At 47.4% G+C, this 70,457-nt stretch overlaps 3 protein-coding genes across 4 annotated transcripts in view; all 3 read right to left on the bottom strand.

Annotated features, from left to right (window-relative positions):
• VSIG10L (V-set and immunoglobulin domain containing 10 like) overlaps nt 1–22,865 on the bottom strand; it is a 24,689-nt gene extending 1,824 nt beyond the window's left edge. Inside the window, exons 1-9 of the mRNA XM_063140074.1 lie at nt 22,662–22,865; nt 12,622–12,951; nt 9,566–9,829; nt 8,254–8,541; nt 7,173–7,430; nt 5,825–6,100; nt 3,423–3,710; nt 1,648–1,758; nt 1,145–1,197 (exon numbers count right to left, since the gene is read on the bottom strand). Coding sequence (XP_062996144.1) covers nt 1,145–1,197; nt 1,648–1,758; nt 3,423–3,710; nt 5,825–6,100; nt 7,173–7,430; nt 8,254–8,541; nt 9,566–9,829; nt 12,622–12,951; nt 22,662–22,728 — 1,935 coding nt within the window. The 5' untranslated portion in view covers nt 22,729–22,865. The remainder of the gene's footprint in view (nt 1–1,144; nt 1,198–1,647; nt 1,759–3,422; nt 3,711–5,824; nt 6,101–7,172; nt 7,431–8,253; nt 8,542–9,565; nt 9,830–12,621; nt 12,952–22,661) is intronic.
• An 8,307-nt stretch (nt 22,866–31,172) lies between these two features.
• Nucleotides 31,173–43,947, bottom strand: ETFB (electron transfer flavoprotein subunit beta). Of its 2 annotated transcripts, none has more exons than XM_063139923.1 (7): nt 43,842–43,947; nt 40,947–41,105; nt 37,766–37,924; nt 36,476–36,538; nt 35,813–35,971; nt 35,243–35,430; nt 31,173–31,397 (listed from the first exon to the last, which is right to left on the bottom strand). In XM_063139923.1, the coding sequence occupies exons 1-6, from the start codon at nt 43,902–43,904 to the stop codon at nt 35,260–35,262; spliced, it is 774 nt and encodes a 257-aa protein (XP_062995993.1). In that variant the 5' UTR covers nt 43,905–43,947; the 3' UTR covers nt 31,173–31,397; nt 35,243–35,259. The 2 variants fall into 2 exon arrangements, with proteins under 2 accessions (XP_062995993.1, XP_062995995.1); XM_063139925.1 differs by lacking the exon at nt 31,173–31,397 and adding an exon at nt 33,156–33,276.
• An 11,274-nt stretch (nt 43,948–55,221) lies between these two features.
• Nucleotides 55,222–58,401, bottom strand: LOC134408167 (protein NKG7-like). The gene is made up of 4 exons (XM_063140315.1): nt 58,198–58,401; nt 57,700–57,846; nt 56,244–56,378; nt 55,222–55,360 (listed from the first exon to the last, which is right to left on the bottom strand). The coding sequence occupies exons 1-4, from the start codon at nt 58,370–58,372 to the stop codon at nt 55,302–55,304; spliced, it is 516 nt and encodes a 171-aa protein (XP_062996385.1). The 5' UTR covers nt 58,373–58,401; the 3' UTR covers nt 55,222–55,301.
• Nucleotides 58,402–70,457: the final 12,056 nt, after the last annotated feature.

Below are 70,457 nucleotides of genomic sequence, written 5' to 3'. Positions count from 1 at the left end.
TTGCCACTTACATCTCACAGATGTAAAGGGGCCATAGTTCAGTGGCAGGAGAACACTCTTTGCATGCAGAAGGATTGTGCCTTTGAATGCTCCATTCTGCATGTAGAAAACTAGCATGTCAGGAAGAAAGGTAGGTTAAATGCTCCTTTGATTTTAATTTTCTATGTGCAGGGTGTTCCCACCCCCACCTGCAAACTAAGTCAGTACAGTCTTGGGAGAGGTATACCACTTGATCCTGCTTATGATATCACATCTTCTCTTGCCTTTAAAACACCCAATGCACATTAATGGCATGTTCTACCCAAGGCCAGTTTCACAAGCAGTCCACACTGCACAATGGCCTTCTGTCTTATTTATTTATTTGTTTGTTTGTTTGTTTGTTTATTTATTTATTACATTTCTATACCGCCCAATAGCCGGAGCTCTCTGGGCAGTTCACAAAAATTAAAAACATTCAAAGTATAAAACAACAGTATAAAACTATAATGTAAAATACAATATAAAAGCTCAACCAGATAAAAACAGCAGCAATGCAAAATTACAAATTTAAAACACCAAGTCAAAATTTATTTATAGACTGTTAAAATGCTGGGAGAATAAAAAGGTCTTCACCTGGCGTCTAAAAGCATATAATGTAGGTGCCAAGCGAACCTCCTTAGGGAGTTCATTCCACAGCCGGGGTGCCACACCAGAGAAGGCCTTTTCCTGGTAGCCACCTACCTCACTTCCTTTGGCAGGGGCTCACGGAGAGCTATGGTCCGGGCAGGTACATACGGGAGGAGGTGTTCCTTCAAATAGCCTGGCCCCAAGCCAGGAATCAACTCAGAATCAACTCCTGCCAACCCCTGCCTCCCATGTCAAGTTAAAGGAAGCCAGATTCCAGCTGGACATCAGGAAAAACTTCCTGACTGTTAGAGCAGTGCGACAGTGGAATCAGTTACCTAGGGAGGTTGTGGGCTCTCCCACACTAGAGGCCTTCAAGAGGCAGCTGGACAAGCATCTTTCGGGGATGCTTTAGGGTGGATTCCTGCATGGAGCAGGGGGTTGGACTCGATGGCCTTGTAGGCCCCTTCCAACTCTGCTATTCTATGATTCTATGATTCTATGATCCACACAAATGTACCTGCATCTCATTTGATCTCACCTGGCGTGAAAGGTAGTGTTGTCGGGGTACTGGGGGAACATTCTTCTTATTTGCTGCAAGGGATGAAACCAACATCATTATGGCTTCGCAATGAGAGACTGACCGTCTCTGATTATCCAGAGGCATACCCCACGGAAAATGAACCACTTTCGCACAAAGTCATATCAGGCCAACACATTTGCACAACTGCTCAAGTGTGCATAAGCAGACATGTGAATTAGTGCAAACAGGACAAAATTCTTCTACGAAAATCCAATTGCGACAATAGGCAGGCGATGGAACGAAAGACGCCTGACAATCCACAGAGCGAAGATGAAGCAAAAGCTCTACTCTAGGCCCAAATTGTAATGTCATGCCTTGACGCTGCTTGGCTGAAAGGAGGCCAAGTGATTACACACATCTCTGGTTTTATGCGTTTAATTCCCCCACACCCCTAATTGGTTGACATGAGATTATCAACCCATTCAACTCTTTGTGTTCGACCAGCTCACTGTACGGCCCACCTTTCCGGTGGCAGATCAGCCAGATCAGGAAGATCAGGAGTGCGATTAGAAGCATCCCAAAGATGGAGCCAATCACAATCCCAGCAATGGCACCAGCACTCAGACTTCGCTCTGCAAGGCAAAGAAAGAAGGAAAACAGCAGGAGGAGAATGAGAGGAGCCCTAACTTTTGTTCTGCTTTAACCCAAACAGGGGCACTCCTGAAGTTCACCTCCTCCTCCCAAGACACCAAGAAATGTCTTCCCCTCCACTGATTTTAGACCATACCTGGTGCCCTCCAGATCTGTTGGACTACAACTCCCATAATTCCCAGCCATTTGGAAGGCATCAGGTTGGGAACCCTGCTCTACACTATCAAGGAATCTAGAGCTAGGCTTTTTTCTTTTTCCGGAAGATCAGGGGTAGGCAAACTGGTGCCCTCCAGATGATTTTGGACTACAACTCTCATAGTCTCTCCAATTTATCCTCACAACAACAACCCTGTGAGGTAGGTTGGGCTGAGAGTCTGTGACTGGCCCAAAGTCACCCAGTGGTTTTCCATGGCTGAGTGGGGACTAGAACCCAGATCTCCTGACTCCTGATCCAACACTTTAGCCACTACACTACACTGGCTCTCATCACATAGTCAAATCAATCATGTTCACTATAGGACCCCCCAATTGGCTGTGATCACCCATGTGACTATTCCAAGGAAGACGACCAAGTATTACAGAGGGGGAAATAGTAAAAGCAAATTTTACTGTTTGAACAGGACTGTGAATGGGACTGCATAGTCACATAATTTAGGGTCTGTGGGGGAAAATATTTCAGACCCTCTGAAAGCAATACTTTTGACCTCCAGATTAGAACATGAGCACATTTGGTGAAGCTTTATTTTACATTAAAGACCCTCATTTTTAACAACCCCGGCAAAGCATTTTAAATGGCTGTGAAGTGCTTTTTCAAAAGCACTAGCTGTGAATGCTTAGTGCTGGTGTTAAACTATTTTAAGCCAGTTAAAGCACTTTCACTGTCTTTGTGTCAATTCAATACCATAAAAGCCGGCTCATCTGCTTTTCTTCCAAAGCCAAGCTTGTACCAGGCATTCACCTGGTTGCTTGTGCTCAGTAACCATCACCTTTGGGTGACCAAACAGGGAAGCTTTTGCAAACTGAAAGGAAGTTTTTCTCCTTTGCAGCAATTTAAACCCCCAAAACAAAATCCTTTGGTTTAAGTGAAGAGTTAAGGCTCATACAAACCCACCATACATCAATAAGCACGGATATTGCAAGTTACGTCTCTTGCCTTAACTTCAGTATTATGTGAGCAGTATTAATGCTGCACAGTCTGCTCTCATACAACTTTGGATCTATGCCGCTACGCTTCACCTTGCTCTTTTAGCTGCCATGAAATGTCCATCGGAAGGAATGGGGGTAACACAAATTTGCAAATAAATCTCTTCCTATTGTGAAAGAATGCAATAGCGTTGTATGCAAACATTAGCAGCTTTAGAAGTTTAACTGAAGTTAGTTTCATGCAAGTTCTTTTACTTAAACATGAGCAACGTGTGTGTGGGCTAGCAAGTTTTGTTGCAAGGTGGTAACTTTTCGAAGGGCGCAATCCTATGCATATTTACACAGAAAGACGTCCCACAATCCCCAGCATTCCCCAGACATATAGGACTTTTCTCTATCTAAACTTGCACAGGATTGCACCTTAAAGCTAGTTGCAAGATGCTCCTTCCCAAACCCAAACCATTACGGCCCACGTGTCTCCTAAAGTCAGGAATACACACACCTGGCTGGAGGATTTGAACAGAAGAGGCATTCCCAGCTTGGGATCCCAAATGAGGCACAACTTGGAAGGAATACGGAGTTTGGGGTTGCAGTCCCGTAATAGTGGTGGATCGGTTGGTAGCCCCCAGGACTTCCACTGTCTTCCATTCCTCAGCAGAACGGTACTGCTTAGGGCCCTGCATCTGGATCCAGAAGCTGGTCACCACAGATCCATTTGGAATCATCCAGGACAGGTAGGCAGAACCAGGATGGGGCCCAGAAGACAGAGTCCAGTTGGTGATGGAAGGGCCTGCCAAGAGAGGGAAAATCCAGAGTGGATATAGTTCTACACAGAACCTCTGTTCTGCACCGAAATGGAATGTGATGCAGGAGATCAATAATCAAAACTCCTAAACTCCACACACACACCCTTTAACTTTAAAGCTGTCGGAGGGATATTTGTACGACTGCAACTGGAAAAGCTATGGTGTGTGTGTGTGTGTGTGTGTGTGCCATTTCTTGATCTAAATCACTTCCCCCACCATCACATCACAGAGAGAGAGAGAGAGAGAGAGAGCTGCTATTAGATCGGCCAGATGAAATATATGTAGAATCATAGAATAGCAGAGTTGGAAGGGGCCTACAAGGCCATCGAGGCCAACCCCCTGCTCAATGCAGGAATCCACCCTAAAGCATCCCTGACAGGTGGTTGTCCAGCTGCCTCTTGAAGGCCTCTAGTGTGGGAGAGCCCACCACCTCCCTAGGTAACTGATTTCATTGTCGTACTGCTCTAACAGTCAGGAAGTTTTTCCTGATGTCCAGCTGGAATCTGACTTCCTTTAACTTGAGCCCGTTATCTGTATCTGTATTGTAGCCTGCATTGTTTTCCTCCAGCAGGACTAATAGTAACTTCTGTTGGGGGTGATTTAGATATGGAAAATAATTTGGGGCTGGGGGTTCCCCACCCATGACATACCCTTTAACTGGGACACTGCCATGCTGCAAAGCAAAGTGCTACCCTCCGGCGCTATTTTCATTTGGGTTCAAAACTGTGGTTACGTGTTTTGGAGCTCAGAGCCCACTCTGCCTTGCATTTAGGTTCTCAGGAAAGTTACTTTCCTTTTAGGCCTAATCTACACCAAGCAGGATATAGCACTATGAACGCAGTATGAAAACAGTATATAAAAGGCAGGAGCCACACTACTGCTTTATAGCAGTATTGAAGTGCACTGACAACTGTTGGGGCCCATTGACACATACCATATACCGCTTTCATACTGCTATATCCTGCCTTTTATATACTACTTTCATATCCTGCTTGGTGTAGATTAGGGAAATGATTTTTTGGAGACCACCCATGCCCACCATGGCTGTGATTTTATGAATGGGGATCCCCCATGGTAGCCATTTTGTGAGAGCGCTCACGATGGTCTCTCAAAATTCAAAATGTGCCCACCATTCCAAAGGGGAAAAAAAAAGGTTTGGAACCCTGCTCTGGGATATTATGGGAAATAAATTAAGGTAAGACCAGGACCCAGCCAGACTGGACCCACCAAAGAGTACATTGCTAAAAGCCCCTTCGGTCCTGGATCCATCCCTGTCACTCAACACCTCCAGCTCCCTTGGGCAGGAAATGGGTGATATAAAAAGGCTTGCTGGGTGAGTCTCCCCCCTCTCGTATCTAGAAAATTAGCATCCATGCTGCTAATTCAAGTTTGTTGCGTTTTGTAGTTTCTGGCGCATCGTTGCCAGAATTCAAAATGGCAGCTACACACTAGAGGTGGGTGAGAAGTTCATTTCAGTTTGTTTTTGATACGGATTTACTAACATTTGCAAATGTATTCATACGAGAAAAGATGTTAGATTTTTAAAAACTGAATGTGGGAAAAGCGAAGCTGGCTGATTCATCCATCCAAGCCTGGGGCTATGAGTGTTTAGTTCTTAACACCTGGGTTTGACTCCCTCTGTATCCAGCTATGTTGGTGGTGCTGAATTAGGATTATCACGTCACGTCACGTCACGTCCGTCCCTCCCCCCGGACAGGCTCTTCATCTTTAACAGCTATATGGCAGGTAGCTCCAACGTGGTCCTCTCCATGTTGGGAATAGCATTGAATCTAGCCAGTGTAGATGTCTGAGAATTTGTTTCAGTTCAGTTTTGATAAGTATTGACTAAAATCCAGACATTTCTTCCTATTGGAGATGGAAAGAACTAGAGATTTGGAAAATCTCGATGTAAGAAAAAGCAAAGCTGGCAGATTTATCTGTCTCTACAGCACACTCTTTTTTCAAGTCCTCTCCCCTGGTTCCTGCTTGCAGACAGTATCAATCAAGGTGTTGGGAGCCCATTAAAACCAACAGAGGGATTTTAAGGACACAGAGAGGACCTGAATATCTATGTTACTCGCTGGTGCACAGATCTCACCGAGGATGGTGAGGTTGGAGTGCTGGGATCCCAGTGGATTGGAGCAGATGGCACTGTAATCTCCCAGGTCCTTCGGAGCAGTGAAGTTCCAGATGGTGAGTTGTGTTCTATCGGGGCTCAGGTGATAATGACCTCCGGAGGGAATCGGCAAACGATGGTCCCGAAACCAGTCAATCTCCACGGGGTTGAAGGTACCCCGGCAATGCAACTGCACAGAAACTGGCCCTTCCATGTCGCCGGATGTCTGGAACGAGAGTGAGACCCCCGAGGGGGCTTCTGTGGAGGGAGAACAAGTTTTCTCGGTGAGCAGAAATAGTCACAAAATCTGAATGGTGACAAATTTAAGCCCAAATGTCAACATGGCTGCTGTAGCTCAGTGGTAGAGCAGCTGCTTTGCATACAGAGGGTCCCAGGTTCAATCCCCACCAGGTAGGGTTGGGGAAAAACCCCAGCCTGAAATCCTGGAGAGCTGGCTGCCAGTCAGTGTTGACAATACTGAACTAGATGGACCAATGGTCTGACTCAGTAAGGCAGCTTCCTATGTTCTCATCTTTTTGTACATAATATGTCAACATGGGTGATCTTTCTTTTAATGTCCATATTGCCTTGGTATGGGGAATAATATTTGTTTCAGTGAGTCTTTTTATTATCCATCCCAATTTGTAACTTCTCCCTCGAGCGAATTCAAGGCAACGATCAAGGGCAGAGGATTGAATTTCGTTCCGCCTGGAGGCCAAATTCCATTTCAGAGGACCTTTTCGGAGGCTGCATCCCATTGGTTGGTCAGGCCAAAGACAGAAGGGGTGCGGCTAGAGTATCCCCCAATTCCAGCATTTTTTTTTCACTTAAAGCTCTTATTGCCAGTAACTAAGAATTAAGAGAGGTGTTTTAGCTTTTTAGAAGGAGGGAGAAATGCTCAAAAACTCCAGGAAACCACCAACCAATTGGTGGACAAGAGAAAGGGCATGGGACCAGGGAAATGGTGTGTGGCCATCTGGGGAACCCCGGAGGGCCAGGTTGGGGGCATAGGAGAGTCAGGTTTGAATCCTAAGCCTGACGTTCTGCACCCATGATCAAGGGAACCATCCCATTTTTAATACTCACAGCAACCCTGTGAGGTTGGTTAGGATGACTGGACAGAGATCCCCCCCACTGAGCTTCATCACTGTCTGGTGATTTGAACCTACCTCTCTCTGGTCCAACTCCAATGCTATACCCACTACACCACATTGTCTGTAACTAACGAAGCACCCTTCCAACGGGGGCCTTCCCCCACCAAGCACTCATTCACTTCCTGGTCTTAGATCATTCTGGCCCTATCACCAAGTTTAGTCATTTCTCATCTTACCTGGAATCATGCTGCAGTTGGCCTGCCCAGCCAAGTGGCGTCCCAGGCAGGTGACCTTGTTGCCACTGAGCCCAGTTGGAAGGGGAAAGACCAGCAGCTGCTGCAAACTGGAGGCATTGGCTTCTTTCGTGTGTCCTGGGAGCCCTCGGTAGCTTAGCTGGGGCGCAGGTGATCCTCCAGGCCAGGAACAGGTGAAAAGCAAAGCGGTTCCATTTTCTGCTGAAGTCATGGAACAGTGGGGAGACCCAGAGGGCCTTTCTAAGGGAAGAGGAAGGAAGGGGTGAGCGAAGTATTCACACACCTCCGAAAGCTTGGATTCAGAGAGTTGGGGCTTCCTCATTGGCTTATTTGTTTCAGAACAGCAAGCAAGCTGAATGCAAAGGAAGTATCGGTAGCAGCCATCTCTAATCTGCCAGCCCTCAAGATAGTTTGGACTACAACTCCCATCAGCCCCCAGCCAGCATGATTGGTGATTATGGGAGTTGTAGTCCAAAACATCTGGAGGGTGACAGATTGGGGAATGCTGTTAGATAGGGTTCAGGAGGCATCAACTGAACCACTGCAATCTACAGATGTACCCCAGGCTTCCTCAAACTGGTACCCTCCAGTTGTTCTGCACTTCAGTTCCGAACAGCCCCACTTGGCATAACCAATGGTCAGGAATGCTGGGAGTTGTAGTCCACAACATCAGGAGGACACCAGGATGGGGAACGCAAACGTAAAGGCTAGCAAGAGATCCAAATTTGAGGGAGGCGCTTTTGGTGTAAAAAGTCCTGGTGGGGGTTGAAAAGCAGACGGGGGCAGGAGGAGATTTTTGCAGAAGCTGGGGAGGATTTGGAATATTTAAACATCCTTTACGGTAAGCCCCTGCCCCAGCTTTCACCCACCCTCCTCTTCCCCAAGAAATCTAATGCCCGTACCAAATGACAGAAACCAGGATTCTTTAGGGAAGAATCCCTGAGAGTGGAACTGCGTGCTTTAAGCCTTCCTAGTAGATCTGCTCAAGGCTGCTCTATGGCTGGCACCCTTCAGATCAGCGCCCCCTAGAAGGGAAGGAGGACCCAGGTCAAATGCAACTAACGGGCAACGTTGAGACGGCGAGTGTTTCGAACACGCTGTTGGGTGTGTTGGTTGATGGCCAGGCAGGAATACGGCCCGGCCTGATTCAGTTGCACTCTAGGGAGCTGTAGAATGGGAAAGGAGGGCACGAAGAGGTCCTCAGCATCTGCCACATTCCAGTAGATCTTTGCTGGAGGCTCCGATGGTGCCAGACACGTTAAGTTCACAGTACTGTTCACTAGGACAAAACTGCCGGCATCGGAGTCCCGGTCTGATGACGAGATGGTGATTGTTGGGGTCTCTGGCCCATCTGGGAGGAATTGAAACAGCACAGCCATGTCATACCATACCGATGTAATGTCTGTTTTGTAGATCAAAGACGTAACCGCCAATCCATCTGTCAGGCCTGCCTCCTGCAGGGGGCCTGCCTCCTCCTCCTGACTTTGGTTATGCGGGTTGTGACCTCCTGACGAATGGGGCAATTCAAATTGATGGAGTGGCCATTTAGCAGCAGAAAGGCGGCCTTATGGTCTGTCTTCTTTGCCCAGCCATCTGAGAATGCAAAGAGCTTCTCGCTGGGCTGGTTTGCCTGGCTGCTTCCGTTTGCGGCCGGGCTATTTCCCCACACACGCTCCTTCCTCCCGAAAAAAGGTGGAGAAACCGCCGGCCACAACCAACACACACCACAGTTTTGCACGGTGCTGTTGCAAGTTTGATGTTGGTGTGTGAAATCATCATTGTGTGTGGTCTGGCAAACAAATTGGGCTACCTGATTTTCATCAACAACCTGTACAGGAGGAGGAGGAAGAAAAAAAAGAAGGCACCTGCCTGTGAACAGGAGGGAGGGATGAATTCCCTTGACGTTTCATTGCCCGTGGAAATTAGGAAGGTCTACAGTTTTCAGACGCATTAGCAGTATTGGGCCAAACTATGTTACTGCCTCTTTAAAGCTGGGGTGTTAAAGCTCTTTCAGCCAGAGGGCCAAATTCAGTTCCACGGAAGCACTTGGGAGCCACATTCCAGTGGTGGGTGGAGCCAAAGGGGGAAAGGGGTGGGGCCAACAATACCATCACAGTTTAGCTGTTGGTGCTGAAAACTGTGGGTTCAAAGGATCTTTTGAATCTGCCTTGTACTCAGCCTTTTTGACATGTGACTTGTCCATTGCCACGCCTCCCGTGGCAGCCATTTTATGGTGGTGCCCAGGACAGTTTCTCAAATTGCCAAATGTGTCAATGGCCCCAAAAGGTTGCCTACCCCATTCTAACCCCAGAGCACACTGTATTAGTGCATAAAACAAACTACAATAAGAACAGTTATCTCTAGTGTCAACTCACAGTAGACCGTAAGGTTAGCTGTGCCGGTCCCATTCCCAAAAGGGTTGGAAACGGTACAACGGTAGACACCAGCATCTGTACGTCGTGGGTCTTTGATTTCCAAGTAGCCAGCCGAGCGCAGGTATCGGTGATCTTCAACCAGACTCTGCCCATTCTTGGTCCAGGAGACAGAGCCTCGGACTGGACTGCAATTCAGGGCCACTGAGATGCCTCCTTCCATCACTTCCGCAGATGGTGGGGACACAGAGACTTTGCCCACATCCTCTGTGAAAACACATAAGAATGGGTCCTAGTAGTTGTCCCCACACTATTGCCCTAGTCCAGGGGTGCAGAACCTCAGACCTGGGAGCCAGATTCAGCCCTCCAGGGAAGCCGACCCTTGGGGTCTTTCTGGAGAACCAGATCCCAGGGATGTGGAGGCCTCAAGATTTCTTTCCACAGTCAGGTCCTCTCCCTGGGCCATTAACTCTGGAGCCATTAACTTTTGAGGACAAGAGGTCAGCATACTCTAAGGATGAGGATCTAGGGTCCTGGTCCTTCACACCCAGGGATCGTCCATCCCATCTGGGGAGACATTTTGTGGGGAACATCCAAGGCTGGGCTGGTTTGGTAGCTGGCAGTCTCATGCACTGACAAAGCTATCTGCAGGGCATGACTTTCCCCTCCGCAAAATTTTACAACTCCAGCCTATTGTAAACCTATTTGTGAACCGCCCAGAGAGCTTCGGCTATCGGTTATTTAAAATGTAATAAATAAATAAATAAATTTAATAATATTGCTTTCCCGCTATACAATGTCGTGGACTGAAGCCACTCCACTTAGGGACATCAGAGAAACCTGCAACGGAATCAAATCAGTTTGGATTTCTAGGAATATGACCCACAGATTCTGAAGTGGGCCGGCTTTTCCAGAACCGCACAGATTTCACAAACTCCTGGGAATTTTTTTAAAAAAGCTTTCCTGAATTTGATGCAAATTGAAAATGTACATTTCCCTGCGAGCTAAAGCATGAAAATGCACATTTTGGGAGGATTTGTGCATTTGGGGGCAGGGGGGTGGATTTGTGCATTTTCACAAATTCAGGAAATTGGGGGGGGGGAACCTGATTCCATCAATAAGCGGACAACAGAACAAAAAATAACATATATTACAAAGTCCATACAACCCTAGCTCCATGGCACGGAATAGAGGGAATTAAGGAGCTATTTTTTATTTATTTATTTAAGCATTTTTATGCCGCCATTCAGCCAAAATAGGTTCTCATGGCGGCTTACAAAAGTATTTTTTGACAGTCCCTGCCTACAGGTTTACAATCTAAAAAAGTGACACAAAAGGAAAGGGGATTGGGGGGAAAGGAAAGCAAATTCAGGCGCTACAATCTTAGTTGCAAAGTTCAGCAGTGACAGTTGGTAGGAGGAGGGAGGGGGCTCTCAGCTGGAGCTGGACCCAGGCACGATGGAGAGGTGTCTGGCTGCTGCTTCCTCCCTCACTGGTGGCCTCTGCAGAGACAGTTGGTAGCAGGAGGGAGGGGGGCTCTCAGCTGGAGCTGGACCCAGGCATGATGGAGAGGTGCCTGGCTGCTGCTTCCTCCCTCACTGGTGGCCTCTGCAGAGACAGTTGGTAGCAGGAGGGAGGGGGGCTCTCAGCTGGAGCTGGACCCAGGGAATAGAGGCAATAACTGAAGGGGAGGGAGCTCTTCTACGGGTGAAGCCCTGTGCTGGGGTGAGGGGGGCTGCAGCCCAGGGCGGGTACTGGATGCTTTAGATGTTTTCTCCATTCCAACCAGCCTTTTATGTATTTGAATAATAATAATAATAATAATAATAATAATAATAATAATTTATTTCTTACCCACCTCTCCGATTGGATCGAGGCTGGGAACAAGCATAAAATACAAGTTAAAAACATAGTATACACTGTTAAAAACATCCTAAAAGCATCCTAAAATTCTACTGGATAGGCCTGCCGGAAGAGATCAGTCTTTATAGCTTTCTTGCATGCTAGTAGACTGTTAAGTTGACGAGTCTCCTCCGGCAGGCCATTCCACAGTCTGGGAGCAGCAGAAGAGAAGGTCCTCTGGGTAACGGTTGTCAGCCTGGTCTTTGCTGACTGAAGTAGATTCTTCCCAGAGGTCCTGAGTGTGCGGGGCGGATTATAGATGTTTAAACCACCTTTCAGCATAGATTATCCTCCCCAGTTGGTTTAGAATAGTCAGTAAAAACGTCATAGGTTCATACAAAAATGGCCTTACAATGATAAAACACTGTATGATCACACAGAAACTCACCATCATCCTCACCACCACCACCACAACGTCACATCAATAAAACAGATAAAACAATCACATGAAAATAACAACAGCAAATTAAAACAATAATAGCTGGACAAGCATCTGTCGGGGATGCTTTAAGGCGGATTCCTGCATTGAGCAGGGGGTTGGACTCGATGGCCTTATAGGACCCTTCCAACTCTACTATTCTATGATTCTAGGGCCATGGCTAGCCCTACCAGGTCTAGCGTGATGGAGGAGGGAGGATCTCACAATATGGTTATCGCAAGACCTCCCCCTCTGTCTACACGCAGCGCACAACATCCTAGGAGGAAGAGGACATTGCGCCCGCCACCTTTTTTTTTTTAAAAGGAGATGGAACGCTCATGCGCAAAACGTGAGTGGTTTTTTTTAAAAAAAAAAATTCCCCACTCTCCCCACCCTACCCTTGAGGAGCTCTGTGCCCTGTGCCCAGCTCCTGGTTACTCATGAGGAGCCGGGACAACCCGCAACGCCTGGTCACACATTCCGTGATTTTGGGATCATCCCGAGACCACGGAAAAAAATGTGACTAAAGGGTAGGGTGATATCCCAGGCCAAGGGAGGGATCATCCCTCCATGCTCCTGGGATGCCCTGTGCATCATGTGGATGCACAGGGATGATCCTGGGGTTATTACCCTGTCTAGCTATGCCCTAGGTTGGCTGAGAAGTTGGAAGTGCCAAAAGAGAGGAAAGATGCTTAAGTCAATGGGTCGCACATCAATGGGGCCCGAACTCAGTACTCACCATACACTCTAATAGTGATGTTCTCCTTTTGTACGGAACTGCCCAGCGGGAAGACCTCCACTGTGTAGATGCCAGAATCGGAGGTTGTCACTTCAGTGATGTTGAGGTTCCCACGCACGGGGTCCACGCTGAACCGAGGATGGAAACGGGGGGCTACCACGACGGTGAAATTGGGACGCAAGGATCCCATTGCCAGGATGGTCACATCCTTCCTCCAGATAATAGTGGTTTGAATCTGTACAGAGGGTAAGGAGAACGGCACAGGGAGAGAAAGAGGATCCCCCACATGTACAGCCAGGGGAGGTGAAGGAAGAGCAGGAAGGAGCGGGGCTGAAAAAGGGGGGAAAAGAGAGAGAGGGTGAAGTGGCCAGTGTGGCAGACAACATTAAAGGGTACCAAATCCATGCTTGAATTATGAGAGGAAGCCTGGGGAGGGCTGAACCGTAATAAAATTCACAGGTCCCAATGCCTGGCCCAGACTGTGGTTTTAGCCAAAGTGTAGCCTCCCTATAACTTCCTTAGAACTGAAATTAAGGGGGGCATCACAAAAGGGAAAGAGCCCCAAATCCTGAAGATGCACTGCCTGCCTGAGTAGACAATATTGAACTAGATGGGGCCAGTTGTCTGTCTCACTCACAGACTGCTTCTTAAGGCACACTGTGCAGTGACAGCATTAAAACATACACACACATGAACATTAGGACTACGCTGAAATGAGCAAATTTGAAAACGAGCAGTATTTCCGAATTTGAATTCTAAAAATAATAACCTGATGTTACTTTTAAAGCACCTCCTCTCAATTTGTCAAAGTAAACTTTTCCTCTCCCCTTGTTTAATAGCCAAATTTTTCATCATTTGGAAAGTTGGTAATAATAATAATAATAATAATAATAATAATAATAATAATGTAGGTTATAAGTATATTTCGGGAACCAAATGGTGGGGGTGGAAGGTCTAATTCTCCCCTCCTGGTGTGTTACTGTCCCAATCTGAATCAGGGCCATGCTTGTTTAAACTAGAGTACAGAAAACACAAACCCTCTGCTACATATTATGTGATGAGCGTAATGTGTAGTTCGCAGGTTTTGTAGGTGACCTGGCTCAAAAACCTGCCAGACCTGTTTGTCCAGAGAAGAGACGGCAGGACCAAAGAAAGGAATGTGTATGCCACAGGGAACAATGCCTCTTTCACACCACCTTCAACTCGCTCACACACACACACACACACCCTCCATTTTTCTATCTGCAGCCTTCATTTCTAATTAGCTCTAATTAATGTTATATAGCCATGAACAATAATACTAAAACTCAATCCGAAAGTTTGCCAACAGCTGTTTTAAATTTGCATTCATTTAAATACATTAACACTCCGTTAAATAATTTACTTTTCTAGGGAAGGCCCATCATGCTGGGTCCCTGCCTAGAAAAGGAAAGACCCATGGGACGTCTGTATCCAGGCCGGCACCTAGTATACAAGGTTAATTTGTGTAGTAATAATGGCCCATTGCTGATGGGAGAGCAGTGTGAATTTGACAGTCACACACGAGCTGCAGACTCAGCCTCCATCTTTCCACACAGCTGCCTTGACAGGCACTTATCTGCATCCAGACAAAAAAGGAAAAAAGCCTCCGCCTGACGTATTTAGCCTATAAAGCGTGACCTGCATGACTGTGTCATTGCTGTACTTTCACCAACCTGCGCTCACCGCAGCTATCAGAGACCACACAGAGTGAAGAATCTGGAGCAGGTTGTCTTGCTGAGAGCAATTGGCAAGTCTTGCAAACAGCTCAGAAGAGACCTACGTCAACGGCAGCCTTCTTGTGGGCTCCTTGACCACCCCCTCCAGCCCCCAAATTTAGAGTTACCAGGCTTACAAACACGGGCACACATACACTTTTCTATAATCGAGAAGCAACTGGAAGGAGAGTTTCTTGGATTTGCAGGGCAATTCACTAAAGATGTACTAAAATATTCATAGAGGCAGCAGGGAACGTGCACATGTGGTTTAATGTTCAGAATCCAAAATACGCCTGCACAGGATGCACAATGCCACGAAATCCAGGCAATGCGGGTCTCCGGTCCTTCCTCATGGCTGTCAGCAATGATCACAGGATCAGGGCAGCTAACTGTCCCCGTGACCACCTACATCGATTTATTCCTCTTGACCTCCCTTATCTTCGATCCTTCAATTTCTCCGTCCCTTTTCCCCACCTCCTCGCCCAACGAGAGTCACAATTTCGCCAAACGCTTTCCAGCCGTGCAGGCAAACCATTAACGGCATGTACACAAATCGAAACAAGTGGCACGATTTTGTCAGTGATTATTATTATTATTATTATTTATTATTATTATTTATTTATATAGCACCATCAATGTACATGGTGCTGTACAGAGTAAAACAGTAAATAGCAAGACCCTGCCGCATAGGCTTACATTCTAATAAAATCATAATGAAACAATAAGGAGGGGAAGAGAATGCAAACAGGCACAGGGTAGGGTAAGCAGGCACAGGGTAGGGTAAAACTAACAGTATAAAGTCCGCACAACATCAAGTTTTAAAAGCTTTAGGAAAAAGAAAAGTTTTTAGTTGAGCTTTAAAAGCTGCGATTGAACTTGTAGTTCTCAAATGTTCTGGAAGAGCGTTCCAGGCGTAAGGGGCAGCAGAAGAAAATGGACGGAGCCGAGCAAGGGAAGTAGAGACCCTTGGGCAGGCGAGAAACATGGCATCAGAGGAGCGAAGAGCACGAGCGGGGCAATAGTGTGAGATGAGAGAGGAGAGATAGGAAGGAGCTAGACCATGAAAAGCTTTGAAGGTTAACAGGAGAAGTTTATATTGGATTCTGAAGTGAATTGGAAGCCAATGAAGAGATTTCAGAAGCGGAGTAACATGGTCAGAGCGATTGAGTTTGGATTTGTTATTATCATTTGATTTTATTAGCGCGGCTTGCACATGGATGGCCTCGTGGCCGAGGCAATCCCAGGGAGGGCTTTGCCCTTTCTGACACCGAGATGGAAAGGTGTTTGCCTCTGCCTCCAGTTGGACTTGGCTTCCCCTCTGCCCACTTGATTGCAGGGTAGGCACCAGGGTAGGCATCTTTGGACCACTGCTGAGGGTCCACATCGCAGCAAGGGCCCATTGGGAAGAGACCCCTGGACCTTCACCTCCTCTTCACCCTTGCAAGCTGCTTGATCACCTGCCTCTTGGTCTTTCCCAGAAAATGGTGGCAGTGACAAGGAGGAGAAGCAGTTGCCATGACTATTCCCTACTGGCTCTATGCCCGTCAAGCAAGCCATAGCAATGATGAGAAAGCCGAGGAGCACCAATAGCTGCTGGTGACAACGGTGTGAGGAAGGTAGACTCACTGGCCTGGTTCAGACAACACGCTAAACCATGCTGCTTAGCCACAAAATGGTTAATGGAGTGCATTCCGTTAAACGTTTTGTGGTTAAGCAACACGGTTTAGTGTGTTGTCTGAACCAGGCCAGTGAGGGCAGGAGCCTATTGAGGGCATCTTGTCCAAGGACCATCAAAAACCTGGAAGGGCCACTTCTCAGTTGGTCTCCTCATCGTCTAACAACAGCGGGGAAACTCCAAAATGGCGCCAAGAATGTGTGTCACATGCTGGCTTTCATTGCTTACAGCCCGGCCGAGAACACAAAACCCACAAACTCAGAACCGGCCTTCGTGTGTGTGTGTGAAGCACACCACACAACCCATCTGGATAGTCTAGCATCCCCTTAGCTCAGGGAGTCTCAAGGTGGCAGTTTAACTTCCCCGCCATCCGTCTGGCTGATGATATGGGATACGAAGCCGCAAACAACCACACATCTCAATATTGGAGTCCTTCCCCCTTCCATTTCCTTCCGCAAGGCCCTTTATCGTCTGTCAACACCACTGAGGAGAGGCAACAGCGCTCGGGATTTATTTGCCCAGCCTAATCCTGGCCCTTCCTTTCCATCTCCGGCTCTTTGAAACCATCCATATAACAAAAACCCCAGCCGGCGGGGCCTGCAGGTCTGAGCCCTTGTAAATTAAAAAGCTGAACAACAGCGTCGGCCACACGCCAGGGGCTGCATTAGCGGGAGCTGAGTGAGGAGAGCCGGGAGGCAGCGGGGGGGACGACAAGGGAAGATGGATGAAAATTGGCTCAGTGGGAGCCCGGCAGCCACCACAGGCTGTAATGGATGGGCCGGCTCCCTGCGGGGAAAGAGAGTGGGGCATGGATGGGAGATAGCCATAAATCTAACAGGAGGGGGTGGGGTGGCCACCGAGGTGCCTGCGTGCAAGGCCTGGGCTCTACTTTTAAGACGGCAACAGGGCGCTAATAGAAAGGCGGCCATCTTCCTTTTGCCTTTGAGCTTAACTAATGGAGGCCCTGAGTCTGTCACAGTTTGCAGGCCAGGCAGAAATCAACAGGGGAAGCTTGGTGTGGAAGGAAGTGATGTAGCGATGGGATTTTTGCCTGTCAGGTAGCTGTCAAGAAACCAGTTCTCTGATTTATGTTGCTGACGTGGCAGCGGGTATAGGACGGGAATTTAAGGTGGGAAAGAGCGGAGGGCTGGACAGGAGGAATATTTTTCCCAAAACACACATAAACACGCTGCTGTTCACAGTGTATTTGACCCTCTGCTTGTATTTCACAACCATTTTAAAAAGAGTGTTTGTTGCTCTATTTTCAAAGGGCAGTGCAGTAGTTTTAGTAGTAATACTAATAATACAATACTAATAACACTAATACTAATACCCTGTTTCCCCGAAAATAAGACAGTGTCTTATATTAATTTTTGCTCCCAAAGATGCGCTAGGTCTTATTTTCAGGGGATGTTTTATTTTTCCATGAAGAAGAATACGGTACACATTTACTGTTGAACAAAAAAAAAAGTCTTATTTTCGGGTGATGTCTTACTTTCGGGGAAACAGGGTACTAATAATTAGGGATGTGCTCCGCTCCGATTAGGAGCGTAGAAGCAGTAGCGGATTGGCCTGCTCCGCCTTACCCAGAGGCGGAGTAGGAGCGGACCGCGGACCCCCTAGAAGCAAGGCGAAGAGAAGCGCCCATTTTTCGGAGCTCCGAGTTCACGCGGAGCGCTCCGGTCGCCATCTTGAAAACATTTCGCCATAGGATTGCATTGCGGCAAATAATCGCGCATAACTACGTTGTTTTTGAAGCTATCGTTCTGGAAATTCTTGTGCACAGAGAGTCGTGGATGGGGGTCATTTTGAGACCACTCTCACCTCTCTGCGTTGTCTGGGTCGCGGGCTATATTTTTTTGAAAATCGGGTCAACCGCGCGGCTCAAACTGCGTTTTCGGCTTTTTGCCCATAGGATTGCATTGAGGGAAAGAATCGGGGATAACTGGGGGGGGGGGTTAAGCTATCGTTCTGAAAATTCTTGTGCACAGAGAGTCGTGGATGGGGGTCATTTTGAGACCACTCTCAACTTTCTGCATCGTACGGGTTGCGGGCTAGACGTTTTTAAAAAATCGGCGGGAAAAATACCTTTTTCAAAGGGCTGAGGGGCAGAGTCAGCTCCCGGTCATGATGATCCCAAAGTTGGAGGAGGGCATAGGCAAAACAGGTAACTTGGGATTCTAGGAAACTTCTCTTTCTTCATCTGAACGGGCTTTTCCCCGTGTTTTTTAACACAGTAGCCCCACCAAATGCACAAACACAACCTGAAATCATATACTAAGCCAAGAATAAGAGATAGAAACACAGCACTGCTCCCCACCCTAACCTTGGGGAACAACTGAATCGATGTGGTGCAAGGGGATGAGCTCCCCTAGGGCATCTCATCGTGGACGTGCCCCCACTCTCTCCTGCACTGGAAGGCCATTAGAGCCTTCCAAAGAGAGTAAAACGGTGGAGCAATGCCTATCATGAGTTGAAGTGAATGGTCACTTTTCAGTGGTGGAGCAATGCCTGTTCTGAGTCGAAGTGAGCGTTTTACTTCTTCTCAGAGCTGTGGCTGTCAGTGTCTTGAACTGGCAGCTACTTCCCCCTCCCCCGGGCACGTCCCCCTATTGCTGGTAAAAGACAGATATAGCCTTTTAAAAAAAGTTCTTCTTGTTGTTTATTGAGCAACACTGCTGCTTTTAATTCCACCCCTCCTTTGTTTATTGATTGATTTATTCCATTTTATATGCATTACTGGCTTATCCTTGGCTCACTTCCTTATGCCCCCAGAAATGCCAGCTGCATGCCTGCCTGCCTTCCCTCCCTCCTCCCCTGCCCACCTCGCAGGGATGGTGTGTGTGGGGTGCCCGATTTTCAAAAATTCGCCAAAAATCAGGGGATGATGGGATTGCTTTGAAACTTGGCATGCGTGTGTATATCCCCATGAGGTGTCATGGTGCCAAACATGAGGTTTCTAACTTGAACAGAAAAAAAGTTGTATAATTTTTTAGCTTTCAATGCAAGCCTATGGGGGGGGGGAAACGGAGCTCCGGATCCGGATCCGGAGCTCCGGGCGGAGCGGAGCGGAAGTGGGCGGAGCGGGGGCGGGGCGGAGCGGCCCGATCCGGAAAATGGCGGATCTGCAAGTGAAGCGGAGCGGGGGGTCTGTGCACACCCCTACTAATAATGGAATTTATATAGACCTTTCGAAGTACTTCATTTACATTCAGTCAATAGTCCCCGAAATGGCACTGCAAGGTAGACCAGCATATTTATGGCCTATTTTACCATTGTTGATGGGGAGACTGAGGCTGAGAGAGTAGCAAATTGCTCAAGGCAACTTCATGGCTGAGGTAGATTCAGAACCTGTCTTGATATTTTCCCACTCACATTCTTGCAGCTTGATATTACATGTTCTTACTCAGAGGTAAATATCACAGAGCCCGGTGTGGCTTACTCCCAAACAAGTGTGAATGGGATTGCAGCCTGACGGTGCAACCCTATGCATGTCTATCGGAAGTAAGTCCCATTGAGTTCAATCAAACTCATTCCCAGGTAAGGATGCACAGTAGGAGTAAGGAAACCTGGTGTGCTCCAGATATTTTGGACTAAAGCTCCCAGAATCCATGATAACTGTCTAGCCTGCCCTGGGGCTTATGGGTTTTCTAGTCCAACATATTTAGAGGACACCAGGTTACCAGCCCATGGTGTTTAGGATTGCGGACTTAGCCACGTTATTGCTGGCGTCTCAAAAAATAAAATAAAATAGCTTTGTGGTGTTAGCTGAAAGATAACAAAGGAGGAAAGCAAATATATATTTGGTTGCATCTATATGAGCTAAGAAATCTGATGTCAAATACTCCTGCAAACATCCTGAAGAAGGTGACGGTCACAGCCTAGACCTCCAGGGCAACCTGTGCCTAAGGTGCTCTGCAGAGGCCACCAGTGAGGGAGGAAGCAGCAGCCAGGCACCTCTCCACCGTGCCTGGGTCCAGCTCCAGCTAAGAGCCCCCTCTCTCCTGCTACCAACTGTCTCTGCAGAGGCCACCAGTGAGGGAGGAAGCAGCAGCCAGGCACCTCTCCACGGTGCCTGGGTCCAGCTCCAGCTGAGAGTCCCCTCCCTCCTGCTGTCAACTGTAACTGCTGAACTTTCCAACTAAGATTGTAGTGCCTGAATTTGCTTTCCTTTTCCCCTTTCTCCTCCTCCCTCCCAATCCCCTTTCCTTTTGTGTCATGTCTTTTAGATTGTAAGCCTGTGGGCAGGGACTGTCAAGAAATACTTTTGTAAGCCGCCGTGAGAGCCTTTTGGCTGAATGGCGGCATAAAAATCCTTAAATAAATAAATAAATAAGGTGGTCACTTCTGCATCACCAGAAACAAGACAAACATTTGCTAATGTATATGTTTATACTCAAATATAGAAATTACTATAATGTAAATAGAAATATAATACATCTTATCACAGTAAGGAAAACTGTGCCCAGGTGACCTGGGTACCTCGTACTCTGCTTTCCAGGTGCTAATTGTTGATGGCCAATGTCAAGGTCCCCTGCAGTCCCACCTTAAAGTTCTTTATCTTTATACTGGACCTGGACTTGACAACCTTTCAAATAAAAAATGCTTTCAAATAGAGGCCTGCCTTCAGATAGTAGGGCTGTATGGATTTTGCTAAATCCATGCCATCTATGTTTCACGGATTGTCAGGCATCTATTGTTGCATTGTCTGCATATTGAAAGCATTGGATTTCATGTACAAGAATTTCATTTGTTCACAAATGCACACATGCGTTGACGTGCCCTGCGCTAGTGTGCAATGGCGCCAACGCGCATTCGCAAATTAACAAAATTCTGCTACGGAATCCGCAGGTTGGATTCATGGAAAACTGAACTCAGTTGAATCTGTGGTGGATTTTTCCGACATGCCCTATCTGATAGCCATCCAAATAGAGGACTATCCTCTGTAAATTAGGGCAGATGGCTACCTGACCTGCGCTCTTCCTTGCACAAATTCGAAGCATCCCATCATGCTATGGGAATAGGCTGGGGTTGGGATAAGTTTCAACATGGGAAAGTCATTTCAAACATAGCTGCATTTTTACTCCATGCCTGACGTGGCTCCCTGAACCCAAATGTTCCAAATACAGCTCAGTCATCCAAGTCCTGCCACCGACTTCAATGCTTACTTTCTTCAAAAGCCATTCTAGTTGTGGACTAGAGGAAGCGGCAAAATGCAGAATCGCAAAAGGCCCTCACAAGGTGTAGAAAATCAATTTCCAGGCTCCAATCAAGCAGAATGGCAGAGATTACCACACTACGTGGTGACAGCCACCAATTTGGATGGCTTTAAAAGGGGGGTTGGATAAATTCCTGGAGGAGAAGGCTATCAATGGCTACTAGCCCTGATGGTGAGGTGCTACCTCCAGTATGAGAGGCAGAATGCCTGTATACACCAGTTATTGGGGAACATGGGTGGGAGGGTGCTGTTGCATCATGTCCTGCTTTGTTGGTCCCTGGTCAACAGCTGGTTGGCCACTGTGTGAACAGAATGCTGGACTAGATGGACCCTTGGTCTGATCCAGCAGGGCCCCTCTTATGTTCTTACGATTCCACCATCCACCCCCTGTACCACTACATTTAGCTAGTTAGAGACAGTGTGGCATAGTGGATAGAACATTGGAACTCGACCAGAGACCTGGATTGAAATGTCTGTCCTTCAACAGTGAAGTTCACTAGATGACCATGAGGCAAGTCAGTCTTTGTCTCTCTCTCCCCCACGACACCACACCACACCCTGGCACGCTCTTTCACTTGATAAAATGGAGGTGAACTAATGCACATTGACACAAACTTATGGAAGGAAAGGAGGCAAACATGAGATATAAATCCTCCCTGCTCAGTTCAGAAATTGATCAAACTGGGAAGGAACATAGAACTTGAGGCTGCAACTAAGTCGTTAGAAACATCACTGCAAACCATTACAACCAGAATGCTTTTAAGGCAGCCAGCACTTCTTAATTAGGAAAAACATTAGAGGTAGAATTTTGATGAACCTGAAGAAGTCTGCAAGGTTTTCATTTCCCCCCAAACTCAGTTTCTTCCTCAAGGCAGGCTATTATTAGGTTCAAGGCTGCTAGCACAGCGCTTCCGGGCAACCGTCTCCCTTTCTGATTGCAATTGTTTATACAGACACAGAAGCAGCCCCATAATGGGAGGTGCTTAAATGCCACTAAGAATTGTGTGTGTGTGTGTGTGCTATGCCACCAAAGCAGTTCTGCACAACCCATCATGTTCGAAGTAAACCTACCATGACATGATGAGCCTCCTTCCTGGTTTTGCGGTCTACTGGGGACTGCAAACATGGTTTGGAGGCCCTGGCGGGAGTTGACTGTTGCTACACCTGACAAAATTCCTCCTTTCTACTCAAACCCTAAAGGCAGCAGAGGCGTGGAACTTGGCACTCCTTGCAAGACAGGCCTGATACTGCCCCCCCCCCAAGAGAAATGTATACGTCTTACTATATTTAGCCCGTTCCTCAAAACAAGACACACTCTCCTTACATAATAGCGCTCAAATTCTCTCAGGTATCAACAAGATCAGACTTCGGAGTGGTGGGGGGAACCCCGGAGCGAATTTCCCAGACTCACCCAGCAGCAACAGCAGCCAGCTGGCCAAGGTTGAAGAGAGACAGGTGCCTGAATGCCAGCAAACCATGCCAGCAGGCTGGCTCAACAGGGGACGAGACGTGGGGCGCTTGGATCTGGGAAGGTCTCTCGGCGGAGCGCCGCAGGGAAGGGAAGGCCCTTCTGGTGTGGCCGGAAGGCAGGCAGGTGTCACCAGGTAGCGGCAGGAGCAGCCAACCCAAGGCACAGGAGGAGATCTGATCCTCCACTCCACCCCCACCCCCACCCCCACCGGGACTGATGACAAAAGGAGCTCAGTTATTCAAGTTATGCAGCAGGAAAACCTGTTAGACTGTTGCAGGAGGGGAGGAGCGTAACGGTAAGAGTTGGCCGGATGACCTGTCAAGGCTTTTCGCAACCAAGGGATGGAGTGGTTTGGAGCAGGGCACAGGCTGGCAAGGAATCAAGAAGAAATGCAGGGAGTGTTCCTGGCAAGGACTGACAAGAGGCGGTTTAGAACAAGGTTTCCCCCCAAACTTCTGCTAATCAGCATGCTACTCTTGCGAAATTAAAGTGGGAGGCATGCTCCACTCTTACCCACCTGTCGCAAGAGGAGTCCGCCTTCTGTATTGCTGCACGAGGCAGTGTTCTGGCAGCGCAATCCATAGCTATGACTAAACAATTGCATCTGAGGCAGAACCGCTTAAAAACTATGCGTCCCCACTAGATACTGTTTGGAAGGAGAAAGGGAAGAGGAGGGACCTCTTGAGAGATACAGCAGCTGATGTGTGTCAGTAGAAAACTTGTGCTCTCTCTGGAGTATCCGATCTGTAGCTTGGAAGGTCTCCTTGAACTAGGGTGACCATATGAAAAGGAGGACAGGGCTCCTGTAACTTTAACAGTAATGTAGAAAAGGGAATTTCAGCAGGTGTCAATTGAAGAGGGTGAAATTCTCTCTTTATCAACACAGTTAAAGCTGCAGAAGCCCTGCCCTCTTTTGTATCTGGCCACTCTACTATAGCTAGTGTAGCTTTAACTGTTGTGATGAAGAGGGAATTTCACCCTCTTCAATTGACACCTGCTGAAATTCACTTTTCTACATTACTGTTAAAGATACAGGAGCCCTGTCCTCCTTTTCATACGGTCACCCTACTTGAACCAACGCCATCCCTAGCTCTTCAGCTGGCAGCAGTTGTCGCAAGGAGTGTCTTTACACAATGACTTTGTGTGCGACTTGCAACCCTTCCTGACTCTGTTTGACTTGGGAACAGTTATCTATGTGTTGATTACAAGATGCTCAGATCACTGCAATGTGCTGTATGTGGGGCTACCCCAGAAGACTGTCCAGAAGCTTCAATTGGTTCAAAATGTGACAGCTAGGCTGCTAATGGGTACACAGTATTGGAACCATACTGTACCTATTTTGGAAGAGAACTGCACTGATTCAATTCAAACTGTTGGATGGAAACTTTAAAGCCCGAAATGGCTGTCTTGTTATGAACATGTCTAGTTATTAAAATCTGTAGGAAAGGCCCTTTTTGAGGGCATCATTGCCAAGAGAGGCCTGTTTTCCGGGCACATGTAAAAAGGATTTCTCTTGTATCTCTTCCAAATTGTGGAATGCACTCCCTCAAGAACCACTTCTGACACTATGTGCTGTCTGATGAACCTTGACTGCTGATTTTCAGGCTCAATATAGCTGTGTACAACAAGTTTATTGAACAGAGTTATATACAATTCCCTAGCAGGGCTCTGCAAGACAGGCCTGCAGCAGGGTTTATCAGTGGCTAAGAAAGGCAGGGTGGTGGTGGTTGGAGGCTAAGGTGTACCTAAGCGGGCAGCGAACAGGAGAATTACTGTGGCTAATACAACACAAAAGGACAGGAGCCTTTTGATTTTAGAGGACACCAATGCCGATCTACCCTTCAAAGAAGAGATCCTGGCTGGACTAGGCTGTGGAGGCAAGTTTGAGAGGAAAAGGTCTCCTGCCAGTTGACCTAGCTTGCATTTCCTTGCAAACATCAACATTCACAATCGCCGAACTGAGGACATGTTTGCAGCAAGAAACCCTGCATTTTCTTAAACATAATACAATAGGTCTGAGATAAAAGGAACAGGAACTGCTAGAGTGGCTGCTAAAAGCAGTGTTACTAAAATTAGGGAGAAAGTCATCCTACCTCCACCCCGCCCGCCCTCTCCCTCTCTCCATACATACACACAGCTGGCCTGCTGCACTATACACTGGTTGCTCAAAGAAGAAACTGGTACTTCCAAGGCGGATATCTGGTTTTCTTATATGATAGGAAGTCCAGCACTGAGCTGTTCAGCGGGTACTGCAAAGGGGGGGGGGGGAAGCATAGCTGATGGAAAGAGGTGGCGGCATAGTAGTAAGGAATGGTCAACTACACATACACTGTGTGAGTCTATGGGAGCATAGAAAAAAGTGCAAATGTGGTAAGGTTTCCCTATGGCTGGGCACAGGGCTTTTGCTTCTTGCATGGCTCATGGTCCTTCCCGCCTAGCAAAACCAAAATGTGTAAAATAGCAAACGTGCAGTGTTATTAGTTATCGCTTATACATGTGCCTAATTTATTAATGAACAGCAAACTGTATTTATTTATTTTTTAGGAGAGTTAACATAGGGTTATTTACTATGAGGATGAACCAAAGCATTTTCTTCCTTATTATGATTTATTTGATACATCTTGGAGCAGAAGGAATTGACCTAAAATAGAAGTAAATCAGATCTTTCGCATCCCAGCTAATATCATTGATTTGGGATACAAACCGCCCGGCCCCTGTGGCTGTTCCTACCTATTCCATCTCTGTAACCTACTGCTGACAGTTGGTCGGTCATCTGGCTGCAGGTTCTTTACTCTCTCCCCAGATCCCCCATGAACTGCCCAGAGAGCTTCGGCTATTGGGCAGTATAAAAATGTAATAAATAAATTACAGGAGGAAGCAGCTGGTTCAAGAGGTAAAAACGTTGACATTCTTCACGATGGGGCAGTTCTCTGAAATACCCAGTGAAATTCCCCAAGGTTAGTCCGGTCATTGGTTGTTGCAGCAAAAAACAAATGAACACCAAGATGTCATGTAGCACCTTAAAATGCATTTTATATTAGACTTTATTATGGCATGTGACGGACTAGGGCCCACTTCACCAGATACATAGAGTGTGATCCTCATTTGTCATGTATGCACGCAAATGGGTGTAAAGTGTGTGTGTGTGTGGCGAGGGAGATAATGTAAAGGCTGGATTTAAATGGCAATAGAATACAAAAAGTGCAATCTGTGACAAGTCAATTAGAGCTTAGCCGTATGCAAAAGCGACCCTTCACGGCAGCAGTAACTGGTGACTTTCCTTGCAGGCCAGGTTAGCAAAGAAACCATCCAGAGTGTAGTGATGGTGAGGGGGGGGGGAATCCATTGCAGAAAGGGAAGCATTAAGAATTAGGGGTGTGCACGGACCCCCCGCTCCGCCCCGTGGGCCGATCCAAAATTTTCGGATCGGCCTGCTCCGCTCCATGCCGCTCCGCCCATACTCCGCTCCTCTTCGCCGCGGAGCTCCAGCTCCGAATCGGAGCTCCGCAGTGGAGGGGAGTGGCGCCAGGTAAGGCCGGGAGAGGAGGGCGGGGGGGTTACCGGGCCCTGCCGCCCGTGCGGCGACGGCGGCAGAGCCCGATAAGAGACCAAGGGGGAGGGGGGCCTTACCTGCCTCCGTCCACGGTCCGTCGGCTTCTTCAATTGAGCCCGCGGTTCAACCAGGAAGCCTAGACTTCCTGGTTGAACCGCGGACGGAGGCAGGTAAGGAAGAGGAGGGCAGGGTTTACCGGGCCCTGCCACAGTCGCCGCACGGGCGACAGTGACAGCGGCAGGGCCCGGTAAACCCCACTTACCTCTCCCCTTAAGGGGAGGCGAAGCACCCCGCTCCGCTTCTAATTCGCTGGTCCGATTAAAAGCGGAGCACATCCCTATTAAGAATGCTCAGGGTCTGATTGCAAAACAAGATCTCTTGAAAGCAGGATGAAAGCAAAAGAGCTGACTTTTGGAATTCAGGAAGAAGGCAACCAACTGAGGGTTGCACAGAAGGATCCCACATATGCCATCTCTCTCTCTCTCTCTCTCTCTCTCTGACACAAACAGGTTTTAATGTGATCTGCTTAACTGAAATTCCAAACACATCTGGCACCACTTGAAGCATTTTAAAACAAGGGCAACTACCCAGCCCTGCAGCAGGATAAATTCCCAGATAGTGCAGAATATAAGATAGGCTGAGTCAACTCAAAACATTGCCTACTGGGAAAGCTAGTACTGGCTTTCATTGCTTGTGGCTACAATTGGCTAAAATGGCCATGACACCAATTATGCAGGAATTCATTTCAGCTACCAAAGAGTCTGATGCGAGATGCAGTTCCTTGATGCCAAAGGGCTGGAACTACATTGCAGAGCTGCTACTGATAGAAGAGCAACCCGTTCTCTTGCTTTTTCTTTTGCTGTCTTAGATTCAACATAAATGCATTAAAAACAGTTCCTAAACTAACTAGACTTTTGGACATGGCTTGAGTAAGCTAGGAATGCTGTGATGAACCTGTAGAACAAAATCATGGAAAGGAGCTGTGGATTAATAAAGTTTTTTAAAAAGAAAAGAGACAGAGTGTTGAGAGATGACCACAGGCAGCAGTAGAGTCAAACCTGAAAAGGAATGCAATCTGTTTGCGATCATTCAAGACTGCATATAGGACATGAAATAATGGGCGTAAGAGCGTCATCACATGGGAGAAATCGTGTTTCCTTACCGTCGCTTCTCCACCCACGCTTTTGTCCCTCATTGCATCCTCTTTTGAAAGAGGAAGCAAATAATATGCACATGGCCCATTCAGTGGGCCATTTTGATCACACTGCTTCTCCTGCACACAGCAGGAGATAGCAGAAACTTCCATTTCAAAAATAATTTGGATTTACCAGAGTCTTTTTTTCTTACACGAAGGCTAGAAGGGGCGGGAGGTCACAGATGACATTGTGAATAGGACCCGTGAAAATCTGTGAGTGCCCAGTAATGAGCGTGCAATAAAACACTTGTCTGATGATGCCCGAAGTTACAGGAAGGCAGGTTCCTGCTGAATATCAGGAAAACCTTCTATGGACCCAGCTGGCTATGGCAGTAGTGGGCAATCTGTGGGCAGAGACTGGAAAGCTGTCAGAGATGGTTTAAACTGGACTAAATGGCCATTTCCAACTCTTAGTATTTTATTAATGTGGTTCCTTATTCCGTACTGGCTGTAATGGTCCCGTGGAACTCCCTACCAAAAGATTACTCAAGGCATACATACATATATTAATTAGGCACAAATACTATATACTTTTCAATGATACGTTTGGCTTAAGATTCTTTGCCAGCAACTTTAAAAGTCACGCAATTCTAGCCCACAACTTTTTGGGGCTGTCCTTCTTTGCAGTTCTCGCTATGACCTACTCACTCAATCACCCAGCTTGGTTGTTATCAACCTTAACCAGGTCGATTTGGTATTCAGCCCAAACTAGCTGAATGTGTATTGACTCATCACAACTGGATGCAAGACCAGAAAGGTGGACTTGGGGGCAAAAAGTTTGCTTCTTTTTAGCAGTACTTCTAAGGCTGCTGCCTCACCTTGCCTAATGGTAGGGCCATGTTCTCCACCACAAGACAAGCAGTACTCGAAGTTTACAGCCAAAAATGTAATATTCCGGAATGGAGAGAGCTGGTACCAGCTATCATGCAGTGCATGCAAAGATGCTTGACTAATGACTGACAAGGCTTGAATGCTCCTCCTCAATGGAACGGGTGCGACGTGTTTTGCCTATTCCATTTGCCGGAACTTCAGCGCCATGTTTCAGGTAGGTTCAAATGTTATTGCTTTTTAAACGCAAGGCTACATGCTGGAGTGATCTCTCCCCCACTCCGAGATATGTGACATGAACAATGTTTTGAATTAACACAGAGGGTAAAATATAAAAAGTATAAAACAGGGACGAGTAGAAGGTTGAGCATTGATCATCAGCAAGCATTGAGCAATTTGGGGCCAACAACCTAGCTAAGCCTTCCTTAGCCTAGTGCCCTCCAATGCTTTCGGACTGTAGCTCCCAGCATTCCTGACCATTGCCCATGCTATCTGGGGCTGATGGGAGTTGAAGGTCAAAACATTTGGAGGACGCCCAGTTGAAGAAGGCTGGCCTAGCTTCTGCTGGGACTTTTGAAAAGAATCCTGGAAGAGTTGTGTCTTGATTGATCAGATTCAAGGTCATTCTTAAGTGAGTGTCGAGTTCAGATCACTTCAGAGAATCTCTGCACCGTCACTTGATTTTTAAGCTCGAGTTTAATAGACACTGGTAGTCCGTTGCAGTAAAAACTAAATAAAAATCAGACCACCTGGATCAAGAGACTTAAAAACAACAACAGTCTTGCCTCTCTTGAGGTGGCGTAAGAGGAACAGAATGCAACAATATCTTTTCATCACCCCATTTCCTGTTTATACTGATCTGGAAGTTTTGCAGGGAAGGGGAATCGAGGAGATGCAGTGCTTATGTTTTAAAAATAAGGCACACTGTAGCATTAATTCATTTAAAAACCTTTGACTATCCACATGGATTCCCCCACACACCATCTTGATGCTTTGAAGATCTGACTTAGCAGCACAGGCTGGTAAGAAAACAGCTAACATCCATGAGACACGCAATGCATCACTTACCCTTGTTCACGTGAGACCATGGCAGCTGCTCTGGCACAGACCCAGCCCTGAGTTTAAGACTTCCAAAGGCCCCCCTTTGGTCACATGGACATTCCAAAGAGAGGCAATTCTATGCCCAACTGGGGAAGAGGAACCATGTTAATTTCAAGGGCCACGGAAATATATTGGAAGCAGCTCAGAAATCACAATGGGCCAGTTCGTACAATCAAAATCGGCCACTGTGGCCCGGCATGTGCCACAATTTTTAGAAAAGCCACGGAGGCTTATTTAAACTGTGAGGTGGGTGTGGGGTGCAATTTCCATCATCACTGCCCGAGTGAGGTTTGCCATGTCATCCAAACCTTGGTCAGCCTGGCTTGCTGAAGAGAGAAACAACCCTCCAATGTTGTAGGGTTGCTTTCCCCTCCATCAAGCCACGGCACCCAGGTTCAGATGTCACGACAAGCTGTGCCTGGGCAGTGATTATGGAAAACGCACCCCGCCTGCGCTGTTATTTAAGTAAACCATCCTGGTTTAAATAAGCCACCGTGGCTTATTTGATGGTGCAAATCAAGTCAAAGTGTGTCCAATGACAAAGGGTTTGCCTTTCTAGATCTAGAAGGGCTGGTAAGCCACTTTCATAGAATCATAGATTCATAGAACAGTAGAGTTGGAAGGGGCCTATAAGGCCATCGAGTCCAACCCCCTGCTCAATGCAGGAATCCACCCTAAAGCATCCCTGACAGATGGCTGTCCAGCTGCCTCTTGAATGCCTCTAGTGTGGGAGAGCCCACCACCTCCCTAGGTAACTGTTCCCATTGTCGTACTGCTCTAACAGTCAGGAAGTTTTTCCTGATGTCCAGCCGGAATCTGGCTTCCTGTAACTTGAGCCCGTTATTCCGTGTCCTGCACTCCGGGATGATCGAGAAGAGATCCTGGCCCTCCTCTGGGTGACAACCTTTTAAGTATTTGAAGAGTGCTATCATGTCTCCAGCATAATCTGGAAGTTACTACTTCAGACTTAAGTGTGGGAAATCGTCTCACTGAACGCTCCCGCCACATAACCTATTTCAAAGAAAATTGGATTATTGGGGAGAACCGTTCTAACCTAGCCTTCCCCCACAATATACTTGTTCTGTTTGTGGAGAGAATCTCCGTCCGACTAAACCAATGGTGGTGGTGGGGGAACATTTGCTTCTTTCAATCTGAAGTGCCACAATCCAGAACATTTCTACCCCCGCCCATCCTGCTGGCTGTGTGAACTAGGCCTTCGCCATGGCAACAGAAGTGGAAGTGACTCCCAGATACCAAATGCGCTAGGACAGCTGTGTCAGTCTCAGGTTATCATTATTTAAAGGCTGAGTCGAGCTATACCACCGAGACTCATTTTAATAGAGCATAAACTTGCACAGACTGTAACCTCCTGCTTCAGACACCAGAATTGTACACAGCAACAGAAGGCAGTTAACAGAATGTACTTCGATATAAGTATCCTCACAGAGGTGCGGATGGATTGGGGGAGGAAGGGACCTATGTGAACTCCCCCCTCCTCCTGCTAAGGGTCAAGAAGGATCTCACGCTGGCATGAAATGTATGATGCCTGTGAATCCTGACGCCATTTAACACGGGAAAGTTAGCCTCCGACTACCATTTGCAAAAGGAGATAAGCTGTTCAGACACCACTTCTACAAAACATGGGCTTTTAAAGAGAAAATCTACCACTCCAGATGCCCAGGGCAGCTCATTTTCTGCAGGAGGACTGAAGCAATTAATTGGGAATGTAAAAAAACCCGCATGCAGCAGTGACATGACACTTGCTCGGAGCATCTCCAAAGATCACACGACGTTTATTGCAAACCGGCCCATCATTAGTACAGAAAATAGAATTAAATTGTCATTCAGATTTCTCCGGCGGCCAGCTGGGCTGGAAGGCAGCATGGTTACAATCTCAGAGAGACCGGGTCCCACAGAAGCGAGAAGGTAGGAGTCCCCCGCAAGGGCCACAGCTGCCTCAACAGCAATGGGCTACCCACAGTCGCAGCTCCAGGCAAGGCTGAAAGTGAGAAGGGAAAGGTAGTTTGTAACGGTCATCCTAATAGCTCTCAGCAATAGAACCCCACATCTGGGTTCTATGGCGAAGGATTCAGAACTTCAGATGGTAAAGCCTGTGGATTGATTTATTTTAAAAATTTGTAGAGCACCTAGTGATTATAGGCACTTTATAAATAAAAGGCAGGGCTGCATAACAGGGAGTCGAACCATTCAATAGTTTGAGTTCAGTTCCAGTTTAGCATCATCACAGCTAAAAAACCTCTCTGGTTTGGATCAGCCACTCAGGTCAATATCACACACTCTTGCAATTGCAATGCTATCGCCAATAAAAGATATATACAATATATTTAACTTGATTAAAAATGTAATTCCTTTTAAAACAAGGACCAATGTCACAACCTCCAAAACTCTGTAGCAGTGACCAAATGTAACTGACAAGACCTAACGAATTTCTGTCGTCAAGTATTTTGTCTTGCATAGCAAGGAAGAACACATATTTTTAGCTTGCTTGGGTTTTAAAAATAGTACGTTTGCATGTATGGGGTGTGTGTGCACATACACATAGGGCACTTTATAATTACCATCCCTCCTGGGAAAGAACAGTAATTATTATGCCATTATGTAGATCTATTATTCACCACATTTGGAACATTCTGTACATTTCTTGCTGCAGTGTGAAAATCCTCTGCACTCTTATGTGGGAATAAGTCCTAGTCACATGTATAGCAGTCTTCCCCAACCTGGTGCCCTCCAGATGTGTTGGACTACAAGTCCCAGCATCCCCCAGCAAGCATAATACAATCCAATACAACTGAAGGGTACCAGGATTGGGAAGGCTGATTGAATCTATGGAACAAACTGCCACAAGATGCAGAAGGGGAGACTCTGATGACTTTAAAATAGGACTAGGCAAATTGTTGGTGGATCAGCGGCTAGTAGTCATGGGAGCTCAATAAAATATTTGGGTTGAGAAGTGTTTTTTTCTCTGAATATGAGCTGATGGGAATTGGAAGGATGGAGAGCAGAGAGTAGGGGAAAGCTTTTGCCCCCGTTCCTTGCTGTGAACTTCCCAGAAACATCTGGCTGGCAATTGCTGGGCATCAGATGTCAAGCTAGTTCCATTTTCGGTATATTGCCTGTACAATGACTACCTGTCAGGGAAGCACAACTACCTAAATGAAGGGACATAGCATAGTTTTATACAATTACGAATGGCTGGAGGGAGTGCAGGTAGTTTCGTTCTCTCTCATATAGTGCCAGAATCTGGGGGGGTACTGCCAATTATTGGCAGTACATTCCATACAAACAGGTCAGGTCTACACCAAGCAGTATATAGCACTATGAAAGCGGTATATAAGAGGCAGGAACCACTCCAAGCAGGACGCAGCAGTATGAAAGCGGTATATGGTATGTGTTAATGGGCCCCTACAGTTGTCAGTGCATTTCAATACTGCTATAAAACAGTAGTGTGGCTCCTGCCTCTTATATACTGCGTTCATGGTGCTATATCCTGCTTGGTGTAGATCTGGTCAAAGCATCCCCCACCGCCCCAGTGAGTAGAGAACTGGAGTCACAAAAGGTGATGGCTACTCTTTAGTTGTTGCTTGTTAAAGAAGGATTAGGAAAAATCCACGAATGGGAGGCCTTCCAAAGGCGATTTACCATAACAATTAAATGGAACCTCCATATTCAGAGGCACTGTCGCTTGGAACGGATGGCACGAAACAGGGGACAACTATTACCTTCGTTCCCCACTTGAGAGCTTCCGAGGGGCATCTGTGTGACTGCTGCTGGAGACGGTGCTGGACTTGATGGATGCTGGTCTTCTCCAGCAAGGCAGTTCTTGTGTCCGCTATTTTCTCTTTTAATGAGATGAGGGGCTCAATGATAAAAAGAAGCCAGGGAGCAGCCAATAAGTTTGGGGCCTTTGCTTTGGACCAAGCGTCTCTCGTTGCTTGGAATCCCCACACTCAAAACGCTAGAAGAGGCTACCCAACGCAGAACTTGCTTTCCTGCTCTTTTGCCTTCTTCTCTAGAAGGCAAAAAGAGAAACCCTTGAACCTCCTGAGCGTCTGGATTATGAGTAACTTATTTCCAACATTTTGTATGTGTGTGCAATTCTGCTTCAGGTTCCAGACAGCAGATCTTAGGTTTGGTTTCAGTTAGGGTTGATAAAGGGAACAACAACACACGCTGCAGATGAGCCATTTTGGGATCACATTTGGTTCGACTCCCTGCTGCGGATAGAGCCTGACCACTGAGAAAATGAAATTCATTCGCTCAAAAACATCGCGCAAGTCAAGCAAATTTGCGCCCGTTCTCTTGTTTCTTTGGTAAGGTCCATTCCGTTTCCAAGATTCAGGTCTTCAAAACAATTTCAAATAGATTGGCAAGGACTGGGAAAGTGAAGGGTGGGATAGACAAGCGGGCTGCAGTGGCAAGGAAGAGCAGAAACGGGGAATACGTTGTGTACGGCATGGCAGTTCTACCAGTAGTCCAGAATAGCTGCCCTGCCCTCTTGGTCTAGGGAGCGCTTGGATCGTCTCACATCAATTTGCATCAGTAAAAACGAGAAAACTAGGGCCGCCACGTTAACTGACCCAATCGCTCTTTAAACTTGTAATCCTCAAGATTGGATTACTGCAACACGCTCTATGTGGGGCTGCCCTTGAAGCTGCTCCGGAAGCTGGAGCTAGCGCAGAATGCTGCAGCTCGGCTGTTGTCTGGGGCTGCCCCTTTCCAGCATGTAACTCCTCTGCTGAGGGAACTGCACTGGCTGCCTATTCGCTACCGGGCCAGGTTGAAGGTTCTTGTACTTGTGTACAAAGCCCTAAACAACTTGGGACCAGGATACCTGAGAGAGCGCCTTCTCCCTTACCAACCTGCCCGGTCACTGAGGTCATCCGAGGGCCTGCTCCTGGTGGTTCCACCTAGATCTATCCTCTGATTGGAATCCACCAGGGGAAGAGCCTTCAGCGTGGTGGCGCCCCTCCTGTGGAATTCCCTGCTTCTGGAGGTCAGGCAGGCTCCGACCTTGTACTCCTTTCGGCGCCTCCTGAAAACATCTTTATTCCAAGAAGCCTTTCTTTAACATGCAGCCTTGGATTTCTGATTTTTGCTTCTTTTTAAATTTTGTTTTAACAGTTTTATTCTGTTTTTATTTTCATTTTACCTTGTACACCGCTCCGAAATTTTTCAATGGGGAGCGGTATATAAATATTCTAAATAAATAAATAAATAAATAAATAAATAAATAAACTTCTATTAAGTTATGGGGGCCCAATCAGGCATTGGCCTTCATGTCATCCGACCTTCCATTTTAAACCCTTGTAGTTCTTCTCTTCTTGGCCAGATGACCCAGAAGAAGCGAGATTGCCCCAAAGGCTCTGCCTTTCACTTATACGGAAGAAAGTAAGGGGCACAAAAGTAAAAGAAATTCTGGGACGTGACCGGGGTGGAAAGCTAACCTTGCTTCTTGCGTCTGAGAACCATGGTTACTCCCAGATTTACCGTCCCCAACATGGGATTTGTTTCTTGGCCTCACTGAGAGTGTGAGAGAATGTTGGAATGTGCACATTCAGATGTTACGATAGGGAACTGAACTTGCCACCCTAAGAATCAAAGTTCGCGTAAAAGCAAGCCAGGAGGCTCCAAACATTTGCAAACAATGCCCAGGAGGTTCAGTCTCTAGCTCTTTGCCAACTCCACGGAGAAGGAGAAGCAGCTCAACAAGACTGCAGGCATGCAAATTTGCTTATCTTGCACATGGCACCGAATTTTTCTTAGCATTTATTTATTAAAGCAACAGGCTAAACACAACACTGGTGGATTTAACACTCTCCTTACCAAAACCATGTGAGGGCTCAGATCCGCCCAATCTCCTTGAGCTTAGCAATTAGATCATCTACTGTCTCCACCTTGACGCCGGCCTGGCGCTGGGGAGGGTCCTCCACGCTCAGAATCTTCACCCGTGGGGTAAGGTCCACCCCGAGATCAGATGGCTTCACCACCTCAATCTTCTTCTTTTTGGCTTTCTAGGAGCAAAATAATAATAATCAGGGCACATTTGAACTATCACCCTTCTGTTGGAATCAGGGGGATTTACCCTCCTGCCATGTCTAACGCCAGCACTTGTTGAAATGTTGAATATCAAAACTGCTTGAGGAATTCGAGGCTTCCGTGCACGTCGTGAGAAGCTGATTTTGTTCCTAGAGCCCTACATTTCTAGCCCTTATGGCTGCAGGGGGAGCCCCAAGTGACTGAACAGAAGACCTAAAGGGCCAATTAGCTCCCAAAGTGTACTCTGCTGCCAACCCAGGCAACCACTTTGCTTCAACATAAGAGTGTTGCAGTCTCAGCATAAAGATCGTGCTGTACCGAGCAAGGAATACCCACCAAATGGTGTCAGGACCATACCATGATGTTGGGCAAGGTGGCGTAGCGTGGCTCATTCAGCCGTAGGTCAGTGGTCACCACGGCCGGCAGCTTCACACGCACCGTCTCTAGGCCCCCGTCGACTTCGCGCTCCACCTTCAGCGAGTCCCCATCCACCGTCACTTCGGAGGCAAACGTCCCCTGCAAAGGGGACAGAAGGCTGTTAGATTAAGAGCAGGGCAGCTATTACTGAATGCAAACATCGTCGTCTCCTTTTATTAAACCCCTCAAACTAGAGTTCCAGACATTAATATGGAACTGTTGGAGCTATGTAAGTGTTTCAAGACGTGGGCACAGAAGAGGGACTGAGCGCTCCATCCCCACTCCATTCCCTCCCACTTCCTACTCATCTGCGTACAATTCCTTGATGCCTACAGCCACCTGGCTGTCCTAGAGAAGTCAGGAACTACAGTTAATATTGCCTCCCCTAGCAGAATACCTTATTCGCTGGGGTGAAGGAAGCAGTTACCCACCTTTGAAGAGGAAGGCGCAACTGGAAGCCCAAACTTCATACTATCACCGTAGTCCATTATATGGACCGGATGTGTCTTCCTGAACGGGCTACCTCCTCTCTGCCCATCCCATTGTACCCACCATTCCTGCTCTTCGCACCCATCAATTTCTCCCGGCACCCCCAAGTAGTACCTGAGGCCAGTCAAGAAACGCTGCTGTCATCTGCCCTGTCTGGTTACAGTCATCGTCAATGGCCTGGAAAAGAAAACAAAAGCAAGAGGGAGATCACACAAAGGACAAGAAAGCACATCTGCTTTCCAATGTCCATGGCAGAAACTCTCTCGGCTCCCTCCATCCCCAGGGGGACATGATAGAGCCTGAACTCTTGTTTCGTGGGCTTTTCCTGGGATTCTGCACAGATTAAGCCTGGCCCATGCCAGCCAGGTTTTCGAACAGCCACACCCAGACCCGTAGCCGAAGATAGGGTATCGGATGAGGTGGGCTGGCTGCACGGCAAACGTTCTCTTGGAAAGGCTCAGCCACCATCAGCCTGTGCCCATGGCCTAGGAGGGTGCCATAGTTGGCCAGTTGGACCTCTCAGCAAATGCAAAACCTTCCCCTGGCCCCTCCTTTCTGAACTGGGTATGCTGCCAGCCACGGCGTGAAACAAACCTTGCAACAGTCTTTTTGCCAAGTACTGGCCCTTGCAAAATCAGATCCAGTACCCCTTCAAGTCCAGAAGCAGAGGCCTTAGCAGGTGACGCTGAGGAAGAAGCACAACTGCCCCACATTTCATTGCTCCTCTTGGCAACTCTTCTTCTTCTTCTTCTTCTTCTTCTTCTTCTTATTATTATTATTATTATTAATTTATATAGCACCATCAATGTACATGCTGTTTTACTCTGTACAGCACCATGTACATTGATGGTGCTATATAAATAAATAAATAAATAAATAAATAATAATAAGTCCAAATTGGCTCCCAACCCTGCCTTCCAATTGGCTGGGAACCCCACAAAAACCTTCCTGGATCAGCTGCAGCCCAGGTATTGTTGGCAACTTGCTATTTGCAAGTCAGACCTGTGCTCCTTTCAGCCTGAGGCTTGTTTGGATCAGCCCCTCTTCAGCCCTATCCTTTGCTCTTATCCACCTCTGTTGAATTATGGGGTTCATGGCTCCTTGGCGATGTTAACTTCCGCGTGCTGGAAGCAGTGCGGTAAGTATGGGATTCATCCTTGGTGCCGCACCCATCATGCAAGCTATAATCTGTCGGTCAGACTCCCGTCACTCTCCCCATGAGGAAGCAAGGACATCAGCTTGCTGCATAGTTTGGCCTTTAATCTTCTCTGACACCTTGATGGCTAGAAACCTGTTCCTTGAGCAAAGCCCGGAATTCATATGGTAGCCAACGTTGTTGGCATGCAGGTGTGTTTCCGCACTGCCTGGTTTCTTAGGCAGAACACAGACACCCCCCCCTCTCACCTGCTTGCCCAGCAACAAGAGGTTGACACCCTCCTTCTTGGCCAGCACAGCCAGGATCTTCGAAACCTGGAAGGGGCCGAGGCTCTCATAGTCCTTCGCAGGGATCTCCACGTGCAGCCCCCGGTCAGCCCCCATCGCAAGGGCTGTGCGGATTGTCTCCTGAGGGCAGAAGAGGTGTCAAAGCAACCCAGAAGTCCATCCCATCTGGTTCCCCCAGAGTGGGGCCAGTCTCCCAGTGGCTACAGAAGCCCAGACAGCTCTCCACTGCCTATCAGGTCTCCCCCCACTCTGACGCTGCTGCTAGCAGGTGGCTAAGGACAGCGAATGAGAACTTGAACAGAGTCAATTTGGGCTAAATTCTCAAAATGGCAGCACAAGGTATTTTGATTCCAACTGACTTTTGACAGCCAGGGAGCTGGCAAAGATAAGGAAGGATAACTATAATACCGTATCTGCCCCGAGTTCCTGGGACAGGGCAGGTTTCAAGAACAGCTGAATAAAACAAATGCACCAGCTGTAGCCAAACTGGTGCCCTCCAAATATTTTGGACTGTAACTCCCAGCGTTCCTGACCGTTGGTCATGCAGGCTGGGGATTATGGGAGTTCTGGTCCAAAACATCAGTTGCCTCACCCTGACAAAGTGACACGAGTAACCTTGGGCAATTGCTACCTGGCAGCTTCAGGCACCTCCCTTGTCAGTTGGGGTATCAGCCTCTCTCACAAGGCCGTGTTGATACTGCAGAAATAACATTTCTGCTAAGGCAGCATAAGCAAAGCAATCAGATCTTGTCTGACAACCAAATACGCCTTGCGCTAAGGCAGGGGTGCAAACCTTTTCAGTCCCAAGGGCCGTATGCGATGCTGGCTCGGGGTCAAGGGCTGCACACACACTCAGATATATGCACAGACGTCCTGGAATTCTCTGTGAGGTTCTCTGAGGCAAAGGGTGGAGATGACAGGTGGTGGGGAATTGAACAATGTTGAGGGTCAGGGCAATAAACAAGCATACCTAAACCCCACACTTCCTTATCAATGGGTGGGGACGTCACTCACATGTGCAGGGCAGGTAAGCCAAAGGAAACTGAGCTGCGTTTTTAAACGATACACGATAGCCACACAGAGGAATCGGAGCTCTCTTTCCCAGCTTGATTAATAACCGTGATAATCGCCTCTATGGGGAAAGGGATGCCTGCCCCAATGGGAACAGAGCCAAGGCACTACAAACACCCGCTCACTCATCAGATGCAGAGCAACTGCTGAGTCAGCAGTAGTCAGCGCATCCCTCCGCCAGCCGGCTTCCTTATACAACCGGAGGCAGCAAACGGTCGCGGGAGGGGGGGGAGAAGGCCACCTTAGAGAGGCAAGTCCCAGATTTAATTATTTATTTCAATCTCCGAGACTGGGGAACGTCAGTGGGCTGCTGCTGGGGGAGGAGAAGGGCTGTAAAAAAGGGGATTGTGAAAGCAACCCAGCAAGTGAAGGTCACTGGGAAGCAGGAGCAGCGGTGCAGAAAATAGCTGGCGACGGTGGGGCTGTCAGGAAGCCGCAGCTGACAGAAAATAGAACAGAGCCAGGTCTGCAGAGGGAGGGGTGAGGAAAGCAAGAGAGGCATGTCCGAGTCAGTTACTTTCACAGGCTGGAGCAGCTTACGCTTACACACATAGTGAAAAAATCTGGGCTCTCAAGAACAGAGTAGGGAAGGTCCACCTTCTGCATCACTGCTGGCCTCAATTATGCTTTTTGGGAGCGTTTTGAAGGCGCCAATAAGAGCACGGAGTTTGGCTGTGGGAGGTCCAAATTGTGCTCAGCCCTGTCAATCCTGTGCACTTACCCGGGAGTAAGCCCCATTAAGCAAAGCCAGGCTTGCTTCTGAGTAAATATACGTAAGGTTGTCTGGTGCCTCTCTCCACTCTCTAAGAGACAGAGGGAATTCCAGCACTTTCAGGGTATGACGTATTCCACCTGCTGAAAGTTGTCTCCTGTACAGCTATTAAGGACACGGTTCTTTCTCTGCATGTGGGCTACCCCATGTGTGTCAAGCATACCAGGATCGAATTACACACTGCTGGTTGATTCTCAGTAGATTGGCAAAGGCTTCCTAGAAGTCCCTATGATTCAACAATAGCAACAAGAATTCTCCGCTGCCTCATTAACTTTTAGAATCCCTGTTCTGTAGTTAACCAAGATGCAGATTTGTACTTGCAACTTCAAGTCATCTATATGCATGGTTCATGGGCGCAGGAGACAATCGCCTTTGCCCCCTGGGCCACAATTTTGGATCTGGCTCCACCTCCAAGTCACGAGTTTGCACCTGGCTCCAGTTGATGGATCTCAGGGTTCAAAAGGGGGAAAGAGGAGAACGCGCAAGCTTGTAAATCTGTCCATGCCGGCCTTAAGCCTTGTTGCGTGGCATTTACACTTTCTAAAAGGAACAGCTTTGCTTCACTACCCATTCCTCTCCATGACATGCATCAGAGCAGAAAGCCACCTTTAATACACACATCTTTAATACACCCTGCTCTAACCCACTACAATCCCTGAACAACTACGACAGCCAGGCTTCTCTACTGCTTCAGACATGACGTCTTTCAAAGCCTACAGCCCAGCATTCGAGAGAGGAAATAGTTGCAACCGAGGCCTCTTCAACACAATGCGCTCAGGTCAAGCGTTCCAGCATTCTTTCACATGGAGTTGCTGCCACCTGGTGGCCCTCAGCCTCTTTCGAAGAGCTTAATTCAACTGTACAAGGCCACTGATTTAAAATTATTTTGATCACGGTACACTCAGCAAGTTGGCAAACTGATAGAAAGGAGCCTGAGCATCAATTTCCAACAGGAACTGGAGAAGGGCATTTGGGACAAGTGATTCTAGACACTAGAGAAACTCATAGCTAGAAAGGCTCAGAAAGCTGTCCCAGCCACAGGACCTGTGATGTATTATCAGGCCCCAGGCATTTTGCTGCCAATGGCAAAGAACAAGATGGCGCCGTCATCCCTTTCCATGTACAAAAACGTAGGTTTCAGGTATCAATACTGAGGTGGGGTCTTGTGTATCGCCTACAAAGAGAGCTCTGGATACTCAAAAATAGGTTCTGATTACAATCTTCTCTTATTCAAGGGTGCTTTTGGACCCCTGACCTACATTTCACTCCTCCTTCCTCGGACAAGAGATGCATCCTCACCTGGCACTGCTGTGGACCACAGCTTACAGCGATCACTTCTGAGACAAGCTTCTTCTCTTTGAGACGCACAGCTTCCTCCACGGCAATCTCGCAGAAGGGATTCATGGAGTGCTTTACCCCATCCGTCACCACGCCCGACTTGTCTGGCTTCACCCGCACCTGCGAGAGGGACAGCCTATTAGGGCATCAAACCAGAGCGATCCAGAATGGGGGAACAACATTTCCAATTCTTCTTTAGGGCAAAAGAACCTAATAGCTGGATGCAGCATATAGGGCACTGTCAGCCCCAAGACAAGTGGTCCTACACCAAAAGACGAAGTGGACTCACCAGCCTTCATCAAACATCTCAGATCATATAGACATGCAGAATGCACCTTGCCATTAAGATCTCAATTTAAAACTTTTTTTTGTACAAAGCTCTTAGCCGAGGCTATACCTTTTCCCTGAGCCATTTGCCAATTTTGCTATGAATGCAAGATGACAACGCACACTTTTTGAATGAAGCATTCTTAGGGGTGTCATTATTTCCCTATTTAGGTTAGCTTAGCACACTTTTCAGTCCTATCAGATTTCCAAAAGGGAGGAACTATTATAATATTTTGATAATATAATTAAAATGGCAATGAAGATGATACAACCAGGTTGGGGGAAGGGAGGGCAAAGGTCATGTAAATTGGAAACAACCCTCACATTTTCCCCTCCAATTCACATGGTCATTTCAGATGATTATTTTTCTCCACATGATTTATCTTTGGGCATGCATGAGAATGAAATTACAGAGAAATCACTTTCATGAACCAGCAGTACATGGATATGCTCAGCGGTGATTTAGCCATTGGGCGACTCCAAAAAGGGTCGACAAGATGGCAGAAATCAAAGGCACATTGGCAGATGACCAGTCCATATGCTGCTTACCATCGCATAATCATTTCCCTGGGAACAGACAAGAACCTGAATCACCCCTAATGTCACTACCTCTTAGCCCTTCCCTATACCTTGGCCATGAGATTAATCTTGGGGAGGTATTTGTGTGGACTCTACTCTTTCCCATCCTCCGCTCCCCGAGATTTGTGATGCCAATGCAAAATATCCTTGGTTGGGGAAATCACTTACATTCGTATTTATTATTAACACTTAAATTCATACACAAAATGTAATATAAGAACACACATGAGATTACATGAAACATTACAGATGGGAACTCTATGACGCACTCAAATGACTTCCCCGAATCTAGTCTTTGGGAGAAGGAACTGGGGTGTTAAAATCTAGGCGTAGGATTGCTCCATTGTTCAAGCTGAAGCCTCCCCAGTGTTTATGGGTTAAAGTGCAGTAGGAGAAAAGCTTCTGTTTACACAAGGATCATATGCCTGCTCCAACATGGGGATCCAGTAAACACATATTGCAGTCAGAAAGAAAATGGTGGCCCCCACTAAACCATGCTGCTTAACCACAAAATGGTTAATGGATTCCGTTAACCATTTTGTGGTTAAGCAGCATGGTTTAATGTGTTGTCTGAATAGGGCCAGAGGCTTGCACATACTTCTTCAGAGCTTGTGTTCATACACAGCTAGAAAGATGTAGTGCATTTCAAGCCCCCACCCCCAATCCCTTGAAATTTTCCTGCATTCAGAACCTCCTGATATTGTACTGCACAGGTTCTCTTCAGTCATTAGGTTGGCCTCTCAGGTAGGCCACCACCTAGGGCTGCTTCAAATGTTGGACCTTCTGGCTCAGAAAGCATTCCCATACGGGGGGGGGGGGGGGCGAGGGGAAGTTATGCATCTGTTGTGTGCAGATTCTCATACGCAAGTAACACACAGCATATATATGTTGGGGAGCAGCTTCTCAGAAAGCATACACATTCAATGAGACACACATCGGAACAACTGTCACAAATGACACACGGCTTCCATATGCTTTCCTACGCGGGTTATCATGTTGTCTGAACCCAGCTGCGGTAACAAACCATGGCTGGTTAAGCAGGAACAACCCACACTTCACAACCCAACAATAAACCAAGGGTTCTCGTAATGGGTTGCTGTATTTATATAGCCACCCCATTGCACAAGTTCTGCAGGAAGCTCACAAAACAAACACAACAGTAAAATGCTATATAAAACTATGACATATAAATAAAGAAAAGCTGTTAGAACCTATAAACTCAAAACATGGAGCTGAAATTTAGAAGCCCACAGTATAATTTAAAGGCGCTGGATTAATAAAAGGGTCTTCAGCTGACACTAAAAAGGCAGTGAAGATAGTACCAAGTGAACATATCTGGAAACCAGGGAGCGCCTACTGAAAAGGGCTTCTCTCTAGTGCACCTTTCTCTAGCTGGTGCCCTCGATTTGCTGGACTACACCTCTCATCATCCCCAGACACCATGGCTGACAAAAGACAGCTCAATTGTTAACACCAAGGGCCCTCCAACGTTTATGGGTCAGAGTGCAATAAGAGAAGTTTCTGCTCGTCTAAGGAAGGCCCCAAGGCCGTGTGCTTGCTCCTGCACGGCTGGGGACGATGGGAGCTGAAGTCCAAAAACATCTGGAGGGTTCCAGGGTGGGGAACCGGGGATTTGCCGACACGACCAGATTTGCGTAGCCTCTAAGGAGGCAGGGGTCCCTGGCGAACCCGCCAAGACAGCGTCGCCCCTATGGGTAGACTACCCCTGAGCAGAGAGGTTCAGACACCCGTGACAGCAGTAACGTGTGAGCGCTCAGGGAAGCGCGTCCAGTGCGTGTTGTCGCTACAACGTGCAAAGGGGTCGTGAGAAGGACCGAGGGCGGGGAGGGCGCCGGCGGGGGCTGAGGAGAAGCGCTGTCGACCCCGAGGAGAAGGGGACCCAGGCGTCCGAGGGGCAGCCACCCACCTCCCCGGCATGCCCGCGCGCACCTTCACCGCGTAGTCAATGACCCGCTTCACTCCCACCATCGCCCTCAGCCCGGCCGCCGCCATCTTGCCCCGCTCGCCGTCGGTCACCCTGCCAGCAGCTACCCGCCCACTAGATAGGCTCAGCCAATCAGAAGAGAGCGTTCTGGCCAATGGGGCTGGGCTACACGCTCCATAAGGGATCTTGGAGCGTCGTTTCGCCTAGCGCCCAATCAGAAGTCAGGGTTGAATTTTCCCAAGCCAATGGAACGACGCGATAGGCGGGCGTAAAGGAAAGGGCGGAAACAAGACTGCCGGCCCTTTGATAATTGACGTGCATTTTAGCCCATCAAAGGATTGCAGGGTTTGAATTGCAATCCACTGATAGTGGGAGAACAACGGGGGGGGGGGTAGTACTGGTCGTGACGTCAACGGCATCGACCCAATCAATAACCAGCCTCGCGCGATGTACATCCCACCTCCTAGGCGAAAGAGAGCCAATAAGAGTTTAGCATTTTCTCCGCCTCCCTGCAAGAGGGGAGGTCTTATGAGGGTTTTACTGACGTCAGCAGGAAGGCGGGGCGCCGACTCAAGGAATATGGGTGAAAGGGCAAGAAGCGTGTCAGGATTGTACCGGTTCAGACGTTCATCAGTCCGGCTGATACTTACAGGTCATACCTCGCGCTTGTGGTCTACTCGCGTGAACAGTACAGACATTATTCCACCAGGCTGGATCTCGTGAATCAGTGTCCCCGGGAGTATTCTACTCGAGTCAGCGAAGTAACGTCTGAAACGGGCACATTCGGGAAATGGCGGTGGCGACGGGTAGTCGAGTGTAGGATTGCACTGTAAGATTCCTTTCATCGGCTGTCTGTCAGGAAAAAGTTGTTCTAGCAAATTCTCTCGCCTGTCAAATTACTCTAGACTGATAATAAGCATGTGTGAACAGTTCCTTTTAATTCTCCGTGATGTTTGCTTGTGTAGTATAGAATTTTATATTACTGCCTGATTTATCTCTGGTGTTGTAATGTGGTTATGGGATGTGTGTGTATATATTACACACTTCATACATTTCAACCCACAGGCACAGGTTATGGCTCTCTCTTGTGCAAAATCCATGATCTGCAATATTGTATGAAAATGGGTGATGTGTTTTCCCATAGTGCCAGCACTGGAAGTCCAATAATGAATGGGAGTGCAATGTTTAGTCAGTTCCCTGGTAAGTTTCAGCAGTATTTCATCTTTTTGCTTTGTTCTTCTTTTTCCATCACTGTTCCTAATGATAATAGTTTAATTCTGGGGTCTCCAATTCTGGAGTCCTCTGCCAGGCTCCGCACTCAGGGTGACCACGTAAAAAGGAGGACAGGGCTCCTGTATCTTTAACTGTTGTGTAGAATATGGAGTTTCAGCAGGTGTCATTTGGTGAAATTCCCTCTTCATCACAACAGTGAAAGCTGCAGGAGCTATACTAGAATTTCCAGATACAAAAGAGGGCAGGGCTCCTGCAGCTTTCACTGTTGTGATGAAGAGCAGGTTTCACCAGGTGCTGCACGCACACAAATGACACCTGCTGAAATTCCCTTTTCTATGCAGCTGTTGAAGATACAGGAGCCCTGTCCTCCTTTCCACATGGTCACTATATATGGGAGACTGGTGTGCTGCAAAGCGAAGTGCTGTCCTTTATTGGGGGTTGCTTTTCTCTTAGTCTCACCATTTGGCCTTCTGGGAAATAAGTATTTTGTGACCAACCAAAAGACCGCCATGATAACCGTTCATTTTATGAATGGGCAAGCTTCTCTTAGCCTCTGCCAGCATGGCAAATGCTCAGGAATGCTGGGAGTTGCAGTTCAAAACACCTGGAGGGCACCAGGTGTTGGGGAATGCTGCTCTGTAACCCCTTTCAGAGACAGCTGCAGGTGAGTCCAGAAGAAGAGAGGGTCATAAGATGTGCCGATTAAAGAAATTTATTAATTGCCACTCCCAGTGTATAAACACAAACACACACAAAAAAGGGAAGTTCAGAGAAACGGTGTGCTGCATTACTCTGTGGGGCCGCTTTTGCCCTTTCCTTGCCGGAATGGCATTGCTGTGCCTTGATGCCATCATCCGTCACATTTAGCCTGAAGGAAGCTGATGGTGTCAGCGAGCACGGAGATGTAAGCATATCTCCAGTCCAGGGCTGATTTTGTGTCAGGTGTTCTTAGTTAGGCCGGTTTCAGAGGCAGCCCAGTCCTGTTGTAACGTAAATATAGTTGTAGTTGCCCAAAGCTGGTCAGCTAATTCATCCTCCTCCCAGCTCTTTGCTACAAAGTGACAAACTCCTACAAAGCAAAGAAAAGAGAGAAAGAGGGAGATAATTCATTTCCTTTGCTAGCTGTGAGCTTCACTGTTACTTACCGTCGATCTGATTTCTGTCAACTCGCCAGAACACCAGGGATAAGCAACTTGTGGACCTCCAAATATTGTTTTATTTATTTATTTAAAACATTTCTTGGCTGCCTTACAGGGCAGAAGTCCTCACGAGGCGACTTACGACAATAAAATACATTAAAAACAGTTAAAATATTAAAAGCAATAAAAAAACCACATAATCACAACAAAATAGCAATTAGAAATAATAAAACCAACAATAAAATGAGCAGGAACAACACTAGCAGAACTCATTATGGGAAGGCCACAATAAAATAAAATGTTGTTAAGGCCTTCTTAAAAGCCTGCAAGGATGGTGCATGGCAGACCTCCGATGGGAGTTTGATCCCGAGGTTTGCGGCCACTGCAGAGAAGGCCCTCTCCCATGAGGTCACCCACCTAATTGCTCTCACAGGTGGGCAAATGAGTAGAGCTTCTCTTTCTGATCTTAAACTGTGGGCAGGCTGATATGGGTAAAGGTAGTCCTTCAGATAACTAGGTCCCAAACTGTTTAGAGGTTTAAAGGTCAAAAACAGCAGTTGTTGGACGGCAGCTCCCACCATCCCTCACCATTGGTTATGTTGGCCAACGGTGATGGGAGTTAAGAACAGAAGAAGAGCCATGAAATAGCCCTGTCCTCCAGTGGATTTAAACACGAGGGAGCAATGGCTCCTCTGGTTAAAGATAGAATTGAAAACCTATAAAGCTCTACATGGCTTGGGACCACAATACCTGGCAGAACACCTCTCCCGACATGAACCTACCCATACACTGCGCTCAATATCTAAGGTCCTCCTCCGAGTGCCTACTCCGAAGAAAGCTCGGAGGATGGCAGCAAGGGAGAGGGCCTTCTCAGTGGTGGCCCCCCGATTGTGGAATGATCTCCCCCGATGAGGCTCAGCTGATGCCAACACTGTTATCTTTTAGGCGCCAGGTCAAGACTTTTCTCCTCTCCCAGGCATTTAACACCATTTACCAACGCTAAGTTTGTTTTTTAATGGACCCCAGAACTTTGCTTTTAAATGGATGCTGTTGTTTTTATACTGTTGTTTTTATGTTTTTAAATTTTGTATACTTTTTAAATGTTTACTGTTTTTAACTTTTGTAAACCGCCTAGAGAGCTTTGGCTATGGGGCGGTATATAAATGTAACAAATAAATAAATTGCCCTGCAGTCGAAAATATACTTCAGCAGCTGGCAGTGTCCCTGTGTGTGAAAGAGAGAAACAGTAGGTTGCACAATGCTTTGGAGTTCATACGTATACATTGCCTACATGTGTTCAAGAAGCATCGTTTCCCACTCACCTGGGAGACCCCCTGTGCTGTGGGATGGCCGTGCTAGCCAATCAGACTAACAGTGCGTTCGTGGAACACATGAGTGAGCTCTTGGGAAGACATCCCTCGACATGCCTACCTTCTTACCGCCATTGTCACTAGGTGCTATTGCTCCTCATCTTACAATTGCTACCACTTGTTTGGGGGATCAACTCCAGAAGGCCTTCGTCAGTGGGGCCCTGCTGGTTTGTGGGCCCTGGGCAGGTGCCCGGCCATACCTACCCTTGACGCTGGGTGGACTTCAAGGATTGCTGCCCCACTGTTCTCCCTGGATGCTGAGTTCACTGTAAGGGGGGGGGGTACCAAATTTTATGCTGGCTTTGCGATGATCGTGCATACCCTGAACTCTGCCCTGAACTCTTTTCTGCTTGGATTCAGAGAGGTCCCCTCATCTTAAGCCCCATCACCTTTCTGCAGTTTTCAGGGCTTTGAATGCTGCATCTCATACCTGCCATGGAAACCACAATGACAGAGAACCATCCTGGCACCAGCGACCACGAGAGGAAGGTGTTGGGATGCAGGGTTGCCGACCTCATGAAATGCAACAGGCCCATCCCTCCTGTGAAGCCTGAAGGACAAAAGCAAATGAGAAAGCAAGAGGAGGAGGGTCAAGGGATGAGGTTCATTGCCATGGGTGCCTGTGGAGATCTGGGAACTGGCTTCCTTCTCTTCCCCATCTTCCCCTTGGTCAAGCGGACAACCGTGCCTGAAGTGCAATGGCAGTGCAAAAGAGTGGCGAAGCAAAAGGCCCAGGTAGGTGGGCACAGAAGGGCACAGCCGTAAGAACATAAGAAGAGCCCTGCTGGATCAGACCAAGGGTCCATCTCTCTCTTCACACACCGGCAAACCCTAAAGACTCCAGCACTCTGTTCACACAGTGGCCAACCAACTGTCGACCAGGAACCCACAAGCAGGGCATGGGTGCAACGGTACCCTTCCACCCATGTTCCTCAGCAACTGGTGTATATAGGCTTACTGCCCCTGATCCTAGAGGCAGCACATAGCCATCAGGACGAGTAGCCATTGAAAGGTTCTCCTCTGGGAATTTATCCAACCCACGTTTAAAGCCATCCAAATTGGTGGCCATCACAGGACCTAAGAGCTCTTGGAGGGTTTGAGGCTCCGTTTCACAACCTACTAAGATGGATTTGAAGGGGTAGCCGTGAAATCCTCAGGCATTGAATTTCTGCAAAGCCATTTCACGAATGTTTTTATTTTCCTTTGGGCTGGTGGTCTAAAGACAGTCGAGTCAGTGGTACTGGGAACAAAAGGGTGTGTGCGGGGAGTCAGAAGAGAGTTCCTATTACCGGAGACGAAACACAGGGCGATGGTTAAGGTGGGCCATGTTGTCCTCTTCGGTGGCGGGAAGGCCGTGAGGGAAAGGGTTCCACAGATCACAGAGCCATAGCACGTCGCAAGAGAGATCATCATGAAAAATATAGAGACGACAATATAGGCTAGGAGAGAAAAAAAAGTGGAAGCGGCCTGTGAAACTTCATCCTTGCATCCCTCTATTCCAGGGGTGGGCAACCTATGGCCCCAAGCCTAGTTTCATGTGGCCCTTGGACTAATTTCAAATGGGGTTTTTTTTTGGGGGGGGTGTAAGTGATTAGACCAGACCTCTATCAAGAGAGATATGTCCCTCCCTTGGCAGCCCACTGGGCAGGAAGAAAGAAAAAAGAGACAGAGAGAGGTGTCAGAAAAAGAGAGGGTGTTAGGAACTGTGAGGTATCTGACGATGAGGAGTCTGGGGATGAAGAGCCGCAGGCTGGACCCAGTACCAGCACGGCTGGGCAGCAGCCAGCGGAGGATCCCTCCAGCTCAGCCTTAGAGGAGGAGCAAACAAACATCTTACCGGTGCCATCGTTGAAACAACAAAGGGCGGAGAAGGAGGCGTTACGCAGATCCAAGCGTATTGCTACTAAACGCCAGATAAACAGGGAACAGCTGTGATTCTGGGCTTGGGTATTTAAGTAACAGTGTGCAGGCCAGGATCTGGTCAGACTTAATCTGGTTTGCCTGAGAAAGCTCTGGACCTGGAAACCTTGGCCTTGTTGTGTTTCTGCTATACCGGTTGGACTACGGACTTCTTGGACTCTGTGACTCTCTCCTGCCCTTTGGAACTCGGACTGGCTTTGTGGACTGTCATGACCCTCTCTCCCAGACCATATATGACAACTGGATTGATTTATGGACTGGCTTTGACTTCGGCGTAAGCACAGAAAGACTGTTCTGTTTCTTTATGTTTTGAACTGTGTGAGAAATACAAATTAAGTGTTATCTCTTCATTGGGTGTGTTTGCTGGTACTTGGCGGTCTTCCCAGTCTGGGCACACAGCCCATGTAGATAAGTTGAAAAGTGGCTGGTTGCGAAGCCGCTTGCTCAGGACAGAGGGAGAGAAAAGGAAGTGGTGTAAATAGGGAGAAAGGGAGTCAGAGAGAGAGAGAGAGAGATGTCAGAAAGACATGGAGAGAAAAGGGAATAACAGAAACACAGAAGGGATAGCTGAAAGAGAGAGAGCAAAGGGGAGTCCCCACCAACTTTGGTTGCATTCCTACACACCAATAGCTTTGGTTCTCTCCCCCCCACACACACACGCACTACTGGTATGTGCCCCCTATCCTTGTCCTAGGGAATGGTGTGAAGGCACATGAGACAACCACCTTGCTGAAGCTAAGCAGGTCTAGGTCTGGCCAGGGCTTGGAGGGGAGACCACCTGGGAACCACCGGTGGCCTCCTTGAGTTCCACGATGGAAGAAAGGTGAGATATAAATGTAATAAATAAAATAAACACTCTTTGTCCCTGGTCCGGCTTACCCATGAAGCAGGGTGAATCCTCTACTTCGGGCGGCGGATCCAGAAGGGTGGTGAATTAATTGCATGGCCCCACCCACCCCTGTGAGGACCAGATGCCTCTCTGCTGTTGTAACTGGCAATGATGGATGCTCTACTCCCATGTCTCACTCTGGCCATAGCTAGACCTAAGGTTTATCCCTGGATCGTCCAGGGGTCAAACCTGTTCATCTAGGTGACACACAGGGGATCTAGTGCTCAGGCAGGGGCGAACCCTGGATAATCCCAGGATAAACCCTAGGTCTAGCTGTGGCCTCTGTCTCCTTCTATGGCCACAGCAGGAAATTTGCTGCCGTGGTTCTCCAAAGACCCTTTTTGGGGGTACGGGTTCAACCAATGAGAGCACAGGAGCAACAGGAAGACTGCTTCTTTGCTAGTGAGCCGTAGCTCATAACCCAGAATTCTCTGCAAAACAAGGTGTTCCATGACTGATGCTCAGAGATTCTTCAGCAGAAAGGTCCATATGGAAAGTATCCCTGAATGGAGGGATGTTTTAAACAACACTAACCATATAAGACTGAGCTGATAACAAAAGTAAGAGGGTGATTTTCACCCAGTCTCCTGAAATGTTTGGAATTAGCCAGCAGATGGAGCAAAAGGCTTGTGCAAGAATATGGAATTAAATGGTAAAACATGTCCAAGGCCTGATGTTTGGAAATTCAGGGTAAAGACAGAGCTAAGGCTTAAGTTTCCTTAGCAGGTTTTCCACCCTTGACATGAGCTGTCTTTGCACTTGAATCACATGCATACTGTTGAATGCTGAGCCCTCATGTTCTTCCTTGTACCTATCAGGATAATGTGTTCTGGTTTGTGTGTGTGTACGTATGTACGTACACCCTTTAAACCACCTGCAAAACTGGAGATCTGCAGGAAGAGGTGTGTTGGCATCATCGTGGACACTAACCAATTGGTGCCTTCCGCAGCCAGCTTTCCTCCACTCCATTTATGTAAGTTTACTTCGAAACCCTAAAGAACCAGATTCCCACCCCCACCAGCTCCTCACCCCAAGAAAGCGAGAAAATAAAAATAAAATACTTTGTTTAAAGAGATGCGGAAGCACTATCAAACCGCCCACCCCACATTTTAAATATTATGTCTGCCTTCACTCTCACTGGGAGGAGTAACTCCCGGGGCCCGGTGTTACAGGAATGGCATCTGGACCTCTCGTTCAACGATCTGAGCGCTTTGTGGCTCTTACATGGCATCTGTTGTGGACGGGAGCACTTCCCCAGGCGGCAATCCTTCCACAGCCCCCGGAACAGAAAGATCCCCCGGACAAATCGCTTGACCCAGTATTCCGTCGAGATTGCTACCACCACTAGGCATGTTGCGAAACAAGAGAGGATGACGCCACCCAGGCGGAGTTGCCCAATGTTCCTCAGCTTCTTGAACCACACAATAGGGCCCCATCTGGAGATGGCGGAAAGGCCCACATCAGAGTGTGACTTAAGGAAAGTGCAGCATTCAGCCCTCTCGTTCAAGTCTTGAGACTCGCTTCCTTCGGTGAGGACTGGACCAGATGGTCCCATGGGCCACCCGTGACCTTTAAGGCTCTATTGATGAAGGCTGGAGAACTACTGCTCCCATAGTAACGCCGGCATTCTGGAACCCCTGTGGATCCCTGGTTATCGCTTCCACTTCCCATGTGAAACTGCTTTAAGCCCACAAATGCCACTAGCATGAATAATAATAATAATAATAATAATAATAATAAGGGGTGTGCACGGACCTCCCCGCTCCGCTTCTTTTCCAGATCCACGATTTGCGGATCAGGCTGCTTCGCTCCGCCCCCGCTCCGCCTATGTCCGCTCCGCTCCGCTGTGGAGCTCCGGATCCGGATCGGAGCGCCGTTTTCCCCCCCATAGGCTTGCATTGAAAGCTAAGAAAGTATACAACTTTTTTTCTGTTAAAGTTAGAAACCTCAAGTTTGGCACCATGACACCTCATGGAGGTATATACACGCACGCCAAGTTTCAAGCCAATCCCATCATCCCCTGATTTTTGGGGAATTTTTGAAAATCGGGCACCCCATTCACACCCCTTTCGATAGCTCCGTCAGTTTGCACGTTAGAAACCTCAAACTCGGCACCATGATAGCTTATCCAGGGATACACATGCACGCCAAGACTCAAGGCAATCCCATCATCCCCTGATTTTTGGCGGGGCTCTAACTTGACGCTGTGGTGGAAATGCCCTGCCACCTTTCTGCAGCTCTCCAGGAGCTCATTCCCTTGCACCACATCTATTTCGTTGTTCCCCAAAGTTAGGGTGGGTAGCAGTGCTGTGTTTTCTATCTCTTATTATTGGCTTAGTATATGATTTCAGGTTGTGTTTGTGCATTTGGTGGGGCTACTGTTTTTAAAAACACTGGGAAAAGTCTGTTCAGACTAAGAAAGAGAAGTTCCCAGAATCCCAAGTTACCCATTTTGCCTATCCCCTCCTCCAACTTTGGGATCATGTGATCATGACTGGGAGTTGACTCTGCCCCTCAGCCCTTCGAAAAAGGTACCTTTTCCCGCTGTTTTACCCGATTTTTCCAAAAATTCTAGCAAGCAAACCGCAGCACGCAGAGAGCTGAGAGTAGGCTCAAAATGACCCCCAGCCACAACTCTCTAAGCACAAGAAGTTTCAGAAAGATAGCTTAAAAACAACACAATTATCCCCTATTCTTTTCCGCAATGCAATCCTATGGGCGAAATTTTTCAAAATGGCGATCGGATCGGTCCGCGAAAAGAGAAGTGCTCCGCATATGGGCGCTTCTCTTCACCGTGCTTCTACGGGTCCCCGGTCCGCTTCTACTCTGCCTCTGGGCAAGGCGGAGCAGGCCAATTCGCTTCTGATTCTCCGCTTCTAATCGGAGCGGAGCACATCCCTAATAATAATAATAATAATAATAATAATAATAATAATAATAATTTTATTTGGCTGCCAGGGACTGGCAGAGAAGGAGATGGAGAGCTACAAGTGGTGGCATTTAGGAACTGCCTTACACTGAATCAGCCCATTGTTCCATCTTGCTCAGTATTGTCAACACTGGCTAGCAGCAACTCTCCAAGGTTTCAGGCAGGCGTCTCTCCTATTCCTATCTAAAGATGCTGGGGATTGAAGCTGGTACCTTCTGCGTGCAAAGCAGGTGCTCTACCCCTGAGCCATGGCACTACCACTTTCTATGTTGGGTGCAGAGTGAGGGGCTTCTGTCCTCTGGCTAAAAGCTTGGTTTCTGCGCTGACTGCAGAGAATGAATGAAGCTCTCCATCCCTCTTCCGCCAGCCTGCTCACTCACATGTCACCCATAGCAGCAAAGCTTGAGGTCAATGGGGCTTACTTCCAGGTAAGCAGGTATAGGATTGTAGCCTAAGAAACATTTAAGAGAGTCTCTCCAAGGAGTAACTCAGCCTTTTCAACAGTAATCCTGTTGCTCTAATTGATAAGGAATAAAAAGGCAGCACTTGAAAACAGGAAACTTTTAATGAAAGGCACAGTAGCCCCCACTCCACCTCTCCCTAAACCTCAACAGCACTTTGCCTAAATCCATATGAGACAGCCTGGCAATGCAATTGCACTCATAGAAAAGCAACAAGAATACAGATCAGGTCCCCACTGCCAAAAAACAAAACAAACGAAAAATAAGCATGGGAGGACAATACAGAAATCATTGTGATGCAACCATTTGTCAGCAAGTTGGTGTGGACATTCCATGAAAACTGAGTGGACGAAGAAGCGTAATTCTGAAAGAAAGAAAAAATCCAGAGAACAGGGCTAGCGCAGATGTGACCTTTCTTTAAAAGCAGTAACACTGATTCATAAGATACCAAATTCTGTGCCACGTGAGCACGTAGTAAACAACGCCACCCTGATCTATTTATTTTTCTCTAGAGCAGGAGTGATGCTTCTGAGCAACCCACCCACTGACACACAAGAACATCAGAAGGGCCCTGCTGGATCAGACCGAGGGTCCATCTAGTCCAGCACTCTGTTCACACAGTGGCCAATCAGCTGTCGACCAGGGACCCACAAAGCAGGACAGGGTGCAAGAACAGCCTCCCACCCATGTTCCCCAGCAACTGGTGCACACAGGCTTACTGCCTCGGCTACTGGAGGTAGCACATGGCCAGGGCTAGTAGCCATTTATAGACATGGGCATGGCAATGAAGCCAGGCAATGATAGATCTGTTTCCCTTCAAGGAGTGGTATGCAATTTGTGTTCTGGGGAATCATGGAGACAACCAAATGACAGCAGGGCTGTCGCACGCCAACCCTCTCTCCTTGTTCCAAGCAGCCACAGTGGAGGGCTGGGTGTGTATTATATGGTACAAGCTCCATTCAGGCAAGGGATCAGTGTCCTAAACAGAAAACCTGGCCTAGAACAGCCTTCCCCCTACAGGTAAATCCAAGACATCTGAAAGGGGCTTGGTTGGGGGAGGGTGCTTTGGACACTTCTCCGAATCAGGGGCAAAACGGCTTTTGTGTATCACTGGGATTCTATGGTAGGTGCCCCGGCTGCAGCGGAGGCTGGTGGCTCTGTTGCTGGTGGGGTGGTGAATCTGCACCGGGTTTCATTCAGAACCAGCCAGAACTCTAAAGGAATCATCCAAGTCAGGGTTCTGACTGGAACCCGGAGCGGATTTACCACCCCACCGACATTGGAGCCACCAGCCTCCACTGGTTCAGAGGGTCCACAGCAGAAAAGAGCTGCCTGAAGGCGAGAAGCAGCCTACAAGCCCCACTGCCCCTTAGGGGGCTCCACGGATGGTTTTGGTGATGAAGCAGGGGGGTAAAGGGGGGTTTCCACTGGTGTGTGGGGGGGAGGCAGGGAATGGGCTCGTTGTTGTGCACAGTGTCTTCATTGCAAGGTTGCCTCGGCTTCTTCTTTGGATCCTGGTGCTGCTCACACCCTTTCATAGCCGGAACGCGGAGAGCACACGTGGGCCACGAGGCTGAATATGCCTGCAAGGAGGGAAGGAAGGAAGGAAGGAAGAAAAGAGTGCATCAAGCCAGAGCCAGCCTTCTGTCACAGTAGCACCTCTGATTTACCAAAGTTCTGCCCTCCCCACTGGGCCGAATGCCTCTGAGCATGTGCAGAGTTCCTTTCCGTCAAATGGAAAGAGTCTATTTTTTTAAGGGACCGATGGGGCGAAGTGTCAACGAGCGTGCGCAGAGTGAGTTTCTGCATCAAGGCTCTGCTTCCCCATTTGTCCAGGGACTCTCCGCAGATCAGTTGTTGTGGAATGTGGCACGTGGGACCCTTAGCTTGTATGCTTAGGGTGGCAGCACACCCATGCCTAGCTCAGGAAATCTCAGTGGCAAGCAGTTCAATTTTAATACTCGGAGTGCTAATAGGGGTTTCAAATGAACAGGTCCCCACACGCACAGGTTGAGAGGGGGAGCAGGGTCTCGCTTATCAATGCCACCTCTCCTGAGCTGCATGCTTGGTGAGCGTAAAAAGGGGTCCTATGTGAATACTGGTGTAGACATGTAGAATTCCTGCATGCAAGGACTGTGTGTTCCTAAATGGGCCATAAACATCTACACATGGATCTCCGTATGTGCATAGGATCCAACCGGGAACCCCCACACATGAAGGAGCTCTACATGTGGATCTCTGTATGTGCGTAGGGTCCCCTCTCATGCTCATAAAATGCACATGGCAGGACACAGCCACATGCTCCACCATCCCCTTTGCACATGCTTTGATGCTTGGGGGGGTTCATCTGAACCCCCTTAATAAGAAACTGCCATGGGAATGTTCCCCCTTGCACCACACCTGGCTTCCCCATGTTTTGGGCCTTTCCCACCACTTAATCCTTCCCTTGGCAGTCCATGTGCTCACCAGCCAGCAGGAGCATGGGAAATGCGGCCCAACCAAGGTAGAAGGACCACTCGTAGGTGTAATGGACCTTGGGGTCCGTATTGTTGTTCCAGGATTCAGCAGTGTACACAGCGACGGCAATGAGAGTGAAGAGCGCTACAAAAGAGCAGAAAGGATGTCAGTGCAGTCAACACAGTGGAGATGCCCACGTGCATTTTCATCACTTGATGACTGCAGCATCGAGCGCCGGCTTGCATCTATGCCACAGCTGTAGCATGGCCGAGAGGACTTTTGCATTGTGCTTCGAGGCTGTCAGTTCAGATCTTCAGCTGCAAGTCCTTCTTCGAGCGACGAGGTCACCCAGGGAGGATCCTCTCTGCTTTTACTACAAATGTCCCTTTCTTTCCCAAAACGTCCTTTCGGGGTCAGGCTCAGGGTGGTGGCAACGCGTGGGGAGGAGCAACCCCTGACTTTGCATATTTAAAACAGAAGCTAACTGCTGGGAAGGTTTGGGTTAGGGCGCTGACCCCTAGCCCCAAAATAGGTTCAGCACCTTGGAGAGCTTTAGAGTTCTGGCTGGTTCTGACTGAAACCCAGAATGGTTCACCACCCCACTGAACTCGCCGCTCTGACCATGTTACTCCACTTCTGAAATCTCTTCATTGGCTTCCAATTCACTTCAGAATCCAATATAAACTTCTCCTGTTAACCTTCAAAGCTTTTCACGGTCTAGCTCTTTCCTATCTCTCCTCTCTCATCTCACACTATTGCCCCGCTCGTGCTCTTCGCTCCTCTGATGCCATGTTTCTCACCTGCCCAAGGGCCTCTACTTCCCTTGCTCGGCTTCGTCCATTTTCTTCTGCTGCCCCTTACGCCTGGAACGCTCTTCCAGAACATCTGAGATCCACAAGTTCAATCGCAGCTTTTAAAGCTCAACTAAAAACTTTTCTTTTTCCTAAAGCTTTTAAAACTTGATGTTGTGCAGACTTTATACTGTTAGTTTTACCCTACCCTGTGCCTGCTTACCCTACCCTGTGCCTGTTTGCATTCTCTTCCCCTCCTTATTGTTTTACTATGATTTTATTAGATTGTAAGCCTATGCGGCAGGGCCTTGCTATTTACTGTTTTACTCTGTACAGCACCATGTACATTGATGGTGCTATATAAATAAATAAATAAATAAATAAATAAATAATAATAATAATAATAATAACTTGGAACCACCAGCCTCCATTGAGTGAAACGGGTTAAGCTTTGGTGTGTGGACGTGCCCATGGAGGGGTCTGAAATGCATTTAAACTTTAAATTTGGCATTAGAGGAAAATGCTCTTAGGTCCCAGTGACCTTTTCCACCTTACAAACCCTTTCTTCCAAACTTTGGTCAGAACCCTTCAGATGATGAGACCACGCAATCTCATTTAGCATCCCCCACCCTCCACAACCAGAGACTTTTCCTTTTGAACTTCGGCACACCTACCAGCAGTGAAGGCAGCCATGGAAGGGATGAAGGGCTTGCTCATGACGCCGTGGGCACAAGATGTGAAGGAGAAAACAAGAGAAAGGGCTGATACCAAAGCCAGCAGAGAAGCCAAGATCAGGAACGCGCGTGTGGCAGCAATGTATTCTGTGAGCAAAACGGCAGGTGCAAAACGTCAGCTGGTTTTTTATTTATTATTTCGTTCCTTATTGCAGTAACACACCGGAAACAATTAGCCTGGCAGAACAGTTCAGCGTTTCAGCTGTTTTACCTACTGTTTAAACTGTCGAGTTTTACATTTTATGCAGAGAGAGAAAAAGGATCAAGCAGGAGAGAGAGGCTACTTGCTTACAGCTACCATGTGGGATTTGAATGCAGTTTTCCCATCTACAGGCTTAGTATGCTACCAGCCAAGAAGCAGATTCACTTGTTGGAATTTGCATTTCTCCTAGGGTTGTTTTTTGTAGTTCTGGTTGGGAGACTTGACCCCACGCTTACCTTTAGTTGTGCCTGGTGTAGTGCAGTTCCCATTCTTACACTGCTGCCAGAGTCCGCTATGCATGATGTCCTTCACCCCATAGACCACTACCCAATAATCGGTAGTCAGTGCCATATGGAGAAGGACAATGCTGACAAAAGCCATCAGCATGCTGACGATCCTGCAGGCGAGCATCCTCACAGGTAAGACCCGGCGATCACCCTTTGGGCGGGCTGGAAAGGCGAGAGAATGAGATTTAAGGCAGAGGTGAAGCAGCTCACAAATGGCATTTGGGTGAAAAACAGGTGCAGAGTGAAAGCAGGCTGTCCTCAAATAGGGCAACTTTCCCAACCCAGCACCCTCCAGATGTATTGCACTACAATTCCCATCGACCACAGTAATTTCACATTTAAGAACACAAGAAGAGTCATGCTGGACCGGACCAAGGGTCGAGATAGTCCAGCGTTCTCTTCACCTGGTGGCCAGACAACTGCCCACGGGAAACCCAGAAGCGGGGCATGAGTGCAACAGCATCCTCTCACCCCCAAAAATGAATAGACATTTGGAAATAAAAATTGAGTAGAAGTTGGACTAGTGCCAAATGCAGGCCTCCAGTCTGGCTCTAGTGGGCGCTGTGTGACTATTGAGGCTTGGTGTCTCAGTAGTCTGAAAGACTATTGAGACTGAAAGAACTGGGCATGTTTAGCCTGGAGAAGAGAAGACGGAGGGGAGACATGATAGCACTCTTCAAATACTTAAAAGGTTGTCACACAGAGGAGGGCCAGGATCTCTTCTCGATCCTCCCAGAGTGCAGGACACGGAATAACGGGCTCAAGTTAAAGGAAGCCAGATTCCAGCTGGACATCAGGAAAAGCTTCCTGACTGTTAGAGCAGTACGACAATGGAATCAGTTACCTAGGGAGGTTGTGAGCTCTCCCACACTAGAGGCCTTCAAGAGGCAGCTGGACAAGCATCTGTCAGGGATGCTTTAGGGTGGATTCCTGCATTGAGCAGGGGGTTGGACTCGATGGCCTTGTAGGCCCCTTCCAACTCTGCTATTGTATGATTCTATTCCTGTTCCTCTTCCGATGCTGCTAAACCAGGGTTTTGCTTTAGAAGGTCTGTACCTTTTACACCTTACTTCTCCTGCTCAGTCATCCTGATTCCCTCACAAAGACCCCCGCAGCCTGGGTGTCATATAGTTCCTGTCAAAGATGTTGCTTGAAAACAGGCCAAAACCGAACTACAATTGAACTTTTAGCCGACTTCCTCATCTGCTGCCCCAGGTTCAATCCCCGGCATCTCCAGGTAGGACTTGGAAATGACCCTGCTTCAAACCCCAGAGAGATGCTGCCGGTCAGTGTTGACAATACTGACCTAAAAGGAACAAGGTCCTGATTCAGTAGAAGGCAGCTCCTGATATTCCTAACTGATGATGGCTTGTGGATCACAGCGATACCAGAGACGGTTCATACCACTGACACAATGATCATCTTTTGGGGAGCGAAAGAGTGGGAAAAGAGCCGGGAAACCCAGTGTCATAAATCACCAGCATTAGTGAGATAAGCAGGCTGGTCAAAAGCCAAAAGTATCTGTCAGAGACCAGGTCAAACAATACTGGGTTCAGGAATGCACCAAAGAGCAGAGCCCGGTCCAAGGTCAGGTTATGTTCAGTCAAGGAGCTGGTATGCAAACAACAAAGCACCGAGAACAACAATTGCTTCCAGCACTGCTCAGTGCTTCTGGCTCGCCTCTTATAGGGATGTTGGTGATTAATGATTGAGGTCAATGGCAGTGGCCTGAGCTAGCCTCTGCCTGTTCCTGTGATGCACCACTGCCCAAACACTCACAGGCTCAGCTGTTCCTCCTTTCTGCTTAATCCCTCAAACTGAAGCACAACACCCAGGGTCAGGGTCAGGGTCCCAATTAGGGCCGCCATGTTAATTTCCTACAAACGTCCCAGAGCCATACTGCATTGCTGGCAGCCAACACCAGATAAGCTGTGGGAAGGGATCCCTTGACTCTGGAGCTAGCCCCGGCCAGGTTTCCCACAAGAGCGCTTGAAACCAATTGGGGAGGTGAGACCCAAATGTGACAAATACGTACACTGACATGTTCCGGAGAGAGATGAGGGGGTTGAATTTAGTGGCTAGGGTAGCTTGCAGAATCTGCTTCGTGCTTCGCCTCAAGCCACTTCCTGCCTGCAGTGTTTTCTCACCTCTGAGGTCTCACTGACATCAGCAGAATAAACTGAGTATGAGGAGCAGGGTAAGAGAAAGGCGGTGGGGTGCGTGTGTGAGAGAGCTTTGCCAATGAGCCATTTTATGTTCAGGCAATATGATAAGTCAAACAGGGGGGCCGTAGCTCAATGGTAGAGAGTTTGCTTTGCATTCAGAAGTTTCCAGGTCCAATCCCTGTGTGGTGTAGCGGCTAGAGCGTTGGGCAGAATCTACACTACTGCTTTGTAGCGGTTCATAAAAATATTGACAACTTTAGGGACCAAGGACACATTCCATATACCGTTTTCAAAGTGTTATATCCTGCTTGGTGTAGACCTGGCCTTGGATTGGGAGTTGGGAGATCAGGGTTCTAGTCCCCGCTTGGCCATGGAAGCTCACTGATGTCAGGGATCTACACCCAGCAGTGACGGAACACATTGAAAGTGCTTAGAAAACGGTATATGGAATGTGTCATGGGGTCCCAACAGTTGCCAGTGCACTTCAGTACCATTATAAAGCATGAGTGTAGATCCTGCCTAGGTGACTTTGAGCCAGTCACAGACTCTCCGCCCAACCTACCTCACAGGGTTGTTGTTGTGAGGATAACATGGAGGAAGGAGGATTATGTATGCCAGCTTGGGTTCCTTGGAGGAAAGAAAGTAATGAATAAACAAACAAATCTCCATGTAAGGCTGTGAGATCTTGGGCATTATTCAACGGTGTCATTCCGCAAACTCAATCAATTGCGCAAATGTAACCTTGGTTGGGTTCTGCTCTTACGCATAGTTCAGTTCCAACTTTCTACCAGCACAACATCATTTGCACTGATGGGATGACACAGTTGGATATATTGTCCCTTGCCTAAAACCTTGGAGCGTGGCTGCCAGTCAGTGTTGACAATACTAGGCTAGATGGACCATTGTTCTTAGTAAGTAAAAGGCAGGGATGGGAGGAACATAGGGAGCTGCCTTATGCTGAGTCAGACCGTTGGTCCATCCAGCCGGTATAGTCGACACTGACTGGCAGCAGCTCCCTAGGCTTTCAGACAGGAGTTTTTCCAGCCCTACCTGGAAATGCTGGGGATTGAACCTGGAACCTTATGAATGTAAAGCACGTGCTCTACCACTGAGCTACCCGCCCCCCTGCACCAGATCTAGGGAAAAGCCTGACCATGTACGGGCCAGAGTAGACACTTGGGGCTGATTCACACATGCCCAATAAGCTTCTCTTCATGACTCCTTGACTGTTTGAAAGCCGACAGCACTGAAAAACCTTTCCTTTGATGTGATATATGAAATCCATTTTAGCTGTGATGAGTGAACCGTGGCTGCACTCCCATATCTCTGTTCCTGGCCATCATTTGATGCTGCAGCCATCAAGTGATAAACATGCAAACACACATCACAACACACACACACACACACACCTATCTGCTGCCTGATCCAGGAAGCTCAACTTGCCTCATAGGCTGCCTCTGGCACAGTGGGACGGCAGAAGCCATGGTGGCATCTTATCTCCCTGACGAGGCTCGCCTGGCACCAACGCTGCTATCTTTCCAGCACCAGGTTAAGACTTTCCTCTTTGCTCAGGCATATGGCAGCACATCTTAATCACCCACATGTTTAGGTTTTAACGGTTTTAATGCTTTATGTGTGTATGTTCTGTGTTTCAGAATTTTAAATTTTATATACTCGTTTTTATCTTAATTTTAGAATTTCTGTAAACAGCCCAGAGAGCCCCGGCTATGAGAGCGGTATGTAAGTGAAATAAATAAATAAATAAATAAATAAATAAATAAATAAATAAATAAATAAAATAAAATAAAATAAAGATAAGAATGTGCCAGATGAGACCAAGAGGGGATCTACACAGCGTACTGAAGGCGCACGGAAGCGCCTTCAGTGCGACCCGAAAGCGCATGTGTAGATCCTGCCCTGGAAGAGAAGGAGGCGTCCTTGCCGCCGCCGTCGCCACCCACCTCCCCGCCGGCCTCCTGATCAGCCTGGAGGACGTGCTGGGGCTGGGGCTGGCCTGGGCAGGGAAGGAGGAGCCTGGTCCGCGGCAGGAGGGGGTCTCGCCCCCCCACCCCCATCGCTGGGACGAGGCCGGCAGGGAGGTGGGTGGCGGCGGCGGCAAGGACGCGGCTGGATTTTCCAGCCGCCTCCTCCTTCTCCGCCTCTTCCTCTGCCTCTTCCAGCAGGATCTACACACACGCTTTCGGGTTGCACTGAAGGCGCTTGCGTGCGCCTTCAGTACGCTGTGTAGATCCCCTCCTAGAGTCTATCTGGTCCAGCATTCTTCTCACATAGTAGTGACATGAGTTCCCCGTTTGTGTTCCCGAGAGACTGGTGCTAAGAGGCACGTTGCCGCTGATAGCAGAGGAGCCATGTACAGCCATCATGATTAGTAGCCACTGATAGCTTTATCCTCTGTGTTGAATCTCCATTTAAAGCCATTGGTGGCCATCACTACCATTTATGGTTGTGAAATCCATAGTTTAGCGATGCACTCCGTGAAGAAATATTTCCTTTTACCTGCCCTGAATCTCCCTCTATTCACCTTCATGGGATGACCCCAGATTTTATGTGTGTGTGTGGGGGGGGGGAGAGGTCTCTCTGTCCACTTTGCCACATTATGCATAAATTAAAACCCCACTACCAAAGCTAGATGGCCCCAGACATCAAAACCTTTCCTAGCAGGAGAGTTGCTCCAGCCCCTTGATCATTTTAATTGCCATTTTTCTGCACCATTTCCAGATCCGCAATATCCTTTTTGAGGTTAGGTATGCAGAAATGTACACAGCCTTTTAAATGCAGTCACACCGTAGATTTGTCCCATCAGGGCGGCAGAACTGGTTGAAGAGAGAGGCGGTTTGTCTGGGTAGCCATCCGGCAACCTTCGCTGAGTTGGCCTTTGGGAAATGGGCAGAGAACCCCCACCCACCCATCCCATAATCAGAAATAAAAGGGGTATCATTACTGATTGGGGAGGGAACCAAAAAAAGACTCCTTGCACCCTTGGAATTCTCCCCTTCTCCAAACTCTCTCCCCCCCCCCCACATCCTTACCTGAATCTCCTTGCAAAAAGTACCTTGTTTCGAGAAGATGCTGAATCTGAGAGCCCAAGAGCAGGAAATCATGTGTGCGGAGGAGAGGTGTGGTAGGAGAAAGGGGTGGTCTCTTGGGGTCAAGACAGAGCTGTGGTTGGAAAGGATGAAACAGAAACAACCTGTGAAACTGGGCTTGGCCCCCAGGCTGTTACATGGCCCTTTTCGTTTAATCTGTCTCAGCATAAGTGTGGATCCTTGCCTGAAGTAGCATTTTCAGATCTATTTGAAAAGTCTCTCATTCCATGCTCATGTAGGTGCACAGGATTTGACAAGCATGTGTTCTGCTTACACACTCATTTTAATTTCATGTAAGAACATAAGAAGGTCCCTGCTGGATCAGACCAAGAGTCCATCTAGTCCAGCACTTTGTTCACGCAGTGGCCAACCAGCCATTGGCCAGGGATGAACAAGCAGGACATGGTGCAACAGCACCCTCCGACCCATGTTCCCCAGCAACTGGTGCACACAGGCTTATTGCCTCGAGTACTGGAGATAGCACACAACCATCAGGGCTAGTAGCCATTGATAACCTTTGCCTCCAGGAATTGATCCAACCCCCCTTTTAAAGCCATCCAAATGGGTGGCCATCACTACATCTTGTGGTAGTGAGTTCCATAATTTAACTATGCTCTGTGTGAAGAAGTCCTTCCTTTGATTTGTCCTGGATCTCCCACCAATCAGCTTCATGGGATGACCCCAGGTTCTAGTATTTTGAGAGTGGGAGAAAAATGTCTCTCTATCCACACTCTCCATACCATGTATAATTTTGTACACCTCTATCATGTCACCCCTTAGCCTCCTTTTTTCTGAGCTAAACAACCCCAGTTGATGTAATCTTCCATTATAGGGGAGATGTACTTGAGTCTTGAATTTTATCTGCTTCTGAAAAGAATCATACTTAAAATACCTATACTTACACTGCACTTAAAAGGAACTTGCCTGTGAATTTTGAGGTAGGTTTAGCTAGGGTGACCCTATGAAAAGGAGGACAGGGCAAATGTATCTTTAACAGTTGTATTGGAAAGGGAATTTCAGCAGGTGTCATTTGTATGCATGCAGCACCTGGTGAAATTCCCTCTTCATCACAACAGTTAAAGCTGCAGGAGCTATACTAGAGTGACCAGATACAAAAGAGGACAGGGCTCCTGCAGCTTTAACTGTTGTGATGAAGAGGGGATTTCACCAGGTGCTGCATGCATAAGAATGACATCTGCTGAAATTCCCTTTCCAATACAACTGTTAAAGATACAGAAGCCCTGTCCTCCTTTTTATATGGTCACCCTATTTTCTGTGCTTTTGAAAGACACAGGAGCTGAGTCAAGTGGGATATTTAGGGGACCTTTCAGCAAAAGGTACCCATAACAGCAGCATGATATGGTTTCCCATGGTATGGACATAAACATCTGCTCGTTGTTGCTTCCCAAGGCTGCTGTGAACCCATATTAACCTGCAGTTAAAGAAGTACCGTATTTCTTCGATTCTAAGACGCCATCGATTCTAAGACGCACCCCATTTTTAGAGATGTTTATTTGGGAAAAAAGGGCATCTTAGAATCAAAGAAATACTTCCCTCACCGCCCAGCCAACCTTCTCCCCCCCTCCGTGCTTTCTTCTAATGGTTGTGTCCTTTTCTTTTTTCCCTCTGTGAGAGAAGAAACTGCCGTTTACGCGGGAAGAAGGGGGAGCGTTGAAACAAAGAGTAAACTTAACTCTCCAGTCCCGCTCTTTACTTGTTTGTGCACCAGGGGACGACGACACGCGAGTAAGTCCCATGGAAATCGATGGGCCTTACGAATAAATTTGCCTAACAAAAAACCAGGCGCTTACCCAACCAGCTCCTCCTCGCTCGCATGGCTCGAGGCTGCTGCAGGAGCTTCCTCTTTTCCTCTTACCGTATTGCTTCGATTCTAAGACGCCATCGATTCTAAGACGCAGTCCATTTTTTGAGCTGTTTATTTAGGGGAAAAAGTGCGTCTTAGAATCGAAGAAATATGGTACATCAAAGATTCCCCCCCCCCCGGACAGGTTGATTAGGAGCTCCAGTTCAGCTGTGGATTCTTGGCACTATCATATATAACCACATTATTTATTTGTTATCTATTTACAATATTTATATACCATTCCATATCTAAAATAGATTCTGGAATGGCAAACATAGGAATAAACAGTTAAAAAAAAGGTAAAAAGATTAAAACAGCAAATTCATTGTTCAGTTTAAAACAAAGTACCAATAAAAACAGTGGCTGGTCAGTTGAGGAACACTTCGTGGAAGAGTTGTTTTCAGGAGTTGCCAGAAGCAGCAGAGTGTTGGTGCCCTGCTTAACCTCCAGGGGCAGAGAGTTCCAAATTGAAGGGGCCACCACACTAAAGGCTCTTCTCCTGATGGATTCCAGCCGGGCCATAGGTCCACATGGAACCACCAGGAGCAGGCCCTGCAATGACCTCAGTGACCAGGCAGGTTGGTAAGGGAGAAGGTGTTCTCTAAGGTATTAGGGGATTGGCAGTGGAGGCTGGTGCCTCCCATGTCAGTGGGGCAGTGCTCCAGGTTTCCGTCAGAACCAGTCAGAGCTCTGAAGGAGCTAACCAAGGTGGTTCTGGGCTGATTCCATTAAAATGTCTAAAAATGGAGGTGGGGGGGAAACACCACAGACCAGACATTGAGAACTTAACATAGACATATTATAAACATTAGCATTTTTCAAAATACCTATAAAAATATCAGGTTTGGAATGGCCTTTTCAATAAATAAATAAATACAGGTGAAGCGGTATTTATTTATTCATTTCATTTCAATAAATAAATACAGGTGAAGCGTCGCCTGGCGCCAACGTTGTTATCTTTTCGGCGCCAGGTCAAGACTTTTCTCTTCTCCCAGGCATTTTAACAGCATTTTAGCAGCGTTTAACAATGTTAAGTTTGTTTTTAATGGACCCCAGAATTGTAGTTTTTAAATGGATACTGTTGTTTTTTATACTGTTTTTATGTTTTTTAAAAATTTTGTATACTTTTAATGTTTACTATTTTTAATTGTTGTGAACTGCCCAGAGAGCTTCGGCTGTGGGGCGGTATATAAATGTAATAAAATAAATAAATAAATAAATTATGGTTGAAAGAGATTATGAGGAAAACAAGAGGCTGATTCTGGTGCTATAAAACGTCAACTCCTTGACTGCCAACAGAGGCAGGACGAATACGACTACGGTCCTTAAAAATACCTAAAAGGTTTTAAATTGATAACTGCTTCAAGGAGGAATTCATTTTGTTGTACAGCTCCTGACGATGGATCGCCAGATCTGAAACATTGAGCGTTTGTACAAGTTTAGTTGAAAGTTTTTTGGAATTTGTTCGTTTTGGATAAGGCAAAGAAAGAAAACCTCCTTTCATATTTTATAGCAGCAGCGCCAGCCTCTTCTTTTCCTCGTAGCCTTTCCGTGGTGCTTTTCCCCTCTCCTTCCACATCTGAAAGAGATTAAAAACAGAGAAGAGAACACTATGGTGGAGAATTTCTTGCATTAGAAGCAGCTGCTATACCACACGATAGCACCCTCAGGTGCTAACTTTCAACAGCCCATATGGGGTGCTACCGCCCTCCTTTCACAGCAGTCTGTGTGCACGAAACTGCAGATATCAATGTAACAGGAAACCATGACTGTTATCAACGGTCATTCCCGGCAGGCTATCGTTTCTATGTATAAGTGACACAACTGTAAAGGGAGATCAAAAGTAAAAGGTCAAAAAACCTTCCGAGTGAATGGTGTCAGTTGAAGAGCTGCATATCTACATATGCAGACTTCTACTGTTACTTTCTACTGTTAGTTTTACCCTACCCTGTGCCTGCTTACCCTACCCTGTACCTGTTTGCATTCTCTTCCCCTCCTTATTGTTTTACTATGATTTTATTAGAATGTAAGCCTACGCGGCAGGGTCTTGCTATTTACTGTTTCACTCTGTACAGCACCATTTACATTGATGGTGCTATATAAATAAATAAATAATAATAATAATAATAATAATAATAATATTTATTGTAGAAGCAGTTATCCTGCTTTGTTTCCAGAAAAGAAACTTATACAGTATTTTGAAACATGTATCGAGTTTACCCTTCCTTTTTTTAAAAAAATGGCAATGATAAAACAAGATTAACATAATAAAACAACAGTAAACAATTTCCGAGAACAGTCAAGAAAACTGGGAGAGTGTTAAACAAAATGATAATAATGAAAAAATAAGCAAAGAGAGTATCTGGTTGAAAGCCTTTTCAGATAGCCGTTTGAAGCAATAGGAAGACACAGGATGGAGAAAGTCACAGTCACCATGAAACAACGTGAACTTTTTTTTTCTTCTGAAAAATTGCCGAATGCTGCAAACAGTCTCCCCCTACAGGCTGCAATGGAGAGCAGCAAGCTAGGTAACAAGTTGGACCAGGATAACAACCTTGCGCATTCATTCTGTCTACTGCTTGCTGAGTAGTCGGTCACTAGGCAATTGCTACAGATTCCCCCTTCCGGATGGAGGATGGAGCCAGCATGAAAGGAAGTGCTCATGATGGAACTATTGTTTCCCCTTGGTGAACAACAACAATCCTCATTTACTTTGTTCCAAAGCCATTGCACATCCAACAGGTCCTGCAGGTTTTTGAAGCATGCTTTAAACCTTTAAAACCTATTTGGCCCGAGACGGTTACATGGGGTGAGTCTTCAACTCTCTGAAACAACCCCTCTTCCATTATCTGTATCCATTGAGGCACACTGAAGATCTGCTAGGAGGGAGAAAGGATATACACACAAAGAGAGGGGAGGTGGGAGGTTGCTTTTTCCACCAGGTGGCAGAAGAACTACACACATTGCCATAGAGAGATGCAGAATATCATTCTGTGTCCATGTGAATCTTCAGAGGGAGGATTCAGATGACGGTTGAGCTAAGACAGATGGAAGGGGCAGGAAAGGGATTTCTTGCACGGGGGGCCACGGCTTCCTGGCCTGGGAGAACTGACAACCCCACGGCAGGGTGGTCCCCACCTGCATGCTGCTGCATTCTCCCTCCCAGGAGAATGGTACCGATGTGTTGTTCAATGTCAGATGCTGTGGACAGGAGATGTGTCATCAGGCTAAAGAAACCTGCAGAGGGAAAACCAAAAAAAAAAAAAAGGTGTTCCGTGCGAATATCATTAAAAATAGCAACATTTAGGACAAACTGAATATAAGATTTGAAAAATCAGAAGGCAAAACCGATAGATTGGCTCATCTAGGGTGACCATATGAAAAGGAGGACAGGGCTCCTGTATCTTTAAAGTTGTATGGAAAAGGGAATTTCAGCAAGGGGGGGATCTACACTACTGCTTTTAAAGTGCTTTAAAGCACTTTGAAAACGTTTTTAAAACTGTATATGCAGTGTGTTCTGGGCCCCAACAGTTGTCAAAACTGTTATAAAGCGCTTTAAAGCAGTAGTGTAGATCCCCCCAAGTCTCATTTGAATGCATGTAGCACCTGGTGAAACTTTGTCTTCATCATAAACAGTTAAAGCTGCAGGAGTCCTGCCCTATTGAACAGATACAAAAGAGAGGAGGGCACCTGCAGCTTTAACTATTGCGATGAAGAGGGAATTTCATCAGATGCTGCATGCATACAAATGACACCTGCTGAAATTCCCTTTTCTCTACAACAGTTAAAGATACAGGAGCCCTGTCCTCCTTTTCATGTGGTCACCCTAGGCCCATCCCTATCTTTGGCCTATATGTATATGTGAGTTTTTGCATGTATTTACACTACATATACATTTGAAGTAAAAGGTCTAGAATTTCATTTTGTGTGTGCACAGTTTGGGTCTCTTGTATAATATCCCACTTCTCCGGCCCATTGTTTTATTTGGTTAGCATGAAATATCGAAACCTCCAGACACATCAATGTATGTTGGTGTGACATTTCAGTGGAGATGTAGAACTTCCAAGTAGCGAATCAAACCTCTCCTTGGTGAAAGACTCTTTCGGATTGGAGAAATGCAGCTATGGGGAAGGACATGAAGATGTTTCTGTGTGTGGGGAGAAGGGTGGGAACTGCAGGGCAGGTCCTCGTGGCCCTGGTGGTCCTTACCGCTGCTCCCACTCAGTTGTCTGCAGGCCACATCATTGCAGAGTTTGCGGATTGCTGGGCTAGGCGACAGTCTAGTTTCTGGGACGATGACTTCTAGCCAGGAAGGGCTAAGCAGGGAGACAGATAGGAGCAGGAAGCTGACGCAAGTGGAAGTGGCCGTGACGGCTCTGTAGGGCAGCTTCACTCGGAGCCAGTGACAGGCGTTGGCTGGAGGCATCTTGGCCAAAACAGAGAAGCGCTTGAGAAACTGTGGAGCCACACTTCTAAAATACCCAAGGCCTCAGCTCTCTCCACAACACTAGGGTGACAGGGGAGCCAGCTGGACAGCAGCCAAGTGGGTGGATCAGTACATGGTTCTCTCTTTTCCTGGAATCTCTCCACAGAAGTGCCAGGTTCCAGCGTGCCTACAGACACTTCCTGGCTGGTTCCAACTGCCACGGAATCTCCCTTTTTTTCCCCCCTTTGTGGAGGGGAGGGGGAGCTTGAGTTAAGACCAGGGCAAGGGACCCATTTAATGATGAGGAATTGTCCATCCCTATGTTTTTCAGCCTACATGTCGTTATAATTTATGTGGAGAGAGAAAGAGAGAGAGAGAGAGAGAGAGAGAGAGAGAGAGAGAGAGAGAGAGAGTGCAGGCTGGGACCCACAATGGATGAAGCCAGTCTTAAGTTAAAATACACAAGGAAGAGAGACTAACAACAGGGTAATTTCAAATTTTATTTAGAGTGAAACATTTTCACTTCCACCCTCATCAGTAGCTGTGATGTTAAAAATCATTACAGCTTCTGATGAGGCCAGAAGCCAAAACATTTAGCTCTAAGTACATTTTGAAATTACTCTGTCGTTAATCTATCTATCTTTCAT

This window comes from Elgaria multicarinata, chromosome 13 (genome assembly GCF_023053635.1).
Source record: "Elgaria multicarinata webbii isolate HBS135686 ecotype San Diego chromosome 13, rElgMul1.1.pri, whole genome shotgun sequence".
NCBI classification, from domain to species: Eukaryota; Metazoa; Chordata; class Lepidosauria; order Squamata; family Anguidae; genus Elgaria; species Elgaria multicarinata.
The sequence above is the reverse complement of the archived record's forward strand: the minus strand, read 5'-3'. Positions and strand labels throughout refer to the sequence as shown.

What these genes read in the sequence shown, in the direction of transcription:
- LOC134408167 (XM_063140315.1), bottom strand. Translation starts at nt 58,372, where the DNA reads ATGCTCGCCTGCAGGATCGTCAGCATGCTGATGGCTTTTGTCAGCATT. An exon ending in CATGGCTGCCTTCACTGCTG is followed by an intron (nt 56,379 to 57,699) that starts GTAGGTGTGCCG and finishes GCTCTTTTGTAG; the next exon opens with CGCTCTTCACTCTCATTGCC. An exon ending in TCCCATGCTCCTGCTGGCTG is followed by an intron (nt 55,361 to 56,243) that starts GTGAGCACATGG and finishes CCCTCCTTGCAG; the next exon opens with GCATATTCAGCCTCGTGGCC.
- ETFB (XM_063139923.1), bottom strand. Translation starts at nt 43,904, where the DNA reads ATGGCGGCGGCCGGGCTGAGGGCGATGGTGGGAGTGAAGCGGGTCATT. An exon ending in GTGGTCCACAGCAGTGCCAG is followed by an intron (nt 37,925 to 40,946) that starts GTGAGGATGCAT and finishes TTCTGCCCTCAG; the next exon opens with GAGACAATCCGCACAGCCCT. An exon ending in TCTTGTTGCTGGGCAAGCAG is followed by an intron (nt 36,539 to 37,765) that starts GTGAGAGGGGGG and finishes TTTCTTTTCCAG; the next exon opens with GCCATTGACGATGACTGTAA.